The sequence below is a fragment of the Salvia miltiorrhiza genome, chromosome 6 (assembly GCF_028751815.1).
Source record: "Salvia miltiorrhiza cultivar Shanhuang (shh) chromosome 6, IMPLAD_Smil_shh, whole genome shotgun sequence".
NCBI classification, from domain to species: domain Eukaryota; kingdom Viridiplantae; phylum Streptophyta; class Magnoliopsida; order Lamiales; family Lamiaceae; genus Salvia; species Salvia miltiorrhiza.
In genome coordinates this window covers 32317391-32389479 of record NC_080392.1, presented here as the reverse complement: position 1 = coordinate 32389479, position 72089 = coordinate 32317391, and the positions used below count along the sequence as shown (strand labels likewise).

At 40.9% G+C, this 72089-nt stretch overlaps 3 long non-coding RNA genes across 3 annotated transcripts; all 3 read right to left on the bottom strand.

The window, feature by feature from the left end:
• Positions 1-10565: 10565 nt before the first annotated feature.
• On the bottom strand, positions 10566-11537 carry LOC130989135 (uncharacterized). Its single transcript, XR_009090496.1, has 2 exons — positions 11379-11537; positions 10566-10818 (listed from the first exon to the last, which is right to left on the bottom strand). It is a non-coding gene; the product is annotated as an uncharacterized LOC130989135 (long non-coding RNA).
• Positions 11538-47385: 35848 nt separating this feature from the next.
• Positions 47386-50416, bottom strand: LOC130989131 (uncharacterized). Its single transcript, XR_009090492.1, has 3 exons — positions 50167-50416; positions 48146-48209; positions 47386-47627 (listed from the first exon to the last, which is right to left on the bottom strand). It is a non-coding gene; the product is annotated as an uncharacterized LOC130989131 (long non-coding RNA).
• An 8031-nt stretch (positions 50417-58447) lies between these two features.
• On the bottom strand, positions 58448-61478 carry LOC130989130 (uncharacterized). Its single transcript, XR_009090490.1, has 3 exons — positions 61229-61478; positions 59208-59271; positions 58448-58689 (listed from the first exon to the last, which is right to left on the bottom strand). It is a non-coding gene; the product is annotated as an uncharacterized LOC130989130 (long non-coding RNA).
• Positions 61479-72089: the final 10611 nt, after the last annotated feature.

Here is a 72089-nt window from a genome sequence, read left to right as displayed (position 1 = left end):
TTGATGATGTTTTTCCCGACGATACACCTGCCGGTTTACCACCAATTCGAGGGATTGAGCATCAGATTGACTTTGTGCCCGGCGCTACACTGCCGAACCGACCAGCTTACCGAACCAATCCGGAGGAGACAAAGGAGTTGGAGAGGCAAATTGGCGAGTTATTGGCCAAAGGGCATGTGAGGGAGAGTTTGAGTCCTTGTGCGGTACCCGTTCTACTTGTACCAAAGAAGGACTCGTCTTTGAGGATGTGCTGTGATTGCCGAGCCATCAATAACATCACGGTAAAGTATCGCCATCCTATCCCTCGTTTAGATGATATGCTAGATGAGTTGCATGGTTCTTGTGTCTTTTCTAAGATCGATTTGCGTAGTGGATACCATCAGATTAGGATTAAGGAAGGTGATGAATGGAAGACTGCTTTTAAGACAAAACTTGGTTTGTATGAGTGGTTAGTTATGCCTTTTGGTTTGACTAATGCGCCTAGTACGTTCATGCGTCTTATGAATCATGTTTTGCGTGCTTTCATTGGCAGATTTGTTGTTGTCTACTTTGATGATATCCTTATTTATAGCCAGAATCATGATGAGCATGTTGAACATTTGAGGTCTGTTATGGATGTGCTTCGCAAGGAAAAGTTGTTTGCTAACCTTAAGAAGTGCATTTTCGGTACGGACAAGCTTGTGTTTCTTGGTTTTGTTGTTAGTGCACAGGGTGTACAGGTTGATGACGAGAAGATACGAGCTATACAAGAGTGGCCAACGCCGACGAACGTTGCAGCAGTTCGAAGCTTTCATGGACTTGCTAGCTTCTACAGGCGATTCGTGCCTCATTTTAGCAGTGTTGCAGCACCTTTGACGGAAGTCATCAAGAAGAATGTGGAGTTTAAGTGGGGCAAGGCGCAAGAGGATGCTTTTCAGCAGTTGAAATACAAATTGACCCACGCCCCGGTATTATCTCTTCCTAATTTCTCCAAATCTTTTGAGATTGAATGTGATGCTTCTGGTGTTGGTATTGGTGCAGTGTTAATGCAAGAGAGACGACCCATAGCGTATTTCAGCGAGAAGCTCAATGGGGCGACGTTGAGTTATCCCACGTATGATAAGGAGCTGTACGCATTGGTGAGAGCTTTGCAAACGCGGCAGCACTACTTGTGGCCCAATGAGTTCGTCATTCACACGGATCACGAGTCGTTGAAACACTTGAAGGGGCAGCACAAGTTGAACAAGCGGCATGCGAGGTGGATGGAGTTCATTGAGACGTTTCCCTACGTCATCAAATACAAGCAAGGTAAAGAGAATGTGGTGGCTGACGCACTTTCTCGGAGGTATGCCTTGATCTCTACTTTAGATGCTAAGTTGCTTGGTTTTGAGTGTATCAAGAGTTTGTATGAGCATGATGGTGATTTTGGTGAGATTTATCAAGCATGTGCGAGAGCTGCTAGTGGAGAGTATTTTAGGCATGATGACTATCTTTTTAGGAAGAATAAGTTATGTGTTCCTAAATGTTCTTTACGTGAGTTGTTACTGCTTGAATCTCATGGTGGGGGATTGATGGGACATTTTGGTATTGCTAAGACTTTAGCTGTTCTGCATGAGCATTTCTTTTGGCCTCATATGAAACGTGATGTTGAGAGAATTTGTGGTCGATGTGTTACATGTAAACAAGCTAAGTCTAGGGTGAGTTCCCATGGATTGTATACACCATTGCCTATTCCTACAGCACCTTGGATTGATATTTCTATGGATTTTGTGTTAGGTTTGCCTAGGACTAAGCGTGGTCGAGATTCCATCTTTGTGGTTGTTGATCGATTTTCAAAGATGGCACATTTTATTCCATGTCATAAATCTGATGATGCATCTCATGTAGCTGATCTATTCTTTAGAGAGATTGTTAGATTGCATGGCATGCCTAGGACTATTGTTTCTGACAGGGATTCGAAGTTCTTGAGTTACTTTTGGAAGACTTTGTGGTGTAAGTTGGGTACTAAACTTTTGTTTTCTACTACTTGTCATCCACAAACTGATGGTCAAACAGAGGTAGTGAATAGGACTTTGTCTACTTTGCTTAGAGCTATTATCAAGAAGAACATTAAGTCTTGGGAAGATTGTTTGCCTCATGTTGAGTTTGCTTATAATCGTTCTGTTCATTCTGCTACTCAATTTTCGCCATTTGAGATTGTGTATGGATTTAATCCTTTGACTCCATTGGATTTATCTCCATTACCTGAGCATGAGTATACTAACCTTGATGGCAAGAAAAAGGCTGATTTTGTGAAGCAGATTCATGAGAAGGCACGGCTGAATATTGAGAGGCGCACGAAGCAGTATGCCGAGCGAGCCAACCAAGGACGTCGCAAAGTAGTGTTTGAGCCCGGTGATTGGGTATGGCTGCACATGCGCAAGGAAAGGTTTCCATTGCAGCGGAGATCCAAGTTACTTCCTAGAGGCGACGGGCCATTTCAAGTGTTGGAGCGCATCAATGACAATGCCTACAAGTTGGACTTACCAGGTGAGTATAATGTGAGTGCTTCTTTTAATGTGACTGATTTGAGTCCTTTTGATGTAGGTGATGCTTTAGATTTGAGGACAAATCCTCTTCAAGAGGAGGGGAATGATGCAGCCCAAGGTTCGTTGGTGCAAGACCCGGTGCATGTTCCTGTTGGTCCAGTTACAAGAGCTCGAGCCAAGAAGTTCAAGGAGAGCTTAATGATCTTAGTTGAAGAAGTTTGGAAGCAAGAGTTGATCAAGAAGCCAATTGGAGATTGTGGAGTTGGCGAATTGAGCCCGTGCTTAATTAATCTCATTACATGCGAGTGGGCCGAAACTTGAAGATTTTATTTATTTTGAAGACTTCAGTTATTTATTTCAGTATTGTTATTTTTCGCAGCCCATTAGCTTAAAGGGCTTGTTATTTTCGGATTTTAGTAGTAAGGGCCTTGTTTGGCTTATTAGGGCTTGTTTTTAAGTTGTTTCCTTATTAGATTAGGTTTAGCCTTTGCCTATATAAGGCTCCCTTGTGTTGGACGAAAAGCAGCTATTCTTTTATCAATAAACTTGTGAGTTTTATTTCTCTCTTGAGAGTTTCGAATTCCTCTTGATTATTCCAAGACGAATTCAATTATCGACGTAACGGCGAGTCAACCAACCCTCGTCGGGTGTCATTCAGCGTCCCCGAGTTGCTGCGTCAACTGCACGTTGGGGTATAGGGCATTCAGTCGCCTATATCATTCCGTGGGTTAGATTCAGAGGTTTTGGGATTCCATCCTTCCGTTCCAATTCAGTCTTCCGCGTGCGTTGTGTTCGATCGATCGGCAAGGATCGTATCAGCTTCTTTGTGCTCTCAAGGGTTTTTTGTTTTCTTTCTTTCTTTTAATAAAATCTTAATTAAAAAAAAGAATTTGGGTACTTTTGTTTTATAAGGTCAATATTTGAATTAAGAGTGTTTATATGTTGTTAGGTCCGGAGGGTCTCGAACACCTATAAGCTATTTTTGACTTTAATGGAGTCAAAATGAAACTTCAAACACAAACTCACACAACTTATTTACTGAAAAGAGTTTTGACCAAAATAGGGTTGACGACTAATACTGAGTACTTTTCAGTAAAGAGTTATCAGTTAAGTCAAAGACCTTAACTGATACACGTAAGGCTTCAGTCGAGTTTGATAACCAGAGATGTTATGAATCTTACTGACTATCAGAAGATAGATCAGTTAGACTGATAACACACGTAGCGGAAAACTTTTATTTCGCAATAGCCTGTGAGTTAAGCACGTTGTCAGTCTTTAGGTTTCTCTTCGCAATTAATCAGTTTTCAGTTTACGGAGGGAAGAACACAAGTAAGAATGTAAGTACTGAAAGCTGTAAATAACACAGCGATTTTTACGTGGTTCGAAAAACACTTCCTACATCCACGGTCGGTTGATCAGACCAACAACTTCACTGGGCAAGTGCTTACAGGTGCACTGCAAACCTGAACATTTTCTTACGGGTGTACACAACCGAAACAACCAAAGATCCAATCTTCAGTATCAACACACCTTGTTGGATTTCTCACTCCTAGCACGCATTGGGCACTAGGATCTCACGGAGACAGAACACCTTTCTGAACTCCTTTACAACACAAACACTCGATTCAGTCGGTTGAAAGGAGGTTTGAAAACTTGCCAACTAAACTTCGAAGAACAAGTTCTTTGCAGTTAGTTTGACCTAGGCTTTGGATAAACAAGGTTTGCCTAAGGTCTAAGAGAATATATGTAATCAGCAGTGACTGATTTTTGGCTTTGGGATTCTCTTCTTCAATTCAAACTTTGGGGAGTCTGGCTTTAGCTGAGAAATAATTTTGGCAGCGTTTCAGCTTATGTCATTGAATCGGTAAGATTGAAGTGATCCTCGAACGCTATTTATAGGAGATGTCATGAATAGATCCGTTGGCGGAGAAGGCCTTAAAGATTTCTTCCGTTAGAGCTGAAATAGAAATTTTATTGAAAAAAAAAATTTGAAACCCTTGAGAGCGTAGGTGCAAACAAGGAGCAGAGCCTCAAGAGAGAGGCCGGGCTCAAACAAAAACAACAAAAAACAACAAAGAACAAAAAACGGGGTGGTGGCGGAAGTTAGACCTCAGAGGCTCCGGCCGAACAATCGCCCCCAAGCTAACTGGCCCCAAAGCCCGAAACAGAAAAACCAAAAACAACAAACTAGAACCCGCAAAGTAGCTAAACAAGCAGAAGCAGGAAAGCACCAAAGCAGCAGGAGCAGGGAGGCCCCATAAAGATATCCCACTCTACAGACACAGCCACTCCACACCATCGCACACCACACCAGAGCAGCTCCCACCGAGCAGGTCGGACATCCGGGTCTGAGAAGGCCGCGATATTGTCTACCGAGCAAGCCGTCATCCGGCGCACACCCTCCCACGCAAAGCTGGTTTCCAACCTACGAAAACCAACAACAATAGGAGAGAAAAACAGACCGAGCGAAAAGAAAAGACAGAAAACAAAAGAAGAGGAACTGACGCCAAACAAACTGCCAGTCAAGGGAACAACCCAACCAACAGGCCTCAACGAACCTCAAACACATCCTACGGACAAGAAGGAGCCCGAAGAGGCGCCACAACTAAACTACCTCCAACCGGACCCAGCCCCAAAAGAACCAACAGCCACAAGAGGAGACCGGAGCAAAAGCAGAGAGAAGCTACAACCAGCAAAACCCAACAAGTCGATCAGACCCAATTCCCCGCTAGCAGTGAACCTCCTAATGCAATTACTTTTATAATCAATTCTGAAACTTAACCAAAGACATGCTTTAAGGTCAACTTCACGGAATGTAGCAAATGGGTGTAATCAAAGACTTCCCGCGTGGTTTCCCATGCTCATAATGAAGGCTACATCAGAGGAGCAGAGACCAGCAACTAACATTAAGCATCGTGAAGACACTATTAAACATATCTTTTCACAAAGAAACATTTATATTAAGCATATTGCAATGAAGGCACTCCTGCTAGCATCAACCGGACAAATCACGGCAAGTAAAGTTCGCCAAGAAGAAGTGACCAAAACCATAGCACCAGACCAACTCAAGGACTTCAGTAGAAAAGAGCCCAGGTCAACAACCAGAACAAGTACAAACCAGCGACCCCCCGGGAACCAAACAAGCCAGAGGAGTGAGAGCGGCAAGAACAAAAGCCGTAAGGAAGAAGTCATCACCCCTGACCGGCAGAACAAGAACAAACAAAAACAAACAAAAGAAGTGGTCAAGAACACCCCAGGAAAGCATAGCACCTCAAGTGACGATCCGAATATAGGGCAGACTTCTCCTATCATCACGAACAATCTGATGAATCTTCGGGATCGCAAAATCCCAGTATCGTTCCTCCATCACCGACGAAGACAAGTAGTCAGCAACTCGGTTCCCTTCCTTGTAGATGTGAGTGATGATAATATGAAAACAAGCAATGGAAGAAAGAACCTTACGCCAACGGCTGAAGAACCTCCATGGAACGGTGTCGGAACGAGAACGGAAAAGATCAACCATGTAAGTGCAATCCGTTTCAATCCAAACATAACCCCAACCATGGACAACAGTCTGCTCCAGAGCAATAATGAGAGCGAGAAGCTCAGCCTCGAAAGGCCAACCCCGTCCAGCAGAGAAGTGGAAGCAACCCAAAACACAAGAAGAGTCTCTAATAACCCCACCCGCATGAATGAGAGGAGGAGTGCCATGAACGGAGCCATCGATGTTGATTTTGTGCCACGGTCCCGGAGGAGGGATCCAGAACACATAGACATAGGAAATCGGTCGACGAGGTCTGCCAGGCACCCCCAGACCATGTAGGATCAACAGCTCCTCAACCGAGTTAGCCATCTCACCTAAACAGAAATGAGAGGACTCCAAAATAAAAGCCTTGATCTGAATCGACATAGCCACCGCAGAAACCGAAGAATCGTCAAACACAACTCTGTTACGACTATTCCAAATGCTCCAAACGGTAGACATAACCCCAACCCTCCAAAGGTTATTAACTTGCTTGCTAACCGGCCTCTTCATGGCCCAAAGGATCAAACTCCCAATATTGTGGATCATCGAAGCATCAACCCCGAACCAGAGGAAAAGATAGTGCCAGGCCTGTCTAGCAATAGCACAATCCCAGAAGAGGTGATCAATATCCTCATCCACGTTCCGGCAAAGAGGGGGTGGCACCAACTCGGACTAATGAAGCCAGAACGACGCAGCGAGCTAGCAGTAGAGAGACATCCCAGAATCACACGCTAAGTCACAATGGAACGACGCATCGGGATGAACGGAGCCCAAATCAATTTGCCCCAATCAACCAAATGAAAGCTGGGGTGGACATGATCCAAAGCGAGCGAGGCAGAAACTTCACCGAAGTGAGAATGAATCCAAGCCCGATGATCCTCCCCATCACTAATAGGAACCAAAACGATATCGAAAGCGATGTCCGGGAAAGTCTGCAAGAAATCTAGGTTAAAATGCCAAGAATCATCAAAGTAGTAATCCGAGATCAGCTGCATGAGAGTATGATGAACATTATTAGGAATCCCGATTCTGTCAATCAGCCGATACCCTAACCAGTTATCCATCCAAAAAAGAATGGTGGAACCATAACCAATAGAACAGTGCATGTTGCTGACAAGATCAAGTATAGCAGCGCGGGTGCCCAGCCAGATCGTGGAGGAGAACCAAGGGGAACGAGGTCTCAAACAGGAGTCTAAATAACGCTGACGGAATAACTGAAAACCCAGAGAGTCCAAAGTAATTAGCAACCAACCTAAACGTAGCATGAAGCTCTGATTGATGTGAGTAAAGGACTTCACATTCAGCCCTCCCTGATTCCTAGCAGCGCAAACTCTATTCCAAGCCACCGAAGATCTAGGCTTAGAGGTTGTGCAGCCCGTCCAAATAAAGGACTGACAGGTTCTATCCAGATCATGGAGCATCTTAGCCGGCCACTTATAAATCAACATGCTATGGACCGCCGCACTCTGGATGACGGACATGACAAGGCAAATACGCCCAGCCATAGATAACTGCATGCCCTACCATCTAGGAAAATGCGCAATAATGCGGTCACGGATGTAGGAAAGACGGGCAGTGGAAGCACGGACTGCAAAAATGGGGACACCCAGATAAACGAAAGGTAGCGATCTGGTGGAGAAACCCAGATCCCGCTGAAGTCGACGTCTCAACTGAACAGGCACACCTCTACCGAAGAAAACCGTGGACTTGGCTTTATTGCAGAATTGTCCAGAAACAGAAGCGTAGATCTGTAGAATAGACTCAATCATCCTGCAACTGCGCCTCGTAGCTTTACAAAATAAAAGAACATCATCAGCATACAGGAGATGAGAGGGGAAAAGCAGAGATCGAGACATCCTCATCCGAGCAATAAAACCCCTGTCAGCAGCATCCAAGAGGAGGCAACTCAAGACCTCTTCGGCCAAACCAAATAAAACCGGCGACAGAGGATCACCCTGGCGAACCCCGTGAGAGCAGCAGAAGAAACCATGTTGTTCCCCATTAAAGAGGACAGAAATCCGAGCCGACTAGAAGATAACTCTAATCTATTGCCGGAAAATCTGAGGGAACCCAAAACTGTGCAGAACCACCTCCACGAAATCCCAGTTCTGAGTATCGAAAGCTTTCCTGATGTTCACTTTCAGAGCCATGTTCCTTCCTTGAATCGATCGCTCCATGCAATTAACCCCTTCAGAAGCAAGCAGAATACACTCATGTATAGAGCGCCCAGAGATAAACCCAAACTGATTAGCTGAGACAATGACAGACGCCACCGTATTCAGCCGAGACGCCAAAATCTTGGTAATGACTTTAAAGAAGAAATTCCCCAGCACAATAGGACGGAAATCAGAGACCAGCACCGCATCAGTCTTCTTGGGAAGAAGGCAAAGCAGGTTGGAGTTGAGGCCATGAGGAAGATAGCCATGCGTGAAGAACCCGCAGACAGCGGCGACAACATCCTCACCCACTACCTCCCAAGAATGTTGAAAGAAAGTACCATAAAACCCGTCGGGACTGGGGGCACTATTCCTATCCATGGAGAAAATCACCAAACGAATATCCTCTGCCGAAGGAATATCCGTGAGCATAGCAGCCTGGGCCGAGGAGACCGAAGCAGGAATGTAACCAGAAATCCATTATCTATCCACCGCCCCAGATGTTGTCTCAGAAAAGAGATCCTCGTAAAAGTGAATCACATGAGTCGCCATGGTGACTGGGTCCTCCGAGATAACCCCATCAATACTAAGCTGCTTGATATTCTGCTTGGAACGACGCCATTTAACCATAGCATGGAAGAAACAGGTGTTTCTATCCCCATCAGAAAGCCAAGAAACCCGACTTTGCTGTCGCAAATGCTCGGATTTGCACAGGAGGACAGAGCCAATGCGAGCTTGCAAATTGACCTCTTGATCAAATAGGTCATCTGTGTAGCCTTGCTCATCAATGCTCTCTTGAAGAGAGCTCAGATCCTGTTGAAGCTCGGCAAGAGCGACATTGTAATTCCCAAAAGTGTCTCTATTCCAAGTCTTGAGAATCGGCCGAAGGCGCTTCAGCTTCTTCATGACCCGGACCATCGGACAGAGACAGTCTAACGGCAAGGCCCAAGAGGCACGAACTTGATCCAGAAAACCCTCATGGGTACACCACATATTCAGAAACCGGAAACGATGTCCCGTCGGGTGTTTGGCAGTGTCCTGGCATCTCAACAAAATGGGGGAATGATCAGATCCCAGCCTGGGAAGAACCAACGAAGACGCAGAGTACCAGAGATCGGCGAAGCCTTGGGAGAAGAGGGCCCTGTCAAGAATCGACTCAATCGGGGAAGAAAATTGTCGCAGCCCGCCCTAACTAAGGATAGTTAAGCCGAGTGATCTACGACTAGGGATGGGGTTAAAGAATAAGGGGAAGAAAGGGGCGTCATTTGGAATCGTAAAACTTACTCAACTTAAGAAAACTCATCATAAATACTCATTTAAACAGTCTATGAAAGACAAAATAAAACTTAATTAATATCATTAATCAAGTTGTACATCATATGAAACCATTCTCTTAAAACTCAAAGTATGACATAACATACTATAACATCAACAACATTTTGCAGCGGAAAGTAGCTAGACATATGTATGAAGACATATTCTAGACAGGTTAACTTCATTTATTAACAACCCTGGAGACTTCGCTCATTGCAGCACCATCACCACATCAGCTCAACCTGCACATTTAGAAAACATATGCAGGGCTGAGTACAAAAGCACTCAGTGAACACATGCCAAACATCTCATTCTTATAAAGCTATAAATATTGTCATTGCCATTTCATATGCATAATACAAGGAATTTGTAGAAAGGTCGTGTATTAGCTAAACTCATTTTCATTTCCTCAAAGTTGTCTGCGCAGACTTTTCTCATCAAGTATGTATCATATCTGTTATAACATCAAGTACTGAGAGGGAGGCCTCCCTCTGCAGCACTGTGATCGGCCAACCCGCTCGATGACTCATGACCACCTAAGTGTACACAAATCCTTACTAGTATCTACACTAGCATAGGACCGAATTCTTCATCTCAAGCAGATAGATAACATACCAAAACATCAAAAATTTGGCAATGCAATAACTTCAATATAACATCCTTCATATAATAATTCCCTTCATTTCATAAAGAACCATTCATCATTTGATCATTTTCATAAAATCGAAACTTAACAATTATATCATTTCATTTCGTATAAGAGGCCTGCATGCAGGGGATCTCTATATACGTGTTTAAGAAAGCCCACCTCGTTGTGTCTCTGTATCAATGAGTAACGTCACTCTCTCCCTCAAGTCGTTACTGTCGCAGCCCGACATCTAGCCAGTGATAGCGTAGATTGGGTATCGATACGACTAATAAAATGATAGGGTAGAACAAGGGAATCTGAAAGACTCGTCAAGCTGAAGCTACTAATAATTCAAGTTAAAAAAAAATATATATATATAATATCATCAATCTTAATAGAAACATTATCGGCTTCATTCATTCAAATGTATCAAGGTTCTAGTCAACATAAACAAAGGGAGTATAGCTAAATAGTTACAATGATTCATATTGTTCAGGGTAGCACAGCATAGCGTGATCAGACTATATGTATGAAGACATATAGCTGAGAGTAACAATCCTAATTAAGTTTCAAGAACATAGTCTTCAACTATTCGCACAACCGTATAGAAGTAAAATACGGTACTCAAAAGGGTCGTCTATGAACAACAGCCCTCCAGCGATTCCCCAATCTCTCTCCTTGCTCATCCTGCACATTTAGAAATACATGCAGGGCTGAGTATAAATACTCAGTGGACATAAGCCGAAAATAAACAATCTCGCTCTTAGAGCTATACATTTAACTTGCCATTTATACATCACACAGGGGTTTTTCTTTAAAAGAACCTGTGTAAGCAATTGATAAATTATAAGCATCATAAAGTAATGAAAGATAGACTGCAGTCATAAATACTTAGCATGTAGTACCACTTCTACAACTCATCATCATCATCATGGTACTGAGAAGTAGGCCTCCTTCTCAAGCACCGTAACCGGCCGACCAGACAGTCGGCTCACAGTCATTTCTGACCGGCCAACCCGGTATACAGCTCACGGTTACCTCCGTGTACACAATCCCGCCTTTGGCAGGACCCGAAATCGTCTCATCTCATCAGTAGAGTGTAACATACAGGCTCGTCGTCATCAAAACTCGGCAAGTTAATTAGTTCAAACATCAATTTATCTCAAAACATCTTAAAAACTTATAGACATCATCATAATCATCATTTTAAAAAGCCAATAATAGGAGTATTAGAAAGTAATGCCCACCTGGAAATCTTAGCTTTGGTACTAGTACTTCGGAGAAATCCTACTTATGCCCTTGACTCGCGTCTTCAGATATCATCGTTGGCATAGACGATCATGTAATAAAATAAACGTCAATTAGACAAATCCTCACTAGGTTTACTATTCTTATCTAAGTAGTAGTCTTCCTTTGCTCCCTTGTAACTAATCACTCTTCGTAACAAAACTCTCTTATAATAAATTCTAAATATTCATCATTTTTATTTCCAATGCATCACCAAATTTTAAGTCTAATTAGTTCATTAAGGAACGACTCCTAAATACTCAAACCCATCTATCAATCACATACTAAAGTTGTGAGGTTATATAACACATTCTTTAACAAATATCTGATAATTCGCATAATGCTTAATGACTTCACCATGTGGTTAAATCTCTCAAGAGAACCGAATTTGGTTAAGTACATTTATCTCGGAAAAGTATTACATCTATATACATATATAAACATATATATATACTCCATTAGCCTTTTTATGAATTACTAAGGTGTATAGTTATCACCATTAACACATGCAATTTACTAGATCAAAGTAGGTGTAATTAGTGAAAGACCATACTTGACTTCATATACTCGGAACTCTCCTGGGTTTGGGACTCATATCATTTGAAACCTCTTAATGTCTAGTTTCATTTAAAAAAAAGTAGGTTGCAAAACTCTATGTGGTTTAGGAGATATGATCATTTTCCTACAGTCTACCATATTTGACAGTTTTGTGCAACTGAAAGTTTTGATTTTAGAAAAATAGTAGATCTTGTCAAAAAGACTTAAACTTTTATGGGTAGCTAGCGAACATGTTCATCTTGTTCATATAAAAATATAGAAACCATAAACTCATGAAAAACTACTGGAAAAGTGATTCTAGTATCTGTTTCTTTCACACTTTCGGTAGACAGTTGCAGTTGGAGACTCATAATTTAAAAGGTTATCAGACGATGTTCAAATGACCTCAAATTTTACATGAACGTTCCTAACACTTATATATGTTTACCAAAAAATTTTCAAGATTTTTGGGTATCAAAAACCCCGTCTAAAACAATCAAGTCAGTAGCTTAAAAGCTAGCCAATTAACTCATCAACTAGTCCATCCTAATCGTATAGCCAAGCATACTCTATTTTCTTGTCAACCCAATTCATCATAATCATTATTAAACATTTCTAATCATCATTTTAATCCATCAACAATCATAACTTCAATCTCATAGGCTCATTTCATACTCAAATCCTCACTCTCTTCATGAATCTTATCTTCCAATCATCACACAACCTAACACCCTTATATACCATATCTTAAAATCAAATCATGCTTTTCATTCAATGACCAACAAATAACATCTTAATAGCATGCATATACTTTTCATCTTAAAGTTAGAAGACGACAAAAATTTTAGAAGACTTCCAACCCTAGTAATCTTCGAAAATTACCAATCTTGGATTAAGAGTTGTTTTCATGCTTTGATCCTCCATTTTCATGCTCATAAAGCTTAGATATAAGTAAATTCATGTGTTTAGAAGCTTACTCTTATGATCTGTAACGAAAAGTATAATTCCACCTTCTTGATTCCTAGCTCGAACCTTCAACCCAGATTTTGTTCTATGGATATACAAGTGTTTTCAGCTAGATTTAATCGGTCGTTATGGGATATACGTAGCTTACGAAGCTTTTTACCAGCTCATCAATGGCGTTGGTAATGACAGTCGAGAGAGGAGAGAGAGAAAAGAGAGGAGAGAGAGGAAAGGGACGTCTGTTATGGGGGATGAAAGAGAAAGGTGTTATATATATAACCCCATTTACTTAGCCATCAAGTATTGGATAAATAACACATGCTTAATTATCCACTTGCATAAAATATCTTATCCGATAACTATGCTTATCCACTTGCTTTGACTTCTCTCTCTCTAAAGTTAGTTCCGCACCAGAGCAGAGAAATGGTGAATTCTCTACCAATGTAGAGGAATGGTGATTTCTCTACCAAGTAGAGGAATGGTGATTTCTCTACCAATGATTTCTCTACCAATGCAGAGGAATGGTGATTTCTCTACCAAATGATTTCTCTACCAATGCAGAGGAATGGTGATTTCTCTACCAATGATTTCTCTACCAATGGTTTCTCTACCAATGTAGAGGAATGGTGATTTCTCTACCAAATGATTTCTCTACCAATGCAGAGGAATGGTCTTACCTATGGCATTCCAGAGGAATGGCCTCACCTATGGCATTCCATAGGAATCGCCTCACCTATGGCAATTCCATAGGAATCGCCTCACCTATGGCAATTCCATAGGAATCACCTAACCTATGGCATTCCATAGGAATCGCCTCACCTATGGCAATTCCATAGGAATCGCCTCACCTATGGCAATTCCATAGGAATCGCCTCACCTATGGCATTCCAGAGCCCGCATCCCGAGCAGAGCTCGCAAGCCATAGCAAACTCCTAGGCCAAAACAGAACTCCAAGGCCAGAACTCGGCTAACATACTATCAAAAGAAAAGACATCTTTAACCTCATCCTCGTTCAACCATCATCTCTATACATCTTTATTTCCTCAAAGTATTTCATTCTTTAATCCCATCATCGAAAAATATAATAGCTCAACCATTAGAAATCTCATCTCATCAATAACTTATTTTTATATCTCAGTACTCTTAAAACAGAAGGTACTTATAATAAGGAAAAAAAAGCGGGGTGTTACATCCTACCCTCCTTAAAAAAAAATTTTGTCCCGAAATTTACGTTATTTACCTTCGGGAAAAAGCTCGGGGTACTTCTCCTTCATCTTCTGCTCAAGTTCCCAAGTTGCTTCTTCTTGGCCATGGTGTCTCCATTGAATCTTCACCAAAGCAATTGATTTGTTTCGCAACTGCTGTATCTTTCTATCCAGAATAACTTCTGGCCTCTCCTCATAGCTCAAGTCTGGTTCCAAGGATACTTCTTCTTGGTGAATGACGTGTTTTGGATCAAACACGTACTTCCTCAGTTGAGATACATGAAAAACGTCGTGGACGTTTGCGAAGTGTGGTGGCAACGCAAGTCTGTAAGCAACGGGGCCTACTTTCTCTAGTATATCATACGGTCCTATGTATCTCGGTTTGAGCTTTCCCTTCACACCGAATCGATGCACTCCTCGAGATGGGGAAACTTTCAAAAAAACTTTATTTCCCACATCGAAATGAATCTCCGTTCTTCTAGTATCTGCGTAGGACTTTTGACGATCTTGGGCCTCCTTGATTCTCTGGCGAATCTGTCGCACAGTAGAAATCATTTCTTCTACTGCTTTAGGTCCAAGTACCTTTCTTTCTCCTACTTCGTCCCAATAGAGCGGAGATCTACACTTCTTCCCATACAAGGCTTCATATGGCGCCATGTTAATAGTTGACTGGAAACTATTATTATAAGCAAACTCAATTAAGGGCAAAACTTGTTGCCATTGGGTCCCTTTGTCTAGCACAACAGTTCGGATCATATCTTCCAGAACTTGTATAAACCTTTCAGATTGTCCGTCTGTTTGAGGATGAAAAGCTATACTAAAATTCAATTTAGTACCCAACTCCTTCTGCATGCTTATCCAAAACCGTGAGGTAAATTTGGAATCTCTGTCGGATGTGATCGTCAACGGTACTCCATGCAGTCGTACTATCTCTCGAACATAGATCTGAGCTAGCTTGTCAGATCCATAAGTAATCGAGATAGGTACAAAATGGGCACTCTTTGTCAATCTATCAACAACTACCCAAATGGCTGTGTTACCTCTTTTCGACTTTGGCAACCCAGTGACAATATCCATAGCTATGTGATCCCACTTCCACTCGGGAATCTCTAATGGGTGTAGTTTGCCATAAGGTCTTTGGTGTAGTGCTTTTACTTGTTGACATGCCAAACATCTTTCTACAAAAGCTGCTATCTCTCTCTTCATTCCTTCCCACCAAAACCGAGTTTTCAGATCTTGGTACATCTTCGTGCTTCCTGGGTGTGCGGTGTAGGGAGTGTCATGAGCTTCGCTCAAAATTTCATTCTTCAACTCATCTTTATCAGGCACACACAATCTTCTTTCGTATAAGATGGCATTGTCTGCCGTTTCTTGATAACTTTCCATTTTCTCAGTTCGAATCTTCACACGCAATTTCTCCATTTTCTCATCTTCTCGCTGCGCCGCGATAATCCTTGATCGCAAATCCGGTGCAATACTCAATGTGGCCAATACAACCTCTGTCGTTTTTGGTGGTAATATAACTTCTATTTTCATCCTCTCAAATTCTTTGATCAAGTCCTTTTCCTGGGTAAGGAGAAATCCCAATTCTACTTGATTACTTCTACTCAAAGCGTCAGCTACAACATTAGCCTTCCCAGGGTGATAATTTATCCCACAATCATAGTCTTTTACTAACTCGAGCCATCTTCTCTGTCGCATATTGAGATCCTTTTGCTCGAAGAAATATTTGAGACTCTTGTGATCGGTGTATATTTCACACCGTACTCCATAAAGATGATGTCTCCATATCTTCAATGCGTGCACCACTGCTGCTAATTCTAAATCATGCGTTGGATAATTAATCTCGTGTGGTCTAAGTTGTCGTGATGCATAAGCTATCACTTTTCCATCTTGCATAAGTACACATCCTAGACCATTCTTTGACGCATCTGTGTAGACAGCGTACTCTTTATCTGCCCTTGGAACAGCTAGCACTGGAGCAGTGGTGAGTCTCTTCTTCAATTCCTGGAAACTTCGCTCACACGTGTCAGTCCACTCATACTTGACATCCTTCTTTAGCAGGTGCGTTATTGGCTTAGCTATTTTTGAAAAGCCCTCAATGAATCTTCGGTAATAACCTGCTAACCCTAGAAAACTGCGTATTTCATGCTGCGTAGTTGGTGATCTCCATTCTTGTACAGCTTGTACTTTTGTTGGATCTACCTCAATTCCCCTTGCAGAAACGATATGGCCCAGAAAATTGACTTCCTTAAGCCAAAACTCGCATTTGCTAAACTTGGCGTAAAGTTTCTCAGTTCGCAACTTTTCTAACACGATCCTTAGATGTTCTTCATGTTCCTGTTTACTTCTCGAGTAAATCAAGATATCATCGATGAAGACTACCACGAACTTATCTAAGTATTCGTGGAAAACACGGTTCATGAGGTCCATGAACACGGCAGGGGCATTCGTTAGTCCAAAAGGCATCACTATAAACTCATAGTGTCCATATCTTGTACGAAATGCCGTTTTCGGAATATCCTCTGACCGTATTTTCAATTGATGGTATCCCGATCTTAAATCAATCTTTGAAAAAGTTTTCGCTCCCTGTAGTTGGTCGAATAGGTCATCTATCCGGGGCAACGGATACTTGTTTTTTCAGCGTCACCTTATTCAACTCACGATAATCGATGCATAACCTCAAGCTGCCATCTTTTTTCTTGACAAAAAGAACTGGTGCTCCCCATGGGGAAACACTGGGTCGAATGAAACCCATGTCCAACAATTCTTGCAATTGCAGCTTCAACTCCTGTAACTCTGCCGGTGCCATTCTATAAGGTGCTTTTGATATCGGTGCGGCTCCGTGCTCAAGGTCGATCGTGAACTCGAGTTGTCGATCAGGTGGTAATCCTGGCAAGGCTTCAGGAAAAACGTCTTGGTACTCCCGCACGACTGATACGTCGTCGATGTTTGCCTTGGATTCCTTGTTTTGATTTAAGTATACAACGTAAGCAGTTGTATCATTCATTTCCAAAAGCTTTTTGGCTTGTAGCGCTGAGATGATTGGCGTCTTTTTCCATTTCCTCTCAATGCCAATAAAAGAGGTAGACTCTTGGCCGGGAGGTTGAAATGATATGCGTCTATCCTTGCATTGTATCATCGCGTGGTTTTCCTCTAACCAATCCATTCCCAATATGATGTCCAAATGCCACATAGGCATTACCCTCAGGTTTCTAGCCTTAAGCTGTATTGATCCCAACTTAAATTCTAAGTTAGGACACACACGTGAAACCGTAAAAGTTCTGCCTATGGGAGTGGTTACCCTTAGATGTTGTGGAGCAGGTTCTACGTTCAGTTCTAACGTATCCACACACGGAATGGAGATAAAAGAATGCGAAGCTCCAGTATCAAATAATATTACTATGGGTACTCTTTTTAACTCACCCATACCTGCTAAATTTCCTTGATTCCCATCCTTTGCTTTATGATCAATGGCAAACACTCTCTGGTGATGTCGCTGATTTGCCTGCGGGGCTAGAGGTCGTCTTCCCGCCTGATGTGGTCGGTAAGCTTGTTGTTGGCGCTGTGGCGGCGGTAACGGTAGATGTCCTTCCATAGCCCTAAGCTGTGGCTGGAACTGTTTTGGTCGCCCTCCGCCTCCACTTTGTTGACGATTGGGACATTGATTAGAATAATGTCCTGCCTTTCCACACGTATAGCAGTTGTTCGTTCCGATCTTGCATTCTCCCAAATGTAGCTTGTTACATTTCGGACAAGGTGGTATCCCTCGAGGTCCTTGTGGTGTTGCCGGAGGTCCAGCATAAGGTCGCTTATCTCTGTTTTGAAAATGTGGTGGTGCATTCTGGTACTGCCATGGCTTTTTAAATTCTTGACTTCGGTCATCCCATTTCCTCTTTCCTTTCTGTCCCTGTCCTGAAAAAGGTTGATTTCCCCTTTGAGGGTTCGGGTTCCACTGAGGCACAGGAATTTGATTCGTCTTTTCTGGCTGCATTGCCAGTTCCATATCCAATGCTCGATTTAAAGCTTCAGCATATGACAGCGCACTCTGACTTGCCAAGACAACTCGTATCTCTTGTTTTAGTCCAGAGCAAAATAGCTCTGACATCTTCTCGTCCGTATCTACTCGATATGGTGCATATCGAGCCAAATCACAAAACAGACGATCGTACTCAGCGACTGTTTTGTTTCCCTGCCTCAGATTTACAAATTCCGTTTCCTTCTTCTTTCGATAGCTTCGCGGCACATATTTTTCACACAGCGCTATCTTAAATTGCTCCCAAGTTAGAGCAGCCATTTGTTCTGGGGTCATGGTTTTCTGCTTCGCTTCCCACCAGAAATCCGCTGACCCTTTAAGCTGATACGACATACACATAAGACGCTCGAGATCATCACATCGCAGAAATCTAAAGATTCGCTCCATACTCCTTATCCATTCTTCAGTTTCCGCAGGATCTCCAGACCCATTAAAGGTAGGTGGCGTAGGTTCTCGTTGTTCCTCCTCTTCTTCTTCTTGATTTCTATATCTTCTTCTTGGCGGCATTCTTAAAAAGAAAACATACATCAGCTTTTAAAACTAGTTTTTTCTAAATCACCAATCTTAGGGTTCTTACTCAACATCATATTACTTCTATAACATTACATCTCTTAGTGGAAACCTCTTTTTGTATTTATCATCATAATATGAAAACATAAAACAAAACTCTTATTTATAAAAGACCCTCGGGTCATCATCATATATATATGAAAATTGCCTCTTACGAGGACTTTTACAAAATGGGATATATACAGCAAAAAGTCCCTAATACATACTATGACGCTCCATCAAAACGGTCGTCATACGTACTAGGCATCTATATATGTCAGATACTGAAGATACTGATATACTCACTATACTATGCATCTCTATCTATATACATCTATCTACATATAAGCATCTCCATCCCATCATCATATGTAGCTACTCTCACTCAAACCCATCCAGTCCCACCAAAGCCGTCTCCTGATACTCTACTTCCTGCATCATCTACTGTCATATCCCCACTGGGCTCAACCTCCTCATCCTCCATAGGCTCAGTCTCCTCACTATCACCATCATCCTCTGTCTCATCCTCAACATCTGTGTCTACCATCGGATAACAAACAGGTGGCTCCGGAATAGGCTCCCATACACCGACTCCATCAACAGTGGTCTGACGCCGTAGTGGTCGGGTCTGTCCATGCCCCACTGTCATCTCTGGCGTCTCCTCGTCTGGGTCCTCATCATTACTATCAATCGGAATCGGACGAGACGGTCCCTCCTGTGCATCTCTGGATGGTGGGTATAGAATAGGATGCATGTAAAGCTGAAACTCAAAGGTGCCAGGCTCAGGTAGAGGAGTAACCCTCGGATAAGGGTCAAAAGGCACATACTCGGTCCAAGGCATCGGAGATGGAATAGATGGTATAATCTCTGTAGGAGGTAATAACAATGGCGCTGTCGCTGGGGCCGGCTCCCAAGGGGGCAGATCAGCACTGGGAAAGGGTATCAGCGTGAAGTAATGAAATGGGTCAAAATCCATATATGGCGATCCAGTCTGCAGAATACCCGACTCCAGAACAGCAGAATCCGGGACAATAGGCTCAAATGCAATGGCCTCATCAGGCACAAATGGCTCCGGAATATATGGAACCTCATCAGATGGGGGTGCAGGTATAATCGGGAAAGGATCTGTCGGAGGAGGGGGTGCATCATATGGTGGTGATGGGGGATCATCAAACACAAAGTAACGGTGACTAATCGTCGCTACAAAACCCCTAAAATCTGCACGCTCGAATCGTCCATACTCATTCCTAACGACACACTGTGGCACCAGTGAAGCCGCCCAATCCTGCCATCCAGGTGGTAACAGTGGAATCAAAATGGTGATAGTTGTTGCTTCATCAATCCCATATGCGGTAGTCTCTAGCCATCGTCTATGGTAGTGTGCTACAAACTCACCCAACGTGTCACCCTCCTGCGGCCTAATATCTCGGAACCATCGACACATCATCTCTTCTAAATGTCGTTGCATCCTAAAATAAAATTTTTAACTTCTATCACATCAAGGATAAAGAACTTACTTGATATATCTCAAACAATGACATACTCAATCTCGCTTGGTACGGGGTGCATTGGCTATTCTAGCCTCAATATTTCTCCATTTATTCCAAAACCACTGGCTCACATCATATTCCATCACCTCAAGCAGTTCCATCCATCAAAACATTACATATCTCATTAGTTCATCACTATCAATATTAATATTCGACATAAAAGCAGTACAATAATAACTCTTACCTCGATAAGCCGGAGAAGATGGGGCGCTGAGGTGTTGTTTTAGACTTACTCTCAATCTTATTTTCACTATAGCCTAAGGATTCAAGGTAGGCTAGACTCATTCTCAAGGTAGGACTTCGTCTTATGAGTAAATGAGTTCAAAAGATTTACTCACCTCAAGGATAGTTGAAACCAAACATTTGGCTCAATCGTGGAGTTTTAACTCAAGCAAGGAGTTTGAACTTAATCAAGAATGAAACTCAGAGCAGACGACCTGCTCTGATACCACTCTGTCGCAGCCCGACATCTAGCCAGTGATAGCGTAGATTGGGTATCGATACGACTAATAAAATGATAGGGTAGAACAAGGGAATCTGAAAGACTCGTCAAGCTGAAGCTACTAATAATTCAAGTTAAAAAAATATATATATATATATAATATCATCAATCTTAATAGAAACATTATCGGCTTCATTCATTCAAATGTATCAAGGTTCTAGTCAACATAAACAAAGGGAGTATAGCTAAATAGTTACAATGATTCATATTGTTCAGGGTAGCACAGCATAGCGTGATCAGACTATATGTATGAAGACATATAGCTGAGAGTAACAATCCTAATTAAGTTTCAAGAACATAGTCTTCAACTATTCGCACAACCGTATAGAAGTAAAATACGGTACTCAAAAGGGTCGTCTATGAACAACAGCCCTCCAGCGATTCCCCAATCTCTCTCCTTGCTCATCCTGCACATTTAGAAATACATGCAGGGCTGAGTATAAATACTCAGTGGACATAAGCCGAAAATAAACAATCTCGCTCTTAGAGCTATACATTTAACTTGCCATTTATACATCACATAGGGGTTTTTCTTTAAAAGAACCTGTGTAAGCAATTGATAAATTATAAGCATCATAAAGTAATGAAAGATAGACTGCAGTCATAAATACTTAGCATGTAGTACCACTTCTACAACTCATCATCATCATCATGGTACTGAGAAGTAGGCCTCCTTCTCAAGCACCGTAACCGCCCGACCAGACAGTCGGCTCACAGTCATTTCTGACCGGCCAACCCGGTATACAGCTCACGGTTACCTCCGTGTACACAATCCCGCCTTTGGCAGGACCCGAAATCGTCTCATCTCATCAGTAGAGGGTAACATACAGGCTCGTCGTCATCAAAACTCGGCAAGTTAATTAGTTCAAACATCAATTTATCTCAAAACATCTTAAAAACTTATAGACATCATCATAATCATCATTTTAAAAAGCCAGTAATAGGAGTATTAGAAAGTAATGCCCACCTGGAAATCTTAGCTTTGGTACTAGTACTTCGGAGAAATCCTACTTATGCCCTTGACTCGCGTCTTCAGATATCATCGTTGGCATAGACGATCATGTAATAAAATAAACGTCAATTAGACAAATCCTCACTAGGTTTACTATTCTTATCTAAGTAGTAGTCTTCCTTTGCTCCCTTGTAACTAATCACTCTTCGTAACAAAACTCTCTTATAATAAATTCTAAATATTCATCATTTTTATTTCCAATGCATCACCAAATTTTAAGTCTAATTAGTTCATTAAGGAACGACTCCTAAATACTCAAACCCATCTATCAATCACATACTAAAGTTGTGAGGTTATAACACATTCTTTAACAAATATCTGATAATTCGCATAATGCTTAATGACTTCACCATGTGGTTAAATCTCTCAAGAGAACCGAATTTGGTTAAGTACATTTATCTCGGAAAAGTATTACATCTATATACATATATAAACATATATATATACTCCATTAGCCTTTTTATGAATTACTAAGGTGTATAGTTATCACCATTAACACATGCAATTTACTAGATCAAAGTAGGTGTAATTAGTGAAAGACCATACTTGACTTCATATACTCTGTCCCAACTTCAAGTAATAAAATGCTTTACCTCGGAACTCTCCTGGGTTTGGGACTCATATCATTTGAAACCTCTTAATGTCTAGTTTCATTTAAAAAAAAGTAGGTTGCAAAACTCTATGTGGTTTAGGAGATATGATCATTTTCCTACAGTCTACCATATTCGACAGTTTTGTGCAACTGAAAGTTTTGATTTTAGAAAAATAGTAGATCTTGTCAAAAAGACTTAAACTTTTATGGGTAGCTAGCTAACATGTTCATCTTGTTCATATAAAAATATAGAAACCATAAACTCATGAAAAACTACTGGAAAAGTGATTCTAGTATCTGTTTCTTTCACACTTTCGGTAGACAGTTGCAGTTGGAGACTCATAATTTAAAAGGTTATCAGACGATGTTCAAATGACCTCAAATTTTACATGAACGTTCCTAACACTTATATATGTTTACCATAAAATTTTCAAGATTTTTGGGTATCAAAAACCCCGTCGAAAACAATCAAGTCAGTAGCTTAAAAGCTAGCCAATTAACTCATCAACTAGTCCATCCTAATCGTATAGCCAAGCATACTCTATTTTCTTGTCAACCCAATTCATCATAATCATTATTAAACATTTCTAATCATCATTTTAATCCATCAACAATCATAACTTCAATCTCATAGGCTCATTTCATACTCAAATCCTCACTCTCTTCATGAATCTTATCTTCCAATCATCACACAACCTAACACCCTTATATACCATATCTTAAAATCAAATCATGCTTTTCATTCAATGACCAACAAATAACATCTTAATAGCATGCATATACTTTCCATCTTAAAGTTAGAAGACGACAAAAATTTTAGAAGACTTCCAACCCTAGTAATCTTCGAAAATTACCAATCTTGGATTAAGAGTTGTTTTCATGCTTTGATCCTCCATTTTCATGCTCATAAAGCTTAGATATAAGTAAATTCATGTGTTTAGAAGCTTACTCTTATGATCTGTAACGAAAAGTATAATTCCACCTTCTTGATTCCTAGCTCGAACCTTCAACCCAGATTTTGTTCTATGGATATACAAGTGTTTTCAGCTAGATTTAATCGGTCGTTATGGGATATACGTAGCTTACGAAGCTTTTTACCAGCTCATCAATGGCGTTGGTAATGACAGTCGAGAGAGGAGAGAGAGAAAAGAGAGGAGAGAGAGGAAAGGGACGTCTGTTATGGGGGATGAAAGAGAAAGGTGTTATATATATAACCCCATTTACTTAGCCATCAAGTATTGGATAAATAACACATGCTTAATTATCCACTTGCATAAAATATCTTATCCGATAACTATGCTTATCCACTTGCTTTGACTTCTCTCTCTCTAAAGTTAGTTCCGCACCAGAGCAGAGAAATGGTGATTTCTCTACCAATGCAGAGGAATGGTGATTTCTCTACCAAGTAGAGGAATGGTGATTTCTCTACCAATGATTTCTCTACCAATGCAGAGGAATGGTGATTTCTCTACCAAATGATTTCTCTACCAATGCAGAGGAATGGTGATTTCTCTACCAATGGTTTCTCTACCAATGTAGAGGAATGGTGATTTCTCTACCAAATGATTTCTCTACCAATGCAGAGGAATGGTCTTACCTATGGCATTCCAGAGGAATGGCCTCACCTATGGCATTCCATAGGAATCGCCTCACCTATGGCATTCCATAGGAATCGCCTCACCTATGGCAATTCCATAGGAATCGCCTCACCTATGGCAATTCCATAGGAATCGCCTAACCTATGGCATTCCATAGGAATCGCCTCACCTATGGCAATTCCATAGGAATCGCCTCACCTATGGCATTCCAGAGCCCGCATCCCGAGCAGAGCTCGCAAGCCATAGCAAACTCCTAGGCCAAAACAGAACTCCAAGGCCAGAACTCGGCTAACATACTATCAAAAGAAAAGACATCTTTAACCTCATCCTCGTTCAACCATCATCTCTATACATCTTTATTTCCTCAAAGTATTTCATTCTTTAATCCCATCATCGAAAAATATAATAGCTCAACCATTAGAAATCTCATCTCATCAATAACTTATTTTTATATCTCAGTACTCTTAAAACAGAAGGTACTTATAATAAGGAAAAAAAAGCGGGGTGTTACAGTTACTTCCCAAAAGGACCTTCATCATTATGAAGAATTGGTGAGACATTATAAAAGATAACTCGATTAATAATCTAATCCCTTTTATGAAATATTAGTATCTCTAATGTTCATCTCTCTAGGTTGTTAATCAATATAACAATTATTATCTCTCGTCACTACTCATTAATTATAACATCCTTATGTTATAATTAGCAGCGCTTCAATTAAAACAAATATTTAACACATCGAAAAGTCCACTTTCTTAGCAGATCTATTCGCTCTCATCTCGTCTAATTAACCAATTAGAAAGTTAAACTTTCCATTAGGCAGATATTTGAGTCACGGGTCAACAAGAATTGACTATGCTCAAATCCTAATTTCACTAAGAAATTATAATGATTATTTGATGATACATCAAAGTATTCACTAAAAATTTCGGCATGACCTATTCATACATAATGTCAGCCAAGAGATTTCAACGCGTGAATCTCACACTACGTGAACTCGTCTCTCGACTCAAAACTTAACATCTTGACATCTCTTCAATGCAAACAAACAATTCAAAATCATCAAAACTCTTTATTAGTAAACTATCATTTATACTCGAAACCAATTGTTCGAGTGTCAGATACCAACATTTATGTGCGTTAATCATAACTCTCACACTCACTCCATTTAGACACATAATCGATATCAAACTCAAATAATAAATTATATCTTAACAATTTATCATGCTCATAATTCTCAATTAAATCTTCAACTTAGTAATTAAATCCTAAATTCCAACTTTAATTAATTAACATACTTCTCTAATTTATTTATCTCATTGAAACACAATATATCTAATTCATGCTATCTCCTCATACTTGGTCATTTTATATGCATTTCTCATGCAACTCAAAAAGCTCAATAACTTACTAATCATGCTCATCTCATAAATACTCAAATAATTCATATAGTCTTACTAACATAGCATTAACTCATATGCAGTGCTAGTTCACTCATATGACTTCACATACTCTACATATTTCAACTTAGTAAATTATCGAATAATTAGAAAATTTGTATTTAATGGAAATAAATTCCCAAAATTTAAATACAAATATTTTTAATTATTCTAAACACATTGGCATGCTCAAATTAACTCAATTAAAATCGAGCATCGCTCGCCTCTGGCCTTATGACTTGCGGCCTTCATCAAATTTGAACCTCGGTGTTCAAATTAATCTAAGTAAATTATACGTGCAATATTTAATAAATATAAACACATATATAAACTCAAATCATTCAAATAAAAATCAAATATTCACATCCGGGCATCAAACCATTCAGTCCTCATGCTTCTCGTTTCTAACATATCTCGAAAATTCCCAAATTAATCTAGCATGCTCAATTGATATCGTAGAACACATATACGCAATAATATTCATCATGCAACGTCCCAAACTTCACGAATTTAAATAATCATACTCTAAAAACTTATAGAATTTTCGTGCTTGGAAAAATACGAATTTAATATATATCGATCCTAGCATACCCCTAAGCACAAATATCAAGTCAAAACGATCAAACAAAAATAGAAAGACAAGCTAACGGATGAAATGACAGGCTGCCCTCGTGGGTTTCATAGCTACGGTTCGTTCGTTCCGTGCTATTAAAAATTCACGACGATCTGACATCGTTTCAAAATAAAGTCGAGAAATCGACGTTTTTCGACGTCAACTAAATTCGAAAATATAACCATCAAAACGTAGGTAGAGATGTCACCTACCTAGATACGTGTTCGAAAAAATGATCGGGGCTCGTCTTGGCACTCAAATCGGAGCTCAAAAGCTCCAACCCCAATGAAATGGTGTTAACGTGAAGTGTGTGTGTGTTTCTAATATGTTTTAGTGTGTGTGCAGCACAAATTAGTGTGTGTTTGTGTTGTGTGCAGCGTGAGTTAAGAGAGATAGAGGGATAGTGGGCGGTTGGGGGGTGGTTAGGGGTAGGGTAGGTTTAGATATTTTAGGATATTAACCCGTTAGTCGTTAAATATCTCGTCTCGTCTCGTTTTAACGACCAACAACCCATACTCTTCGTTACTCTCCCTCTTAACTCCTACTCACTTTCATTACACTCGTAATTCTACATAAATATAGAAAACGTAAGCTCGTTCTCGAAATTCCGATAAACGAGCTTGGTTCGTTTATCGAGAAATCCCGATTTACTATTCACTCATCGTCCAAAAATAAAAACTTTCATTATTGGACTCGTATCGAAAAACTAAGAATATTTCTCGACGATGTGCACGTAAGATTTTGAAAGTCGACAAAAAGACGAAATAATAGTATTTTACTATTCATCATCAAAAAGTCAAATTTCAAGAACGTCTTAACGGACTCAGATCTCACTTCCGAGTTCATCGTTCTCATTCAAATAATTATCTCGAATTATTCAAATACTCAAACTCAACTACGGATTTAAAATCCCACATCATCAAAAGCACATCTCAACATCTTTTAAAAAAAATAAGAAAACTTCATATAACTCCTCATCTCTGTACAAAGTAATCAAACAAGGGATCTATACCCTAATTACTCAAACTCAAGCAACTAAACACGTCATCAAAAGCCCGGGTATTACAGAAACCTACGCCGATCAATCCAGGTGAAAAAAGGCCCCGAGGACTCCGGTTGAATCAGATCGTGATCTTCAATGAAGGTGCGGAACTCACTACAGGGAGTAGAGGCCGGAACCCTGCGCCCTCGCCGCTCATGAGCCCCTAAAATAGAGTTGAAATCCCCGATCATAAGGAAAGGACCTGATTTATGCTTAACTGTTCTAAATTTTGGGGTTTGCATGTGCATATTTTAAGTTAAATCTTCTGGAAATTGGTGCGTTTTATGATGTATTTTATGCTTTGCAGGAGATTTAGGATTTCGAGATGAAGAGTGCAAATTTTGGAGAGTTTGGGCTAAGAATTGTGTTTATGTGCATACTCTGGCACGTCAGAGAAGCGAAACCCCGTGCCAGAGCCGAGAAGGCCCGTGTCAAAGCCAGAGAAATCAAAGCCAGAGGAATCAAGCGCTCCAGATCCAGAGAAGTCATTTGCCAGAGCAGCGAAATCACAAGTCAGAGGGGAGAGAAGTCATTGTAGAGGAATCATAAGTGCAGAGGAATCATAAGTGCCATAGAAATCGAATCCTAGAGCAGCGAAGTCAACTAGTCAGAGGAATCACTAGTCAGAGGGATCACTAGTCAGAGGAATCAATAGGCAGAGAAGTCAGACAGAGCAGAGAAATGCGCCAGAGCGGAAGCCGTTTCTCTGACGGAAGTCATTTCTCTGGCGAGAGCCCCGAATTCGGCCAGAATGGAGATGACTTGCAGCGCGCGTTATAGCTGGAGAGTTGCCTTATCTTGCACGATTCTATTGCCTTTAGAATTCTACTTTGCATGGCAACTTCCATGGTGATCTAGAGAGATTTGAAGTCTATAAATAGGGCCATACTTTTCATTGTAAAAATAATCATCCCTTGCCCTAATTTTTGGACGCCGTTAAGATCATTTTGGCAGCCGAAGCTTAGGATTTACTTGCTTTCTTAGTGCTTTCATAGTTTCGAATTTTATTGTTTTTAGTTAGTTTCAATTCAGCCTTGTTTAGTTTTTATTCTTGGATTGTGATTGAGTGACACAATTACACGTTCAAGACGTTTACGGTATTTCGTATTTCAATTCAATTTATTTTGTTTAATCATGTTTACGTTTTTCATTCATGTTCATGCTTTCTTTTTAATTATGCAATTTAAATTATGCACTTTAGTTTCACGCCTAGATTAGTTAGTTTTTAATTTACAAGTCTTTAAATTATTAAGTTGCTTTACTTTAATCGTTTAAATCATGCCTAAGGTTTATAGTTTCTTTATGCTTACGTTTTCAGCCTTGTTCTTTGCATGCCTAGTTAATTTTCTAGTTTAAATTCAAGTTAAGTTTAATTCGAGTTTAAGTTTAAATTTAAGTTTAAGTTTCAGTTTTTAAAATCAAACTTTTTATTGCTTTCTTTTATTGCTTTTTCCCACGATACTACTAAAAGCCCTTAAAGACTTTCCTTGAGAGATGACACTGGGTCAACTTACCATCACTAGGATGTCCTTGTTCTATTGCAAGTCAACTTAGAGGTGTTTCTAGTTGAGTCAAATTTTGGCGCCGTTGCCGGGGAAAGTTTTAGGCGTTTTAGTTGTGTCGTTTTTACTTGCTTTATTTAATTTCCAGTTTTATCGTTTTTGTTTTTCCTTTTCTTTTCCTTCCACCCGGTGCGTTTTATCCGTGTGTTAAGTGTTCTGTATGCAGGGACGCCGTAGTCTGAAAAGAAAACTAACGTCCCCGCTGGATAGATAACACTCGGACACATACCAGAGCAGACGCGTTATACTCTGACTCTGATTCCGAGGCGCACTCTGACTCCAGCTCTGACCGATCAGAGTAGAACACGAAGGAGGAAGAGGCCAGCCCCGCCAATTTTCGCACTGAGCAGAATTTACACGAGGAAAAGAAGGAGATGGCTCAAAACATGGAGTACATGGGAAACTTCACCAGGCCGGTGATCGGAGATACCTACACGTCGGCAATCGTGCTCCCCACTGCTGTGAGAAACTACAATCTCAAACCCAATGACTCGAGTTTACTGCCGGTGTTTCATGGGATGCCAAGCGAGGATGCGCTGCAATTCATCCGAGATTTTTGCACACAAGTGCAAACGATTCCTCTGCTTAGCCTCACGGAGGACCAACTGAAGCTCAAGTGCTTCCCCTATGCACTTAAAGACCAGGCAAGGACGTGGATGCTCTCTCTGCCGCCCAACTCTATCACTACGTGGGGAGATGCTTGTGAAAAATCCATGCTGAAATACTACCCAAGTCACAAGACACAGGAGCCGCGAACGAAAATAATGGAGTTCACCCAAGGAGTGGACGAGCCTTTGCATGAAGCTTGGGAGAGATATGAAGAACACATCCGTCAATGCCCTCAACATCAATTCACTAATGTTATGTTGATGCAGTTCTTCTATGATGGGTGAGTGCAAACTGCCCAATTTATGGTGGATAGCACGGCAGGAGGTAACATAGCTCGGAAGACCGCTGCATATCTGAAAGAGATTTTCAAGACCTTGGCCGAAAGCTCCCAACAGAAGTTCGATCGAAGAAGAGTTGAAGCCAGCGCGGTGACAAATCAATTCGAGATGCAGCAGCAGTTGGCCTCGATCATGCGAGAAGTACAACAGTTGAAGATGGACAAGATGGAAAATTCTCCAGTTCAGAGCTCAGCGCCGCCGATGACAACTCAGCCAAATCCAGCTCTGCCGATGTCAGCCCCGCCGAACCCAGCCCTATAGTACGTTGAGCCCTGTGGTATTTGTGGAGATTTCAGCCATGGAGCTAATGAGTGCCATAGAATGGGAGAGTTTACTCCGGAAGGACAAGCTGAGGTCTTTGCGGCACAAGGATTTCAAGGCTACAATCAAGGACCAAGCAGACCTTATGGGCAGAACATGAATCAAGGCCAACAAAATGTTATTGGAGGATGGAGAAATCAGCCGAATGCTGGATGGGGAAATCAAAACTTTGCGGGGAATCAATACCGTCGACCACCCCAAGTGGGCTACCAACAACAACCACCATACTTCCCACCGCAGCAAGGCTCCTCTCAACCATATAGACCGCCATACCAACACCAACAATCAGCTCCGCAGCAGAGTGCACAGCCCATGCCACCTCAGAAAACATCTCTCGAGGATACCTTGCAAGCCTTCATGGAGATTAGTAAGCAAAATATGGAAATGACTAAGCAGAATATAGAGTCTCAAGCATCTACCATAAAAAGGCTTGAAACAACTGTCGGGCAACTTTTCGGTACTTTGAATCAAATCCAACAACAACAGCAGCCCGGGAAGTTTCATGGCCAACCTGCTCAGCCGCATCAAGCTCTAGCTGTAACTGTTCTCCGCAGTGGTAAGATGGTGGATAACAAAGTGGATGTTCCTGCACAGACTAGAGCAGAGCAGCCGAGCTCTGCCTTCACCAGAGCAGAGCAGCCGAGCTCTGCCTTTACCAGAGCAGAGCTGCCGAGCTCTGTCCAGCCCAGACCAGAGCTGCCGAGCTCAGCTCTGACCAGCCCGACTGATGGAGAGACGACAGACCAGCAAAAGGAAGAAGAGAAGGAGAAGGAGGTCAAGCTCCACAAAGTTACTACACCCTATCGACCACCGGTTCCTTTTCCGAACAGATTGAGAAATAAGAAGCAGGACCGTCAGTTTGAGGAATTCTAAAACATGTTGGCCAAGGTAAATGTGAATTTGCCTCTTCTTGATGTGATCCGAAATGTGCCTGCATATGTGAAATTCTTCAAGGAATTGGCATTCAACAAAAGAAGGTTCGGTGACAATGAGAAGGTGTTGGTCTCCGAAGTTGCAAACGCAATCATGCAGCAATCTTTACCACCCAAGCAACGCGATCCAGGTAGTTTTGTGATTAATATTGCTTTGGGAAATGGTAAGGAAGCCACGGGTATGTTAGATTTGGGGGCTGGGATTAACTTGATGCCTTACTCTATTTTTCAACAATTAGAGTTAGGTAATTTAAAATCTACTCGCATGTGCCTCCAACTTGTTGATAGGCCCGTCAGGTATCCCCGTGGTATAGTAGAGGATATCCTAGTTAGAGTCGGGGGTTTGATAGTGCCCGTTGATTTTGTCGTACTTGAGATTGGGGATGTGCACGAGAATGGTAGAGATCACACTCTGCTATTAGGAAGACCCTTTATGGCGACCACTAACACGTTGATTGATGTCAAAAATAGAACGATTAAAATGACCGTGTTAGGAGAATCGGTGTCTTTCTCGGTGCATGAAAATCGGGCTATGCCTTCTGCTAACTTTATGAATGAATGCTCCTATATAGATGCTATTAATGGCTTGGTTGAGAAGGTATTTTTACAGGAGCAGGAATGCGTGGAAGTCTGTGCTGGATCGGCCGACATGGAGGAATTAGCTAGGGAAGCTGAAGAGTTCAGCGATGCCCAGCCAGCTCTGCTGATGCCAGCGCTGCCACAGCCAGCTCTGCCCTTCAGCTCTGGCCAGCCAGCCCTGCCGAGTTCAGTGCTGTCCAGCCATACCAAGCTGCCCTTAGATGAACAGATAGGATCCAAGAGGTCAGCGCTGGAATTGAAGGAACTCCCTGCCAATCTCAAGTATGTTTTTCTAGAAGAAGGCGAGGAGAAGCCAGTTATCATCTCGGCTACTCTGACTCTTAAGCAAGAAGCAGCATTGATCGAAGTTTTGAGGATAAACAAAGCAGCACTAGGATGGAGCCTAGGAGATATACGTGGCATTAGTCCAGCCACATGCATGCACAGGATAAACCTAGAGGAGGGAGCTACACCCAAGCGAGATGCCCAGCGACGCTTGAACCCTATGTTGATGGAGGTTGTGCGCAAGGAGATCCTTAAGCTACTTGCCGAAGGGATTATCTACTCGGTTGCCGATAGTGAGTGGGTGAGCCCCGTGCATGTCGTGCCAAAGAAAGGAGGAATGACGGTTGTGCATAATGACAAGATGGAGTTGGTGCCGATGCGTCCTACCACGTGATGGCGGATGTGCGTTGACTATAGGAAACTCAATGCCGTCACCAAAAAGGATCACTTTCCTCTTCCTTTTGTTGATCAAATGTTAGATCGCTTAGTAGGGTATGATTTTTATTGTTTTCTTGATGTCTTGTCAGGTTACTACCAAATCGCAATCGCGCCGGAAGATCAAGTCAAAACTGCCTTCACCACACCTTTTGGGACATTTGCATGGAAGAGGATGCCGTTCGGATTGTGCAATGCACCCGGGACGTTTCAACGATGCATGATGTCCATATTCTCTGATATGATTGGTAAAATCGTGGAGGTTTTTATGGATGATTTTTCGGTTTTTGGGCAGTCCTTTCATGATTGTTTGACTAAGATTGATGTAGTGTTGCAAAGGTGTATTGAAAGTAGCCTAACCTTGAGTTGGGAAAAGAGTCATTTCATGGTTACTCGCGGTATTGTCTTGGGTCATGTGGTGTCTAAGCATGGACTAGAGGTCGACAGAGCTAAGGTGGAGGTAATCCAAAAGTTGCCGCCCCCTATTGATGTCAAGGGAATTAGGAGTTTCTTAGGTCACGCCAGTTTTTACCGGCGTTTCATTAAAGATTTCTCTAAAATTAGCCAACCTTTATGCAAACATCTAGCTTAGGACGTTCCTTTTAATTTTGATGACTCTTGCATGCATGCCTTTGAAACATTAAAACTTAAGTTGAGCTCTGCCCCGGTTGTGATTGCGCCTGATTGATCATTGCCCTTTGAGATCATGTGTGATGCGTCTAACTCTGCTGTAGGAGCGGTGCTAGGTCAGCGTGTGGATAGGATTTTACGTGTGATTTACTATGCTAGTTTAACTCTGAATAGTGCACAAGTAAATTACACCACTACTGAAAAAGAGATGCTTGTTGTGGTCTTTGCCTTAGATAAATTTCGAGCATACATCATTGGGTCTAAGGTCATTGTCCATAGTGACCATGCTGCGCTTCGATATTTGATGACTAAACCTCAAGCTAAAGCTCGTCTAATCCGTTGGGTCCTACTATTGCAAGAGTTTCATGTAGAGATCAGGGATAGGAAAGGGAGCGAGAATCATGTAGATGACCACCTTTCCCGCTTGGATAAAAATCCGATAGAGTCGAGTCTTAATTGCATCCCTGAATCTTTTCCTTTTGAGCATACATATGCATTAACCTTTGATAAGTGCAGCTCTGCCGAGATCACCTCTGCCAGCCTTGCCGAACTCAGCGCTGCTCAGTGCAGCCCTGCGAGCGCCGAGCCCTGGTATGCAGATATCGTCAATTACTTAGTTTGTGGTATTCTACGACCTGAGCTAACCTCGCAGGAGAGAAATAGATTTTTAGCTCAGTGCAGGCACTACTATTGGGAGATTCCTCACCTCTTCAAGCTTGGAAAGGATGATGTCATTCGACGGTGTGTGCCGGCAGAGGAGCAACAACAAGTGTTGAAAATGTGCCATGAAGATCATTGTGGTGGACACTTTGGGGGGCAGAAAACAGCACATAAAATTCTGCAATCAGGTTTGTTTTGGCCTTCCATTTTCAAAGATGCACACACTTTCACTCTTGCTTGCGATCGGTGCCAGAGAGTAGGGAATATCGGCCGCATGAATGAGATGCCCCTCCAAAGCATATTATTTGTCGAAATTTTTGATGTGTGGGGCATTGATTTCATGGGGCCATTTCCTACTTCGCATGGGTTTCAATATATTTTACTTGCTGTAGATTACGTGTCCAAATGGGTTGAGGCTATCCCCACGCGGACTTGTCATGCTAATGTGGTGCTTAAGTTTGTGCAAGAGAACATTCTTTCTAGATTCGGATTTCCTAGAGCTATCATTAGCGATGGAGGCAAGCACTTCTGCAACAAGTTGTTTGCAAAGCTCATGAAGAAGAATGGGATCACGCATAAAGTTGCAACACCATACCACCCACAGACCTCTGGACAAGCTGAGACGAGCAACCAGCAAATCAAGGGAATTTTGGAGAAAACGGTGCAGCCCTCGTGCAAGGACTGGTCCGCAAAGTTGAATGATGCTCTCTGGGCGTACCGAACTGCCTTCAAGGGCGTGCTTGGGATGAGTCTGTACCGTCTCGTCTATGGAAAAGCCTGCCATCTGCCGGTGGAGATTGAGCACAAGGCTTATTGGGCGATCAAGGCTGCCAACTATGACTTGGATTCTGCTGTGAAGCAGCGCACGCTGCAAATGGAGGAATTAGATGAGCTACGCAATGAGGCGTATGAGAATGCGAGAATTTACAAGGACAAAGTGAAGCGACTCCATGACCGCCGTATCTGCCATAAGAAGCTTTGCCCTGGGATGAAGGTACTGTTGTTCAATTCTCGACTGAAGTTATTCCCGGGTAAGCTGAAATCTAGGTGGAGAGGTCCATTTTTACTCAAGGAGGTGTTCGAGCATGGTGCGGTAGAGCTATTGAACGTGTTGGGTCCGGGGGGTCTCGAATAGGTGTATGGGGGGGGGGGAATACACCTATAGGCTATTTTTATGACTATCTACAAACCTCAATCAGAGGGATCTCAGTCAGAGATAGAAACGAAACTTTACACGCAAACAAGACACCTGTTTAACCGAAATAAGTGTTGACCAACAGGGTTGACGACTGATACTGAAAGCTCTTCAGTAAAGAGTTATCAGTTAAGTCACTGGAACTTAACTGATCCACGTAAGGGCTTCAGTCGTGTTTGCAGAGATGAAGATGATATCTCTCTTCCTTACTATCAGAGGATAATGAGTCAGATTGATATCATACGCAGCGGAAATTAAACTTAGTTTCGAATAGCCTCGGTGGAGTAGATAGTTGGATTAAGGTTTCTCTTTTCAGTTAGTCAGCATTCAGTTTTATCAATTGAAATAACACAGTTATGAATGTAAAACTGAAAGCTGTAAATAACACAGAGACTTTTACGTGGTTCGGAAAAACTCTTTCCTACATCCACGGCTGGTTGATCAGACCAACAATCCACTCCGCAAGTGCTTCCCGGGTGCACTGCAAACCGTGAACTGAAGATAGCTCTCTCTTCAGCACCTACACACCTCGCGTATGGTTTCCCTACCTACACACCTCGCGCAGGATTTCAGCACCTACACAGCTCGCGCAGGATTTCCTTGCTAAGCACACCTCGTGCTCAGACTTCCCTATCAGAGTTCAGAACACCTTCTGAAACTCCGAGTCACTCAAACACTCTTATGGGGGAGAGGTTTAAACGAGTGCCAACTATACTTACAAAGAACAAGTTCTTTGAAGCAAGTTTGACCTTTGGCTTCTGGGTACACAAAATATATGCCTAGGGTCTAAGAGAATGTATGTAATCAGCAGTGACTGATTTTGGCTTTGGAATTCTCTTCTTCGATTCAAGCTTTGGGCGGTTTAAGCTTTAGGCTGAGTAGCTATTTCGGCAGAGCTTCAGCTTATGTCGTTGAATCGGTGAAGATTGAAGTGATCCTCGAGCGCTATTTGTAGGAGAACTCTTGAATAGATCCGTTGGCGTAAATCGTCCTCAAGATTTCTTCCGTTGGAGAGCAATTCGAATTTGGGCTGAGGCTTCAATCTTCGAGGTTCCTTGTCTGTGTGGAAACGGCTCTCTTTGATGGACAGGAGATGTGACATCTCTGAAAAGTAACCACCAGATAGGAATGACCTCTGCAGAGATAAGATATTGAGATATCTCTGCATTTAATGCGGCTGTACTTGAGCGTACGTGGCTTCCTCTGAACGTTGGAAGATCAGTCCTAGGAGGAATGTTCAACTGATACTTGACTTTAGTATCAGTCCATGGCGCGCATTAAATAATCAGTCTTCAACTGATTCTTCAACTGATACTTCAGTTGGTAACTGCAGTCTTCAGTCTTCAGTCTTCAGTCTTCGTTCTTCAGTCTTCAGTCTTCAGTCTTTGACACCGCAACTAAACTAGAAACGAACTCTAACACTTGAGTTCAAAAACGATTCTAGTCTATTACATTTAAGTCCTATGAATTTTGGTATCATCAAAACTAGGGTTAGGATATTCCACAAGGTTCCCAACAATTTCCCCCTTTTTGATGATGCCAAAACCACACAGCAGTTCTAGACAGCAAAAAGACTGAGCTCACAGTACAAGTTCTAGACAAGGGGTGAAAGTTGTTCCCCCTTAACAACAGAACCTAAATAACTTGTACTCAGAGCAAGAACGAAAACACAGAACAGCAAGAAGACAGAAAAACCATAAATCAGAGCCTGGACAAAGAGTCATTGTCTTCAGGGTGAGATCAATAAGAAGTTGTTCTTTTTATAAACGAGAGACTGATAAAGTATCAGTCTAAGATTACATCTTGGGAATCATAAAAAGAACATTACAGAGTATTGCCATCTTACTTAAGGTACTTGATTGTAGAGTTTGCAAACAACTTCCCATACCTTTTTGGCTTCTTTGGAGTCTGGATGAAAGTTCCAGATTCTACAGACGGCTCTGCATTCTTTCTTGATCTTCTCTCTGTCAACCCCATTTCTGAACCTTGGTGGAGCTGCTGCTTTCTTCTGAGGGTCAGGTATGCTTTGTCCATAAGCCTTATGAGCTTCCAACATTTGATGAACAGGTTCTTGTTCTTGTAAATGCATCAGGAAGTACTTCCAGGCTTCATTCCTGCGCTCCTTTTCGCCTTGAATATCCGCAAACACCATCCATTTGGTGTAGCGTTCCTTGAGTTGTTCCCACCAGTCATTCAGCTTTGATGGTATCCATTTATCTGGTCTCTCAAACTTCTCCAGATAGGATACAATCAGTCCACTCTTGAGATAATGCTCAAGCTTTTGACTTTCCTTCAGAGTTGAGCTGAATTCGACCGTTTTCTTCCTCTTCAGTTCTGATTCACTAGAAGAGTTTTCTCTGTCTCTCTTCCTGCTAGCTTCAACTGAGGCGAAGGTGGGAGCTACTCTTGCCGTGATTTCCTCAGCCCTGTTTTCCATCTTTTTGAGAACATCGGGGAGCATGTCCGCTTCTTTTTGCATTCGTCTCAATATATCCTCTTCCCCCTTTTTGGCATCAGCTGAAGGAAGTTGGCTTTGTAACTCTTGAAGATCAGTGAGCATTTTCTGAACAAGAGCGGTGTCAGTCGATTCTTTGGTTTGTTGGAGTTCCCTTTCCACCTTTGCTAGTCGTTCCATTATAGGCTGTACCGTGGTTGCAACAAGTACCTGAACCTCTGTTCTTGGCATGAACCTCTTTAGGAACTCAAGTTCCATTTCCTCGAGCTTTGTAGTTAGACTGAGGAAGTGTGTCTTCCTTTCAATCTCTGATTCGAGAAAGAGAGTGTAGAGTTCTTCGTGCTCTTTCTGTACTTTGGGAAAGCCAATCTTTGTATCAACCATTTCAAGCTTGTAATTGATCAGAGAATCTTTCTGTTTCTTCATCTTCAGCTGGATCTCCTTGATCAACTTGTCATGATGAATCATATCTTCGGTTGCCTGTTCTCCGACTTCTTTGAGCTTTTTCACGAATTTTTCACCATAGATTGGCTGCCCTTCAAGTTCGTGTCTGAGAGAGTCGATCTCAAGCCTTTGATCAGCAAGCTGATTCAGCAGTACATCCATTGGGTTTTCTTCAGTATCAGCTATCCTTAAGAGATGTCTGCGTGGCCGATTGTGCTTCCAGATAGTAAGACGCGTATCAGTTTCTTCATCTGAATCAAATAGAACAGGTCCTTCCTGGCGTTCGACGTGTTCTATTGGAATGTCTGATTCGTCAGAGGAGTTCTCCTCTTGTTGACGTTCTTCTTCAGTCTTGGATGTGGAAGCCTCAGCTTGATTGGATGAGGCAGGGTAATCAGTTCTTCCTTCAATAGGTTGCAGAATCTCTGGTTTTTGACTGATGTTTTGGCCTTCCGGTGGAATTGCCTCATCAGTGTTTAAGAACGTTGATGAAGTTGGTGGAGATTCGAAGATGTTATCAACTCGTTCTGGAATAGCTTTGTCTGCTGATCTCTCTTATTCTACAGAAGGAGGAGTATCAATCGCCGTGATGCTCGTCGGATTCATTTCAGCAGTGACAGTCGGATGGGTGGATGGTGGCTCCGGTTGACTGATTGAGTCAGTCATTGGTTGATCATAGATGGCATGATCAACAACAGCTTCCTCCGATTGTTGAATGACTTCCTCTGTGATGAGAGGCTCTTTCAGCACTTTTGAAGTTTCTGCTTCTCTGTTGTATGTCAAGAAGCGTCTGTAGTATTTGGAGGAGAACAAGTAGCTCATGGCGAAGTTGTCGAAGTCATGAATTACTTCCCAAACATTTTCAATTTGGAAGAGGCTGAGTAGGGAAGCCTCCTCCATTTCAAATGAGTCTTCAGCTCCAGAGCCGAGAAGACTGTTGATTCTAGGGCATGGCGCCGTTTTCAGCAGAGTATACGTTAGGAGTCTGTGAAGATCCCGGTAGACTCCTTGAGACATATCCACATTTCCAATAATGCTTCGGAGGTGATTGGTGGCACATTGTTGAGCTTCAGTCAGAAATTCGACTGCTTCCTGAGTTCCTTTCAAAGCAAAAGTGGGAGCTGATTCTGGTACACTCTCTACAACTGTTTTGCCTTTGGATCTAGGAGAGAATTTCCAAGGCATCTCCGTTGGTATTGACGGTTTCTTGGGAAGGGTGGTACGAGTACGTCGAGGTACTCTTGTGCGAGGATTTGATTGAGATGAAGCAGGGGCTTCAGAATCTGATGATGGAGGAGAAGAGATGTCGATTACCTTTTCCTTCGAGGAAGGTTTGGTATCTCTTCTGGCAATTTTGAAGAGGCGCAGGCTGTCTGTGAATTTGATCATCTGAGGCCAATGCACATACTTGTGCTTCTTTGTTCCTTCGATGATGATCTGAGATACTCTGTTCCCTTGTCGAACCATCGTCGCCGGTCGTGTGTTGTGGGCTTCATTGTACAGAAGCTTCAAGTAAGCTTCTTCCCAGTTGAAGCACTCCTTCTTCATCAGAGCAGCCATGACATGCTTCTGCGGTTGAGAAGCTTTGTCTGGAGTTCCTGTAGCGCCTATCCAGCATTTCTGGATAATCTTCCCCAATGTGGCAAATTCTGGATGAAGATGAGACAGAGTGATCTGACTCTTTGTTGATTCCGATTTATCCTTTAGCGCAGTCTTGAGGGTTTCATTTGCTTCATCATCAGTTAGTGAAGAGAGTAGAAATCCGTTGTTTGGGAGATTGAACAATTCCCCAACAATTTCAGAGACGTTGAGAGTCTCTTCAATACATTTTGCTCCATCAATGATGCTGACCTTCGAGGTAAGTACTCCCGACTTGTTGAATTTGAGATTTTTGTAGAACTCTCTGACAGCTTCATCGAGTAAGTAATTTGGTTCACTTGTGACAAACTTCGTCCAACCATTCTGGCGAAGTATTTCAGAGACCTTCAAAAATTCTGGCTTCTTTTCAAATGATTCTTCATGTATTGTCTGTTCATATCTGACTTCTTTCTTCATTGAGGCTTCCTTCTCTTTGTCAGTCTTCTTCATGTCAGTATTGGCCATTTCGAACAGAATATCAGTGAAGAGAATTTCTGCAAAAGGGGATCTCACAGTAGATTGCTGTGGATTTGGAATATTAGAGAGAATGTGCAGATGCGATGGAGGAGGTGGAATGGCAGTAGTAATGAAGAAAGTGTGATCGTGGGAGATGAACAGTTTCTTAGGGCAAACGAAGAGACGTGGGCGCGGTTTGAAATGTGCGCGCCAAATCAATTATAATAAATTTTGACGTCCGTAGTAAGTGCCCTACATAAAAATGCCTAGAAAAATGAGATATGCACTGATATAGAATATTTGTCATAATCATTTGCCGTAAATATGCGGCGTGCAGTGTTTGCAGAGATTTGAAAAGATATGCAAAAAGGAGTTTTTGGAAATTGAAAGTCTAAAGATGGACGCAATCTCTTCAGTCAGTCAAAATCACACCTAGGCCCTTTTAAAGATAGGACAAATAAATGATACGAATAGGTTCCCAACAGGTAGTAAATACAGTCAATCAGGTCCTGAAGAAGAAAAACATGAACTTAAGCAGTGTTCCCCCTGAATAATGTAACCCATAAACATCGTGTGAAACGAGGCAAAAACTGAATAAGCATGAATCATCTATGAACACAGTCTAAATCAAAAGGAATCAAAAATACGGAAGATCATAACAAGGAAGAGCTAGCTAAGACAAACCAAGAACATCATACACAAAATAATGAGTTTCTGTTTAGATGACATTCCTTGTTCTTTCTTAGTCCTTAGTTGATGTGGAGTTGCTTGTTTGGCTTCCTTGGAGGACTTCCTTTTGATTCTTCAGTCAGCTTCCCTTTTCCTTTCCTGTTCTCTTCACGTGTCTCCTTGTTACCAGATTCGGGGATATTGATGACTTTGTCCTGGACGTCCAGTTGTTGTTGAAGGTGAGTGACTGTTGATTCCAGAATCGCGATTTTTACTCTTAGCTCATACGAGACTTCTTCATGAATGAGCATCCTTTCTTCCAGCATCTGGACCCTTTCATCAGTGGTATTTTCAGTAGGCTCTTCTTCTTCAGATTGCTTCTCTTCTTCCGTTGCTCTTGTTGAAGCCGACTGATGAGGTGGAATTTCAAAGTCCTCATCATTGTCTTCTTTGAGAAGACCTCTGGAGGTGAGGTACAGTCTAAAGTTGGGTGCCCAGTCGTGGATGGCATCCCAAACATTTGTGACTCTGAATTTCTCAAATATGCTGTTTTCCAAAGTTTCTATCTCACCATCATTGAGAACTTCATCAATCTCTTTGTATTGAGATTTGGGTAGAGTCTTGATGAAGATATAGAAGAAATAGCTGACAAGAGCTTGAAACTCTTCAGGATTCAGGGAGGCTAAGACTGTGGGAAAAAGGGTTGTGACACAGTGTTCAGACAGTTGTGTCACGAAGCTTTTGAGTAGGGCTTTTTGATTGACAAAGGTTGAGGATGAGGGAGCAGCATTGTCGTTAGAAACTTCATCAAACTTTTCCTTCTTGTTGAACCCTTCAAGACAGTAATGGAAGAAACCTCTGAGAGGAAGTTCTTCAGATTCTGTTTTCTTGTCAAAGGTTGCTCGAGTTTTCTCTGTCGGTTGATTTTCTTCATCTGCAGCAGTGACAGATGGAGTCTGTTGTTGAGGAGTTTCTGTGCTCGGCATTGGAACTTCTTCAGATGATTTTGGAGCATCTTCTTCATGTTCCTCATTGTGGGATTTCAGTGGGGTGTCCAGCGAGATCTTGACTGGAGACGACATGCTATCGAGCTTTCTTTTGGTTGAGCCTCGAGTCTTGTATCGTGGCTCGGATGTAAGGAGAGAAATTTCAGTCGAGATGATGGAATTTCCTCTGAGTGAGCTATTCTGTTTTTCAAACAGATGAATGGTGGAAGACACTTGAGTAGTGTTTTTCCAGAAGCAAGGAGTCCCCTTAGCATTATGGAGGATGAGTGCTGAGACTTTTGTTCCTTGACGCAGATGTCTGGTGGAGTGAGACTCTTTCTTCTCTTCAGCGAGGATCTGAATATAGGCCTTCTCCCAGTTGAATGGGCCTTTCTGCATCAGGGCAATTCGCACAAGTTTGTGTGGTCGTGAGAGATGACCAGGAGATCCAAGAGTGCCGAACCAGCATTTCTTGATTATCTTTGCAATGGGTCTGAGATGAGTGTGAATTCTTGAAATGCTCAGAACATTGGTGATGACGCAATCGGCAGGTGCATTGCTTGTCAGTGCTTCCCTCATATGCTCAGTGGCTTCTTCGTCAGTGAAGAATGGAGCTGATCCATCATTTGGAAGGTTGAACATCTCTCTCACAGCTTCAGATACATTGATGGACATCTTGGTTGATTATGAGAAGTCTTCATTGGTGAAAACAGAAATCTCTGTTTTAAGTTCACCAGTCGATTTATCCGTCTTGATGTTGTCGTAGAATTCTCGGATGATTGACTCGTTGAGAAGAAAACTTGGTGAACATTGGACGAACTTCATCCATCCATGTTGTCCTAAGATCTCATCAATCTTTTTGAAGTTAGCAAGCTGTTGGAGCGACTCCAGTGTTACCACAGATTCGTAACACACAACTTGTAGCGAAGCTGATTTTCCCATTTGGATTCTTTTAGAGGTTTTCTGCAAAAGTCTGAAGATTGATTCTCACAGAGATGGAACTGTGGATTCTTGTTGTTAGTATTGTAGAGAAAGACACACACAAGAATTTTGGCACACTAAGATTTCTCAGAGATTGAGAAAATCTTTAGTCGAAGATGAAACATTTTTGAAGATAGTGTGAGAGATCGTGCAAAAGGCGGTTTCAATAAACGTTTGAAATCCGTGCAAATGGAGTCGTGCCACGTGGATCACTCCGCTTGTTAGTAAAAAAAGGCGGGATCGTGTGATCGTGTGACAACTGTTTTCGAATAAATGTACACGTGTCTATAAAATAAGGAATTTAAGCATTTAGACACATCAGATTTAAGTATAGTACAGCCAAAAACAAGTTATTAAAGAAAAGCAGTCATAGATACCAGTGATATTGTTGAGAAAGGCTTACACAGAGAGATTTACAAGATATGACTTTGTTTGAAGTGTAAGTTCCCCCTGAGACTTATGACTGATTCTCCTTTGGTTTTGAATCCGTTGGCTGTTGTTACATGCTTCTTTCTCGTTCTATCTTTCTTCTGTGCAGTAGTGATTCCTCACGAATCACTCTTTCAAGGACTTCTGACGTCGCTTTGAATTCTGTCTCTGTTTCCTTGAGACGTTGAAGAAGTTCTTATTTCTGAGACTGAAGTAGTTTCAGTCTGTTGTTCAGTCTGTGTGCCTGAACATTTCTTTTGTCTGCTTCGTCTTCATCTGTTATGAAGTGATGCATGACAATCCATCGAGCATCTTGCACTTGATCAGTCTCTCTTATGATCTGTTTGTGCTCCCTAAGAAGATTTTCAAATCTTGTTCTTAGGTTTTGATACTCTAGTCGTGTTTGATCATATCTGCTTGTTGCTTCTGAATGTGAGTGGGTTGGACTCTGATTTTCTTCTGGAAAGATGAACCTTTCTTCTTCATCAGACTCCAATGATCCCATCTCAAGTCCGCTGATCCCTCGAAAATATGTATGAACATAATCGCTGGAGGGATCCATCTTGTTCCTGTACATGGTTAGAGAATGAAGGTAGAAGCACACAGGAGACAGGATAAGGACACAAACCAAGCAGACACAAGGGTAATCTCGAGAAGAGATTTTTTGATCAAAGAAAACATTTCCCCCAAATAGGATCTAGTTCAAGTAGAACTAGTCAGAGACAGATAGTTCTTGCGAACAACCTGCTCTGATACCAATTGTCCGGGGGGTCTCGAATAGGTGTATGGGGGGGGGGAATACACCTATAGGCTATTTTTATGACTATCTACAAACCTCAATCAGAGGGATCTCAGTCAGAGATAGAAACAAAACTTTACACGCAAACAAGACACCTGTTTAACCGAAATAAGTGTTGACCAACAGGGTTGACGACTGATACTGAAAGCTCTTCAGTAAAGAGTTATCAGTTAAGTCACTGGAACTTAACTGATCCACGTAAGGGCTTCAATCGTGTTTGCAGAGATGAAGATGATATCTCTCTTCCTTACTATCAGAGGATAGTGAGTCAGATTGATATCATACACAGCAGAAATTAAACTTAGTTTCGAATAGCCTCGGTGGAGCAGATAGTTGGATTAAGGTTTCTCTTTTCAGTTAGTCAGCATTCAGTTTTATCAATTGAAATAACACAGTTATGAATGTAAAACTGAAAGCTGTAAATAACACAGAGACTTTTACGTGGTTCGGAAAAACTCTTTCCTACATCCACGGCTGGTTGATCAGACCAACAATCCACTCCGTAAGTGCTTCCCGGGTGCACTGCAAACCGTGAACTGAAGATAGCTCTCTCTTCAGCACCTACACACCTCGCGTAGGGTTTCCCTACCTACACACCTCGCGCAGGATTTCAGCACCTACACAGCTCGCGCAGGATTTCCTTGCTAAGCACACCTCGTGCTCAGACTTCCCTATCAGAGTTCAGAACACCTTCTGAAACTCCGAGTCACTCAAACACTCTTATGGGGGAGAGGTTTAAACGAGTGCCAACTATACTTACAAAGAACAAGTTCTTTGAAGCAAGTTTGACCTTTGGCTTCTGGGTACACAGAATATATGCCTAGGGTCTAAGAGAATGTATGTAATCAGCAGTGACTGATTTTGGCTTTGGAATTCTCTTCTTCGATTCAAGCTTTGGGCGGTTTAAGCTTTAGGCTGAGTAGCTATTTCGGCAGAGCTTCAGCTTATGTCGTTGAATCGGTGAAGATTGAAGTGATCCTCGAGCGCTATTTGTAGGAGAACTCTTGAATAGATCCGTTGGCGTAAATCGTCCTCAAGATTTCTTCTGTTGGAGAGCAATTCGAATTTGGGCTGAGGCTTCAATCTTCGAGGTTCCTTGTCTGTGTGGAAACGGCTCTCTTTGATGGACAGGAGATGTGACATCTCTGAAAAGTAACCACCAGATAGGAATGACCTCTGCAGAGATAAGATATTGAGATATCTCTGCATTTAATGCGGCTGTACTTGAGCGTACGTGGCTTCCTCTGAACGTTGGAAGATCAGTCCTAGGAGGAATGTTCAACTGATACTTGACTTTAGTATCAGTCCATGGCGCGCATTAAATAATCAGTCTTCAACTGATTCTTCAACTGATACTTCAGTTGGTAACTGCAGTCTTCAGTCTTCAGTCTTCAGTCTTCGTTCTTCAGTCTTCAGTCTTCAGTCTTTGACACCGCAACTAAACTAGAAACGAACTCTAACACTTGAGTTCAAAAACGATTCTAGTCTATTACATTTAAGTCCTATGAATTTTGGTATCATCAAAACAAGGGTTAGGATATTCCACAAGGTGGGGTCATCGAGTGATTGGCCATCGAGTGAAGCCGTACTACGAGCACCAGAGCTCGCCTATGGAGGTGGGGTCTCAAGCTCTACACAACCCTAGCTGAAATTTAGCTCTGAAGTCGGGCTGGCGACTCTAAATCTAGCGCTTGGTGGGAGGCAACCCACCGTTGGTTTGTTTATGTTTTTCTTGTTTTGTTTTTCTTGTTCTTTCCTTGTTTTTCGTTGTGTGTTTCGTGTTTTTCCTAAGTTTCGGTTGCTTTGCGGATACTATGATGCTTGGTGTGCATGTCTTGTTTTCAGTGCTGCAATTCTCAATATGCCGCCAGCGCTGCTGCCACCACCGTTACTGCACGCCAGCGCTGCCCCGTTAAGCCCTATAGAACGCCAGCGCTAAACTTCTCCACGCTGCACTTTTCCGCGCTGCTCTGCCAGCGCTGACCCGATTCAGCGTGGCCACTTTCTACTCTGCATCGACCACAAACTCCACTCTTCACTGCCTCTCACGATGCTTCAGTTTCCCCATGCCAATAATCAGGGATGTTTTCTTCTCTATTCTTATTTCTTTTGTGCCCTGAGAACATGGCATGTTTTAAGTGTGGGGGGGTGTGTTTTATTGTGCTTATATTTTCAATTGGACGAGATTAGTCTTTCTATGCTTAGTTTTTGGTCTCGAATCTTGCTAATTTTTATGAATTTGTGGAAGAGTAGATGGTTTTCGATGCGAATTTCGGGTTTGTGAATGAATGGTGGTTATTCTTGTTTTACTCTTGATATATGTTTCTTGTTTATGCAAAGAATTTGAGTTTTGTTGCAACACTTTTGTAAGTAAGTAAAACGTGATTTGTCCGGTAGATGCTAGAAGGAGTGTTGTCATTGTGATTGCCTACGATCGTATCGTATCTGTGAAATGTGAAAAATGTTGGACGAATTGCCAACCCTGAAAATGCCAGCTCTGAAACATCTGGCATGTTCTGAAACGTGACAGCTCTGAGTCACTGCTCCTCTAGTGTAACTATGAGCATGGGAAACCACGTGAAAAGACTTTGGAGTACATCCAAATGGTTTTTATTTCACGAATTATGGCTCAACTGTCGAAATCTCAAGCACACAAAGTGTGAAAAATGGTGATATTGATTATAAAGGCGATCACATTAGGGAATTCACTTCTAGCGGAGAATTGGGTCTGATCGAATTACTTGCATTACCCTTTTGTTGCTTCTTAAACTTTGAGTTACTTGCATGATCGAGAGATGTGTATTGATTGTAAAATTTTGAATTGACTTTGAGAATGTTTGGATGGAAATAGCATTGTCGAAATCAATCTCTTCTTAGGATTCATATGGATTTTGCTTGAGGACAAGCAAAAGGCTAAGTGTGGGGGGGTTGATTTATGCTTAATTGTTCTAAATTTTGGGGTTTGCATGTGCATATTTTAAGTTAAATCTTATGGAAATTGGTGCGTTTTATGGTGTATTTTATGCTTTGCAGGAGATTTAGAATTTTGAGATGAAGAGTGCAAAATTTGGAGAGTTTGGGCTAAGAATTGTGTTTATGTGCATACTCTGGCACGTCAGAGAAGCGAAACCCCGTGCCAGAGCTGAGAAGGCCCGTGTCAAAGCCAGAGAAATCAAAGCCAGAGGAATCAAGCGCTCCAGATCCAGAGAAGTCATTTGCCAAAGCAGCGAAATCACAAGTCAGAGGGGAGAGAAGTCATTGCAGAGGAATCATAAGTGCAGAGGAATCATAAGTGCCAGAGAAATCGAATCCCAGAGCAGCGAAGTCAACTAATCAGAGGAATCACTAGTCAGAGGGATCACTAGTCAGAGGAATCAATAGGCAGAGAAGTCAGACAGAGCAGAGAAATGCGCCAGAGCGGAAGCCGTTTCTCTGACGGAAGCCATTTCTCTGGCGAGAGCCCCGAATTCGGCCAAAATGGAGATGACTTGCAGCGCGCGTTACAGCTGGAGAGTTGCCTTATCTTGCACGATTCTATTGCCTTTAGAATTCTACTTTGCATGGCAACTTCCATGGCATAGGAATAGGTGACTTACTTCGCTTCAGCTCGGATAGGAATAGGTGTAACACCCCGTACTTTTATGAGTAGTAGTAGTGTCGAGACATTACAGAGAGTACTACGGTACTGAAATATGAGATTATAATTAAGATGAGATGGAGTGTCGCAGCCCGTTTCCCGACACTAGTGATAGTGGGGTACGAGTATCGATACGACTATTTTTAAAAGAATAAATGATAAGAAGAATAGGTCGAACATTAAGCGGAAGCTCGCATCAAAGCACACTAAGGAAAATCATCATAAATGACCCCAAGGGTAAAATCGTCAACGTCGTTATAACTTTTTAATTATCAGGAATTTCAAGATCAAAAACAAAACGGGTATCGCTCATTTTTCGTAAGGAATCATAATATGCAGAGTATCGCAGCAAAAGGCGAATCGATTATATGTATGAAGACATATAACCGTGAGTACATTGCTTAACTTCAAAAGAAAAGTTAAAGTATATCAATTATCAAGACTTTATCGTCAAAATGGAAATACGATAAAGTAAATACATCCTTTAACAATTCCCCGCCAGCACCAGACCAATCTCGCTCCTCGCTTATCCTGCACATTTAGAAATACATGCAGGGCGTGAGTATATAATACTCAGTGGGCAACGCCGAAAAACAAGGAAAGTGCTCTTAGAGCTATAAGTTTGAAGCTTGCCACATCTCAGCAATACACAGAAATAAGTTAGTATTAAATGAATCTGTGCATGCAGTTTTCATAATCATGACATCATAAGTAAACGAATGAATGACAGCTGTCAAAGATCTCAACATGCATGTACCACATCTACAACTCATCATCATCAAAGGTACTGAGAAGTAGGCCTCCCTCTCAAGTACCGTGACCGGCCGACCCGAAGACGGCTCACAGTCACCTCTGTGCACAAAATCCCGCTTGTGGCAGGACCGAATTCGTCTCATCAGTAGAGGGTAACACACAAGCTCAACATCAAAAATTGGCAAGTCAAACAGTTCTCAAACATCATTTATCTCAAAACATTTGATAAGTTCTTAACATCATTACATCATTTTAGAAAGCTCATATGATAAACATATACTCAAAATATTGCCCACCTGAAGACCTTACTCAAAAACTCCCGTCAAAGCGGAGTTACTTACTTCCTTGCTCTGCTTGTGTCTTCAGGGATCATCGTCATCATCGAAGGTTCATGTCAGAAAATGAATCTCGATTAGAACTTAACGACGAAAACTCATGCCTCAACTCATGCTCTATATTATATTCTATCTCCTTAACCAACTCTACATAAACTCTTCACTCATTTCAAAACCTTAAGTCCAAGGATAGGTTTCAAGAAAATCATGGTTCTAGGTCTCGATTCATCTCTCATATAAGACTCGTCTAATCTCATTCAAACACTTAGGCAACACCATCACATAAGGCACATAAGAGAATACAATCAAACATCAACAAAACATGCTCTGTTTTCCCACTGACTCAACTTCAAAATTTAACACGTTCTGACTCCGACATCCCCTGGACTCCAGACCCATACCAAAAGAAAGGTATTTGAGTCTAGTTTCATTTAAAAAAAAGTAGAGTCAGAAACTCCAAGTGGTTTGGGAGATATGGCGTTTTTACCACGGTCTACCATATTCGGCAGTTTTGAGCAATCGGAAACATTGATTTTTTTAAAATAGTAAACGTTGTCAAACTGAGCTCAAATTTGGTGGATATCTAGCCCATACAGTAAGGTTGATACCATAAAAATTTGAAAAGCTAGATCACACAGGAAGTCACTGAAATGAATGACTTTGTCCCCTGTTCTCTGAAATTCCCGGCAGAAATGTGCAGATTTGGTTTTGCATTTTATAAAAATAGTAAATCAAGTCCAAATGACTTGAAATTTTACAGAGGTGCTCAAGACTCATGTAGGGACATTCTGTAAAATTTTCAAAGCTTTTTGACATCGACAAACCGTCGATCACAGTAGGTCAGTAGCCTACGAAAAATCATCAAAAACTCATCTCAAACTCTTAAATGCTCAATTCAACATTCCTTCAAGGAAAACCAATCAAAGCTCAATTTAAACACATATAACACTCAAAAACATTCAAACACATTAAAATACTCATTATACTCAAATTAACTCTCCTCTTTTACATCTTAACTCAAATCTCAAGGGAAACGTTTCAACAACGTATCAATCAATTCTCTTTTCAATCTCATGCTCAAAAACACTCAATCATTCATTATTGACTCCATACATCATGTAACTCATTTTACACATATAAATCCCTTTTTATCATGTAAACTAACTCTAGTGAAAAACTCATATATTCACATAAACTCTCAACAAAAACATGACAACTTCACAAAATGATCATAAATCAATTTGACCTCATTTTATCATTCGTTAACCCCACATCATATGAGAACCCAAAAAAAAACTCCTTCAAACTAAACTAAGTCCAAATTTTACTTAGCTTACATTAGACTTAATCAAACATATTAAAACACTAATATCATGCTTAAAAACATATATTTTAAGCTAAATCACTTAATAGACACATAGACAAGAATATCCTAATTTTTATTGAACTAAACTCTAAGAAATTTTATAAACTCACATGGATCTTTAATCTCATCATATATCTATCAATTTTAGTCATTTAAACTCACATATACTCCATCAATTCACAAATAAGGGCATATATACACATATCCCTAATTCTAGTAAACTAACTCACATCAAAAACATCATTCAACATCATATACTCAATTTAATCCATCATTCATCATCATATACATCTCATAGACTCATATACATCATCAATCCATCACCTTGATCATCAACTCAAAAATTCCCAAATTGGGGTAAACTAAACTCATCGAAATTTTTACATCACAAAGCATAGCTTTTCAAAACACATGCTAATCATCACCAAATATCACATAGATCACTTTTCTCACCTCAATTCAAGGAAAGAAGAAGAAAAATTTTTGAAGGGTAAGATACCCATTTTTTCGAAAATTTGAAGGAAAAAGGGAGGGGGTGATTTCTTGCTCCAATCCTTCAAATAAACTCATATACAAACTCATACAAATTATATCTATGAATATGGAGATCACTTACCCAAGTTTACACCAAATATCAAATTTTCTCTCACTATTCTTGAAACCAATCTTCAAGGATTCTCTTGGATTTAAGTTAATAGGATGTGTTTATGGAGGATTTAAGTAGTGATTTATGTGTTTGGCATACTTGGGTAGAGCTTCGGAGGTCTCATCTATGGCTAACAATGGAGGAAAGTAGAGAGATGAAGGGAGGGAGAGAGAGCTCGAAAATTAGGGAAGAAGGAGAGAGAGGAATTCTTGCAAGATATGAAATGATCTTGTGATCTTTAAAGGGGATTTGCAAATCTTAGAGGATATTTGCTAATTAATGGATGATCTCTCTCTCACTCTAATCTCTCTCTAATCTCTACACTCTCCATCTCATACTCTCAATTCTCTACTCTCTCAATTTTATACTTAGCAAAATTTAGGCATATAACATATGGCATGGGTAATTAAATAAAGTGTGTGAAAGGTGATCAAATAAAATCACAAAACTATGGTAAAGTCACTCATTAATAAAATACCACATCATAAATATTCATGTGACCAAAATAATAATTATAGCACTCATATTAGTGCACTCACATATATATAATATTCCTCTTCGTAGGAAGAAAAATAATTTTAAAAAAAATATTATGCTCGGAAAAATTTTCATAAACCGGCATCATTCGATTTCTCGATAAAAATAAACCATACTTGCTTTGGAAACTTAAACGAAATTCCAAATGCTAAGGTCTCGAATAAAAATCATAATAACTCGGTCACAGTGACACACATCACGAAAATCACATAATCATTCAGTCATGTAAATTCACATAACATCACATCAAAATAGTCGGCAGGCTCAAATAAGCTAGACGTCTCTCTGACCGACTCTATATATCTAGGTTTCTCACTCTTTCTTCCTCGACTCTATTTCCAACTCAGTATTCCTATTTTTCTTAATAGGACAGTCAATCTTTAACAATTCAGTATCCGGTAACTCTATTCCCGGTAGTTGGAAATAAAATAAAATCTCAGCTCAATTCAATCAGCATCTCTATCTCAACTCATTTATCACATCTCTTCACTTTAGCTCCATCATTGATTTATTCACTCGTATCTCTATTTAAAAGACAATCTGTCTTATCTACTCATAAAAAGTAGTCTCGTAATTTGACATCTCAGTACTCTCAATAGTGTTAAGACACTATCTCACAACATGAGGAAAAGTACGGGGTGCTACATCCTACCCCCCTTAAAAAAAATTTCGTCCCGAAATTTGAGTTATTCTTCTTCGGGAAAAAGCTCTGGGTACTTCTCTTTCATCTTCTCTTCAACTTCCCATGTTGATTCTTCTTGACTATAATATCTCCATTGGATTTTCATCAAAGGAATCGATTCGTCCCTCAATTATTGGATTTTCCAGTCCAGTATAGCATCAGGTCTATCTCTTCGTAGCTCAAAACTGGTTCCAGGGACACCTCTTCTTGATAGATGACGTGTTTTGGATCAAACACGTACTTTCTCAATTGAGAAACATGGAAAACGTCTTGGACGTTCGCGAAGCCCGGAGGCAACGCTAGTTTATAGGCTACATGGCCTACTTACTCTAATACATCATAAGGTCCTATATATCTCGGTTTGAGTTCTTGTTAACTCGAAAAAAACATGCTCCCCGAGATAGGGAAAAACTCACATAATCATCGTTTCTATCATCAACAGAATCTATTCACAATTACTCAATTGTTGAGTTTTCTTTTCTCGATTTTGCTAATCGATGCCATAATTCATGGCTAAGTGGTCTCACTTCTATTGTGGAAGTCTCTAATAGGTATAATTGTATAAGGTTGCCAAAATGGCGCCTTCACGTGTTAACACGTTAAACATCCTTCTACGAAAGATGCCCTCTCTCGCTTCTTATTCTCCTATCAAAGCGTCGTTTCAGTCTTGGCATATCTTTATACTGTCCACATGTGTGGTGTAAGAGGTGTCATGAGCTTCGCTCATAATCTCATTCCTCAACTCTTCTTTATCGGGTACACACAGTCGCTCTCTTAAAACTAAAATGGCATTATCTGTCGCCTCTTGATAATTCTCTATTTTCTCGATTCGAGTCTTCATTCGCAATCTTTCCATCTTCTCATCCTCTCTCTGAGCTGTGGCTATTCTCGATCGTAAGTCAGGTGTCATGCTCAGTGCAGAAATTATTATTTCTGTCGTTGGTGGTGGTATCTCTACCTCCTAATTCATCTTCTCGAATTCCTTGATTGGGTTCACTTCTCGTGTAAGGAGAAATCCTAACTCTCCCTGATTCTTTCTGCTCAATGCATCGGTTACAACGTTAGCCTTCCCGGGGTGATAATTTATTCCACAATCGTAGTCCTTCATCAACTCTAGCCATCTTCTTCGTCGTATGTTCAGATCTTTTTGCTCAAAGAAATATTTGAGACTCTTATGATCGGTGTATATCTCACACCGTACTCCGTAGAGATGGTGTCTCCAGATCTTCAAAGCATGCACTACGGCTGCTAATTCTAAATCATGCGTTGGATAAATCACTTCATGCGGTCTCAGTTGTCGTGAAGCATACGCTATAACTTTTCACTCTTGTATCAGTGCACATCTTGGACCATTTTTCGATGCATCAGTATAAACTGCATACTCTTGATCCGCTTTTGGAATAGCTAACACTGGTGCAATAATAAGCCTTTTCTTCAGCTTTTGAAAACTCCGCTCGCCTTCGTCCGTCCAAACGAACTTGACTTCTTTCTTTAGCAGGTGCGTCAATGGCTTAGCGATTTTCGAAAAGCCGCTAATAAAACGTCGATAGTATCCTGCTAATCCCAGAAAACTGCGAATCTCGTGCGGTGTGGTTGGCGATCTCCGCTCCTGTACCGCTTGGACTTTCGCTGGGTCCATTTCGATTCCTCTTGCAGAAACAATATGGGCGAGAAAATTGATTTCATCCAGCCCAAAACTCGCATTTGCTAACTTCGCATAAAGCTTTTCAGCTTGTAATCTCTCCAACATGATCCTCAAACGTTCTTCGTGTTCTCATTTACTCTTCGAGTAAATCACGATATCGTTTATAAAGACTAACACGAACTTGTCTAAGTATTCGCGGAAACGCGATTTATGAGATCCATGAATATTGCCGGAGCATTCGTCAAATCGAAAGGAATTACTATAAACTCATAGTGTCCGTATCTTGTACGAAATGCCGTCCTCGGAATATCTTCCGATCGTATCTTTAGCGGATGGTATCCCGTTCTCAAGTCAATTTTTGAAAAAGTGCTCGCTCCTTGTAGTCGATCGAACAGATCATCGATCCAGGGTAACGGATACTTATTCTTTAACGTCACTTTGTTCAACTCTCAACAGTCGATACACAACCTCAAGTTTCCATTCTTCTTTTAACAAAAAGAACTGGTGCTCCCCACGGGGAAACACTAGGTCGAATGAAACCCATATCTAGAAGTTCTTGTAGTTACAGCTTCAACTCTGGCAACTCATCGGGGGCCATTCTGTACGGCGCTTTCGACGTAGGTACGGTGCTAGGCTCTAACTCGATTGTAAACTCAAGCTGTCGATCTGGGGTAATCCCGGTAAAGTTTCAGGAAAAACGTCTGTATACTCTCGCACATCTGGTACGTCGTCAACGTTTGCCTTGAATTCATCTCTCTGGTTCAAATATATAACGTACGCGGTTGTATCTTTTCTTTGCAAGAGATTTCTTGCTTACAGTGCCGAGATGGTCGGCGTCTTCTTCTATTTTCTCTCAATCTCAGAGAAGGAAGTAGGTTCTTGGCCAAATGGCTGGAAAGACATCCGTCTCTCCTTACATTGTATCCTTGCATGGTTTTTCTATTACTAATCCGTTCCCACAAATTATATCCAAGTGCCACATAGGCATCAATCTTAGGCTTCTAGCCTCGAGCTTAATCGATTTTAACTCGAATTCTAAATTAGGGCATACGGATAAAACCGTAGTAATTCTGTCTATGGGTATGGCTACTCTTTAGAGGTTGTGGAGCAAGCTCTATGTTCAGTGTCGAACAAACATACTATGGGCACATCTTTCAACTCGCCTATATCTAACGAATTTCCTCTATTCTTGTCCGGTGCTTCCTACTCAAGCGCGAACAGTTTCTGGCGATGCGGTTGATACGCCCACGACGATACAGTCGATTCGCCTGCGGGGCTGGTAGTTGCCTTCCTGACTGACGCGGTCGATAGGCTGGCTGTTGTCGCTGTGGTGGAAATAGCGGTAGATTCCCTCCATTGCTTTGAGTTGCGGTCGAAACTGAATTGGTCGTCTTTCGCTTCCACTTTGCTGACGATTCGGACACTGGTTCGAGTAGTGCCCGATCCTTTCGCAGGTATAATTGCTTATTCTTTCTTATCTTGCGTTATCTCCGACGTAATTTATTGCTCTTCGACAAAGCGATAACCCTCGCGGTCCTTGAAAAACTGCTGCTGGGGCAGCTGGGCCAATTATAAGGCTGTTCATCTCAGTTCTGATGTCGCGGTGGCGTATTTTGACTCCGCCACGGCTCCTTGGGAATCTTGACTTCGGTCGTCCTATTTTCTCTTTTCTTCTTGCTTGCATCCAGAAAAGGATGGATTGCACGTCTGAGTGCTCTAACTCGTTTGGGTGCTGAAGCTCAAATCACGTTCTCTGGCTGCATTGCCAGTTCTATATCAAATGCTCTATTTAATGCTTCAGTACACATAACCGCATTCTGACTCGTTAAATCATCTCGTACCTCTTATTTCAAATTTGATCGAAACAATTCTGACATCTTCTCGTTCATCTCTTCTCGATATGTGGCATACCGATCCAAGTCGCGAAACTGACGTTCGTATTCAGCTACGGTTTTATTACCTTATCTCATATCATCAACTCTATTTCTTTCTTCGATCGGTTTCTCTTTCTCGGTAAAAGTCTAAGGGAACATATATCAACCTTAGAACAAATTCTCATAACTCACGAATCATAAGACTCTTACTCAACATCATACTATTTTCTCAATTCTCATAACTCATTGTCAAAGACATATTTCATGTCTATCAATGCAACATCAGCTCAAAACTCTACTCAAGCATAGAGACTCTCTGGTCATCGTCATATAGACATATAAGAAAATTTTCTCTTTCGAGAACTCTTACTAATTGCGGGGCGTAACGAAAATAAAACATCCCCTATTATTACGACGATGCTACATCTATACTAGTCGTCATCCCAGTTTACTATCGTGGAAAACATTATCTGCTCTAACCCATCATCTCGATCTTCTTGAACCTGCTATTGCCTATTCTGGCTTAGCATCACTTCTTCTCGTCCTCGAATTTGTTAGCTTGTTGCATACTTGGCTAATATAAGAAAATCCATAATCGAAAAGTTGTGCTCGTCCCGTAATAATTATATTCTATGGCTGCTCCCATATATCGTGTTTCTTCCAAACACTCTTCTTGTTATACCATCCTAATTACCTAGACGATCCTAACTCTTGTCGGATGTGATAGGGAATAGGATGTGATGAATAAAAATGTCTGATCTTGAACAAGACGAGCTCAAGTAATGGAATGATTCCATAATAGCCAGTGCTATTTCAAGGATATTGAAGAAGTTACAATCAAGGCAAGATCGAAAGCTAGAACAAAATCTAGAACAAAAACTGAGATATAATATGATAGAAATAAATCAATACTGGAGGTAGAAACAATCCACTAAGTGGAAAATGAATAAATTGTCCACTGTTAAGCAAGGGGCAAGGATTTCCAACACAAACGGCTCAGGCTCAAACACAGTGGATCTGGAAAAATTTTCTCAATAGGAAATAGTTCATCTCCTGTTGGAGTTCAAATGGATGCAGAAAAATTTAAATACGACCAAGCGGGATAGGGACTCAATAAGTCTACTCTCATGACTATTCTAGCGATGAAACGCGCGGTCCCGGTGAAAGTACCTCTATTTCAAAGTACTATTGGTCAATAGTATCTATGCATCCCATGAAGTCTCCATAACACGTTCGTCCTATTAGGGTCGTGTCCCTAAATCGCGATGAAAACTCTAACTCTCGTCGTATTATCTCAACGGTTGGTTTCTCTGCTCCTCTTCTTCATCTTCTTCTCGGTTTATGTTCCTTCGGTTCCCTCTTCTTCTCGGAGGTATACTATAAAGGAAAAAGAGTTATATAACTATCGACTTCTAAACTATCCGTTCGTCATTACAAAATACAAATCCTCGTTTTTCTTACTTCACTTCTATATCTCATTCGTGATCTCAAAGTTCTCAAAATTCTCGTCTACTCTATTTCTCGTCTATCATCGTTCGTAATTCTCATCAATCTCTATTTCTCATTTATCATCAAGCCTCAACATCATCATCATTCTCAAAGCTCTGATAAAGATAGTGAAACTCACTACTCATCTACATCTCTGTATATATATATATGGAAAATTGCCTCTCTCTCGAGGTCTTTTACAAAAGTAGGATCCTATGTACAAAGGTCCTAACACTAAAATGATGCTTTAACTATACAAGCATCATAGGTACTAAGCATCTATAGATCTATGCTATGTACACATACACACTATATTATGCCTCTCTACCTATATATATACATATACGTATATATCAACTATGCATCTATACATATGTACGCGTCTACTAGATACACGTGATCGCTAGTCGTCGTCTCCTGAAATCCTGCTCGTCGCATCGTCAACCTCCATATCCTCACTCGGCTCCGTCTCCTCACTCGGCTCCGACTCCTGACTCTCGTACTCGTCGATCAGTCGGTAGACGCTATCGTCGCTCGGCTCATCCTCGACGTCGGTGTCCATCATCGGACCATAAACCGGCACCTCGGGAACAGGTACCCATGTCTCGATTCCGTTGGCAGCGATATGACGCTGTAATGGCTGGGTCCGTCCGTGGCCGACCGTCATCTCTGGAGTTTCCTCATCCGGGTCCTCCTCATCACTGTTCAGGTGTACTGGCCGAGACCTTCCCTCCTGGGCGTCTCGGGACGGTGAAAATAAAATCGAGTGTATATACGTCTGAAAAGCCAAGGTGCCCGGCTCAGGCAACGGGGCAACCCTCGGATAAGGATAAAAGGGCACATACTGCGTCTCAGACTCAGTAGAATCAATCGTCTGTGTCGACTCAACCGGTGGCAATGGCAACGGTGTCGTCGCCGGTGTCAAATCCCAAGACGGGAAATCAGCACTGGGAGAAGGAATAAGTGATACAAACGCAAACGGATCACGCTCAATCCCAGGTGAGTACGGCTCGAAAACCATCGGCTCTGGATCATCAGACTCGAGAGAAACTGAAATCGGATCAGCTGGGGGTAGAGGTGCCATCAGAATCGGCTCCTCGAGAGGTGGAGGCATAACAACTAGCTCCCTTCCCTGGGCTGGTCCCTCAGACTCTCCATACGGCGGTGAAGGTGGCTCGCCATAAGCAAGGTAGCGGTGGCTCAACGTCGCGATGAAACCACGAAAATCGGTGCTCACCAACCGCCCTAACTCAGTCCTCCTGATATACTGCGGCACCAGCGAAGCCGCCCAGTCTCGCCACTCGGGTGGCAGCTGTGGAATCAGGTGAGTGATGGCCTCAGCCTCATCAATCCCGTGGATACTAGCCTCCCACCAACGACGGTGGTAATGCGCTAGAAACTTTCCAAGAGTATCGCCCTCGCTATATCGTCGCTGTATCGCTGCCTCCTCTCGACTTCATCCTCGTTTGGTACGGTAGGGCATCGGCTATACTAGCCTCAACATCTCTCCTCGTATTCCACATCAACTGCCTCGTACCAGAATTCATCATCTCAAACAATTTCGTCATTAAAACAATACATGACTCATTAGTGTATCAAACTCAGCTCTCAACAGGAAAGCAACAAGAAACAACATCAACCTCTTACCTCGTTAAGCCGGAGGAGATGGGGTGCTGGGGTTTCGTTTCAAACTGACTCTCTCAAACTAGCCTAAGAATTCAAATTAGACTAGTACTCAAGTTAAAAAGATACCAGTAATCAAAGGTTCAACTCAGTCAAGCAATAGACTCAGAGCAGATGACCTGCTCTGATACCACCCTGTCGCAGCCCGTTTCCCGACACTAGTGATAGTGGGGTACGAGTATCGATACGACTATTTTTAAAAGAATAAATGATAAGAAGAATAGGTCGAACATTAAGCGGAAGCTCGCATCAAAGCACACTAAGGAAAATCATCATAAATGACCCCAAGGGTAAAATCGTCAACGTCGTTATAACTTTTTAATTATCAGGAATTTCAAGATCAAAAACAAAACGGGTATCGCTCATTTTTCGTAAGGAATCATAATATGCAGAGTATCGCAGCAAAAGGCGAATCGATTATATGTATGAAGACATATAACCGTGAGTACATTGCTTAACTTCAAAAGAAAAGTTAAAGTATATCAATTATCAAGACTTTATCGTCAAAATGGAAATACGATAAAGTAAATACATCCTTTAACAATTCCCCGCCAGCACCAGACCAATCTCGCTCCTCGCTTATCCTGCACATTTAGAAATACATGCAGGGCGTGAGTATATAATACTCAGTGGGCAACGCCGAAAAACAAGGAAAGTGCTCTTAGAGCTATAAGTTTGAAGCTTGCCACATCTCAGCAATACACAGAAATAAGTTAGTATTAAATGAATCTGTGCATGCAGTTTTCATAATCATGACATCATAAGTAAACGAATGAATGACAGCTGTCAAAGATCTCAACATGCATGTACCACATCTACAACTCATCATCATCAAAGGTACTGAGAAGTAGGCCTCCCTCTCAAGTACCGTGACCGGCCGACCCGAAGACGGCTCACAGTCACCTCTGTGCACAAAATCCCGCTTGTGGCAGGACCGAATTCGTCTCATCAGTAGAGGGTAACACACAAGCTCAACATCAAAAATTGGCAAGTCAAACAGTTCTCAAACATCATTTATCTCAAAACATTTGATAAGTTCTTAACATCATTACATCATTTTAGAAAGCTCATATGATAAACATATACTCAAAATATTGCCCACCTGAAGACCTTACTCAAAAACTCCCGTCAAAGCGGAGTTACTTACTTCCTTGCTCTGCTTGTGTCTTCAGGGATCATCGTCATCATCGAAGGTTCATGTCAGAAAATGAATCTCGATTAGAACTTAACGACGAAAACTCATGCCTCAACTCATGCTCTATATTATATTCTATCTCCTTAACCAACTCTACATAAACTCTTCACTCATTTCAAAACCTTAAGTCCAAGGATAGGTTTCAAGAAAATCATGGTTCTAGGTCTCGATTCATCTCTCATATAAGACTCGTCTAATCTCATTCAAACACTTAGGCAACACCATCACATAAGGCACATAAGAGAATACAATCAAACATCAACAAAACATGCTCTGTTTTCCCACTGACTCAACTTCAAAATTTAACACGTTCTGACTCCGACATCCCCTGGACTCCAGACCCATACCAAAAGAAAGGTATTTGAGTCTAGTTTCATTTAAAAAAAAGTAGAGTCAGAAACTCCAAGTGGTTTGGGAGATATGGCGTTTTTACCACGGTCTACCATATTCGGCAGTTTTGAGCAATCGGAAACATTGATTTTTTTAAAATAGTAAACGTTGTCAAACTGAGCTCAAATTTGGTGGATATCTAGCCCATACAGTAAGGTTGATACCATAAAAATTTGAAAAGCTAGATCACACAGGAAGTCACTGAAATGAATGACTTTGTCCCCTGTTCTCTGAAATTCCCGGCAGAAATGTGCAGATTTGGTTTTGCATTTTATAAAAATAGTAAATCAAGTCCAAATGACTTGAAATTTTACAGAGGTGCTCAAGACTCATGTAGGGACATTCTGTAAAATTTTCAAAGCTTTTTGACATCGACAAACCGTCGATCACAGTAGGTCAGTAGCCTACGAAAAATCATCAAAAACTCATCTCAAACTCTTAAATGCTCAATTCAACATTCCTTCAAGGAAAACCAATCAAAGCTCAATTTAAACACATATAACACTCAAAAACATTCAAACACATTAAAATACTCATTATACTCAAATTAACTCTCCTCTTTTACATCTTAACTCAAATCTCAAGGGAAACGTTTCAACAACGTATCAATCAATTCTCTTTTCAATCTCATGCTCAAAAACACTCAATCATTCATTATTGACTCCATACATCATGTAACTCATTTTACACATATAAATCCCTTTTTATCATGTAAACTAACTCTAGTGAAAAACTCATATATTCACATAAACTCTCAACAAAAACATGACAACTTCACAAAATGATCATAAATCAATTTGACCTCATTTTATCATTCGTTAACCCCACATCATATGAGAACCCAAAAAAAAACTCCTTCAAACTAAACTAAGTCCAAATTTTACTTAGCTTACATTAGACTTAATCAAACATATTAAAACACTAATATCATGCTTAAAAACATATATTTTAAGCTAAATCACTTAATAGACACATAGACAAGAATATCCTAATTTTTATTGAACTAAACTCTAAGAAATTTTATAAACTCACATGGATCTTTAATCTCATCATATATCTATCAATTTTAGTCATTTAAACTCACATATACTCCATCAATTCACAAATAAGGGCATATATACACATATCCCTAATTCTAGTAAACTAACTCACATCAAAAACATCATTCAACATCATATACTCAATTTAATCCATCATTCATCATCATATACATCTCATAGACTCATATACATCATCAATCCATCACCTTGATCATCAACTCAAAAATTCCCAAATTGGGGTAAACTAAACTCATCGAAATTTTTACATCACAAAGCATAGCTTTTCAAAACACATGCTAATCATCACCAAATATCACATAGATCACTTTTCTCACCTCAATTCAAGGAAAGAAGAAGAAAAATTTTTGAAGGGTAAGATACCCATTTTTTCGAAAATTTGAAGGAAAAAGGGAGGGGGTGATTTCTTGCTCCAATCCTTCAAATAAACTCATATACAAACTCATACAAATTATATCTATGAATATGGAGATCACTTACCCAAGTTTACACCAAATATCAAATTTTCTCTCACTATTCTTGAAACCAATCTTCAAGGATTCTCTTGGATTTAAGTTAATAGGATGTGTTTATGGAGGATTTAAGTAGTGATTTATGTGTTTGGCATACTTGGGTAGAGCTTCGGAGGTCTCATCTATGGCTAACAATGGAGGAAAGTAGAGAGATGAAGGGAGGGAGAGAGAGCTCGAAAATTAGGGAAGAAGGAGAGAGAGGAATTCTTGCAAGATATGAAATGATCTTGTGATCTTTAAAGGGGATTTGCAAATCTTAGAGGATATTTGCTAATTAATGGATGATCTCTCTCTCACTCTAATCTCTCTCTAATCTCTACACTCTCCATCTCATACTCTCAATTCTCTACTCTCTCAATTTTATACTTAGCAAAATTTAGGCATATAACATATGGCATGGGTAATTAAATAAAGTGTGTGAAAGGTGATCAAATAAAATCACAAAACTATGGTAAAGTCACTCATTAATAAAATACCACATCATAAATATTCATGTGACCAAAATAATAATTATAGCACTCATATTAGTGCACTCACATATATATAATATTCCTCTTCGTAGGAAGAAAAATAATTTTAAAAAAAATATTATGCTCGGAAAAATTTTCATAAACCGGCATCATTCGATTTCTCGATAAAAATAAACCATACTTGCTTTGGAAACTTAAACGAAATTCCAAATGCTAAGGTCTCGAATAAAAATCATAATAACTCGGTCACAGTGACACACATCACGAAAATCACATAATCATTCAGTCATGTAAATTCACATAACATCACATCAAAATAGTCGGCAGGCTCAAATAAGCTAGACGTCTCTCTGACCGACTCTATATATCTAGGTTTCTCACTCTTTCTTCCTCGACTCTATTTCCAACTCAGTATTCCTATTTTTCTTAATAGGACAGTCAATCTTTAACAATTCAGTATCCGGTAACTCTATTCCCGGTAGTTGGAAATAAAATAAAATCTCAGCTCAATTCAATCAGCATCTCTATCTCAACTCATTTATCACATCTCTTCACTTTAGCTCCATCATTGATTTATTCACTCGTATCTCTATTTAAAAGACAATCTGTCTTATCTACTCATAAAAAGTAGTCTCGTAATTTGACATCTCAGTACTCTCAATAGTGTTAAGACACTATCTCACAACATGAGGAAAAGTACGGGGTGCTACATGGAGTTATGATGATGAATAGAGATATTGAGCATTAGAGTTACACTTTTTGGTGAGACGAGTTATTATGTTAGATGGAAGTATGAGTCTGATAGTATTTTGATGTTTGAGAGTGTTTGATGAACTTTGGGAATGAAAAAGTTGATGAATTTTCGAGTTTGCTCTTGTATGCCCTCATTTCTCTGCTATGCCAGAGAATTCAGCATCCCGCTGGCGAGCATTCCTCTGGCGAGCATTCCGCTGGCGAGCATTCCTCTGGCGAGTATTCCTCTGCCTTTCGGTTCCTCTGGCCACTGATTTCTCTGCTCTGGCAACGGAGAGTTGATTTCTCTGCTCTGGCAGCGGAGAGTTGATTTCTCTGCGCGGGCAGCGGAGAGTTGATTCCTCTGCTCTGGCAGCGGAGAGTTCATTCCTCTGCTCTGACAGCGGAGAATTCATTCCTCTGACAGAGAAGTCTAGCATTCCTCTGCCTTGTCAGAGAATTCTTTTCTTCTCTGCTCTGCTCCGCTCTAGAGGCAGAGCTGAGATCGAGTATCTGTGAGTTTAGTTGTCCTATTGTTAATAGGAACATCTGATTAAGAATAGAGTTGAGATAAGTGAGTGAGAAACCCTATAGAAGGGAGAGTCGATTTGAGAGATGATCTAATTGAGAGATGATTGCTGATTGCTTTGATGTGATTTGTATCCGTGTTTTATCTGAGATGGTTTAAGTGATTGTCTACGTGACTATTTTGTTACGTGTGTTTGTATGGTGATGTGAGTATGATTTGTTTCGTGTTATGTTAACACGGATTATTTTCGAGATTTTGGAGAACGAGATTATTTTTAAAATCGGAAAATAGCAAACAGCTATTATTATTTTGCATATCAGTATTTTATGAGAAATATTTTACTGAGACATGAGATGTGATATTTTCGAGTACACTATTTTTGTTGTTACTATTATTTATTTGATTTTATCACATGAGTAAATAAAGTGTAGTTTTATTTTATCAAGAGACAGATACATAATTACAGTAATTCCACTACTACTACTACACTTGAGATATTTTGCTTTTACCACATGCTCATTATCTTTAATAGCAAGTGGATTAGGAGGTTGGAGTTAAGGGGGACATGCATTAATTAGCATTTATTATAAAGTGAAAATGTTGGGATAACACTTTGATTCAAGTGGGATTAAATTCTTGAGCAAGTCATTATCCTAATTCTACAAAAAACTCACGCACACCCTCCTTCTCCTCCCCATTCTCGGCCTCCCCTCTCTCTCTCTATACTCTCTTTTCCTCCATTGATGTCCATTGAAGAAAGCTTAGAGAAGCTTCAACAAACACTACTATGAGATAATCCACCATCCAATCCAATCAAACACTATCATATCTCATCAAATTCAAGAAGTTAGAGCTAAGATCAAAGTTGGAGCAAAGTCTTGATCACCTTTTAAATCCTTGAGTAAGTGATCTTAGATTATTTATTTGATCATATTAATGATATGTGAATGAGTATATGATCATGATTGAGCTAGAAAATCACCAAACTTATTTTTATGAAATTTTCGAAAATTAGGAGCTTGAAACCCTACGAATTTTGTTGTTTATTTTCTTGAATTGGCTTGAGTTATATGATGATGGATTTGAGTTTATGAGATGATCTAGATGATTAATGATGGATGAGATTGAAACTTGAGGTTGAGAAGTGAAAAATGAAAGTGTTAGTTGAGGAAGAAGATGACATATATGTGTATCTATATGGGATCTTGTTTTATGATGTTGATTTATGCTAATTGGTAACCTAGGATGTTAGATCTATGATTTGATCAATAGGTTATACATGATTAGTGGTATTTCAAAAGTTTTAGTTTAATAAAAACTAGGGTGATTAATAAATCTATGTGATTAATTGTGTGAAATCATTTAAGTATATAATCTTGAGCATGAAATAAGTATATGTTGAGGATATTGGCTATGGTTTGCCATGGGAATTTAATTGAGTTAAAGTGAGATTTGCTTTTGCTTTGAGTTGATGTTTGAGAATGATATGAGATGAGAAGAGTCGAGGTTGAGTATATTTTTTTTTTTGAATCGCTCGATCGTTTTGATGTGGTTGAGCATATAAAGAGTTTGAGATGAGATTTTGGAGAAATTTCGTAGGCCTTACTGACCTACTGTGATCGACGGTTTGTCGATGTCAAATATCTTTGAAAGTTTTATAACAACTGCCTACATGAGTCTTGAGTACCCGGGTAAAATTTCAAGTCATTTCAACTTCGTTTGATATTTCTTTAAAATGCAAAACCTAAACTGTGCATTATTACTGAGAATTTCAGAAAACAGGGGAAAAAGTCATTCATTTCAGTAGCTTCCTATGTGATCTAGCTTTCCAAATTTTGATGGTATCAACCTTATTGTGTTAGCTAGATATACACCAAAGTTGAGCCCAGTTTGACAACGTTTACTATTTTTCAAAAATTGTAACTTTCGGTTACACAAAACTGCCAGAAATGGTAGATCATGGTAACAACGTCATATCTCTCAAACCACTTGGAGTTTTTGACTCTACTTTTTTTTTAAATGAAACTAGACTCAAAGATCTTTCTTTAGGTATGAGTCTCGAGTCCAGAAGATGTCGGAGTCAGAACAGTTTAAATTTTGAAGTTGAGTCAGTGTAAAAACAGAGCATGTTTTGATGATGTTTGTTTGTGATTTCTTATGTGCCTTATGTGATTGTGTTGCCTATGTGTTTGAATGAGATTAGACGAACCTTATATGAGAGATAAATCGAGACTTAGAGCCATGATTTTCTTGAAACCTATCCTTGAACTTGAGGATGTGAGATGAGTGGAGAGTTTATATAGAGTTGAGTAAAGAGATAGAATATGAGATAGAGTATGAGTTAAGGCTTGGGAGTTAGTCAATGAGTTTCTAATCGAGATTCATTTTATGACATGAACTTTCGATGATGATGATGATCCCTGAAGACACGAGAAGAGCAAGGAAGTAAGTAACTCCACTTTGACGAGAGATTTTGAGTAAGGTCTTCAGGTGGGCATTATTTTGAGTATACAGTTTAAGAGCTTTTCTAAACTGTTTTAAATGATGATGAAATTATGAGATGTTTTGATGTTTTGAGATTATGATGATGTTTGAGAATTATTGACTTGCCAATATTTTTATGATAATGTTGAGCTTGTATGTTTACACTCTACTGATGAGTTGAGATGAGATGATCGGGTCCTAGGCAGTTAGTTGATAGCTATCTTGCTAGGGCTAGTGTACACTGAGGTGACTGTGAGCCGTCTTCGGGTCGGCCAGTCACGGTGCTTGAGAAGGAGGCCTACTTCTCAGTACCTTGATGATGATGAAGAGTTGTAGATGTGGTATATACATGTCGAGTACTTGTCTGCAGACACTTAATTATGATGCTTATGGTTAAAACTGCTTGCACAGGTTCTTTTAAGATATAATTCCTGTATATTGCTGAAATGTGGCAAGTTCAATTTATAGCTCTATGAGCAGCTTTGTTTTTCGGAGATATGTCCACTGAGTATTTATGTACTCACGCCCTGCATGTATTTCTAAACGTGCAGGATAAGCGGAGGGGGAGTATGGTGCGGTGCTAGTGGGGAATGTTTCGGGTTGACGTTTTCTTTCTCTATCGTGTGTCTGTTTTGTCGATAGAGTTTCGATATGAAGTTATGTTGTATTAAATCAAGCATTTTACTCACGATTATGTGTCTTCATACATATAGTCGGTTCACCTTTTGTTGTCACACTCTGAATATTATGATTCTACATAAAAATTGAGTTACACTTGTTTTGCTTTTCATATTGAGATTCCCGATATTTATCGAGTTATGACGATGTTGACGGATATACCCTTTTGATGAATTATGATAATCTTTCCTTAGCATGTTTCTTCGTGAGCTTCCGCTGTTGATCTATGTATTCTTTCTATCTTTCCCCTTTCTTTTATTAGTCGTATCGATACTCGGTCCCCGCTATTACTAGTGTCGGAACCGGGCTGCGACAATAGGTGACTTACTTCTTCGTCTCGCTCGGGTCTTCATAATTCATCAACATCATCACGAAAGTTCATGTGATAAAACAAACCTTAGTTAGAACTTATTACTAAAATTCAATCTCGTCTCAACAATAACTTCTCACTCAACGTCTATTTACTCAATAAAACTAAATCCCTAGGTATACTCAACTTCTAAGGATTCTCACGTCCTACTCTCGATTTAACTCTCAACTCGGACCATACTCATAGCAAACAAGCACATAGGCATGTACAAACACATAAGCATACAACTCACACATATATAAATCACAAACAAACAAACATAAGTTTGACTCGGTGACCAGAGCAGAGAAATGCTCGGTGGTCAGAGTGGAAAAACTCAGCAGAGCAGAGCAGACTAGCTCGGCAGAGCAGAGAAGAAATACTCACCAGAGCAAAGGAATGCTCGCCAGACCAGAGGAATGATTCTCGGTCAGAGCAGAGAAATGAAGAACTCTCTGTCATACCAGAGGAATGACGAACTCTCTGTCATACCAGAGGAATGACGAACTCTCTGTCATACCAGAGGAATGACTTCTCGGGTCAGGGCAGAGAAATGGGAAGCCAGAGAAATCACTCGTCAGAGGAATCAATAGTTAGAGGAATGACTTCGCTGCCAGAGCAGCGAAATGAACGCTCTGTCAGCAGCGAAATGAACTCTCTGCCAGCAGCGAAATGAGCTCTCGGCTGAGTAGTGCAAGACTCAAGACAGAACAGTGCGGACAGGAGCAAACTCGTAAATTCATCAACTTTTTCATTCTAAAATTCATCAAACACTCCCTATCATCAAAAATACTATCACTCAACATCATAGCCAGCTCAAAAACTCATTTAAACACTACATTCATCTAACATCACGTTAATCCTTTCATATATTCATGCTCATCATCAAATCATCATTCAAGACACAACCTTAAGGATTTTCCAAATTTTTCATATCAAGTTGAATTTTGTAAAAATTTATGTCTCAAGACTAAGCTTTGCAAAACACACCTTAATCACCTCAAATCATCACATATAACACATTTCTCACCCCAATTTTAGAAAAGAACCAGAAAGATTTTTAAAGGGCATGAACCCTAATTTTCGTAAATGAAGAAAAATGGGGAGGGGGAGTTTCTCATGCTTCAATCATCCTTCTATACACATATATCACATAATAAAGTCTAGATCCAAAAGATAAAAAAACTTACTCAAGTAGTTTCAAGAAAAGAAAATCTTCTCTCCATTCTTCAAGCATTAAACTCCTCTAATCTTCTTGAACCAAGAGTAGAAAGTGTTTAAGGACTAGATTTAGTGGAGGATTTCATCATAGATACGTCTTGAGAAGTTTGAGCTTTGTCTCCAATGGAGGAGAGAAAGAATGGCGTGAGGGAGAGAAAGGAGAAGGTGAAGGGCCGAAAATGAAAGTGACGTCAAGAGAGAGAGAAAGTCTCTTGTTTTAAACACAAACTTACTCTCTAAGCTAAAAAGCATTAAATGCGCAAATAGTACTTTGTCTCCCCACTTGGCCACATGTCTAATCACACATGTGAGAAAGATTAAAATAATGGGAGTGAGTGTAGCTGCTGAAATAGAAATTTTATTGAAGAAAACAAAAACCCTTGAGAGCACAGGCGCAAACAAGGAGAATCCGGAAAAACCAAAAAAAGAAGAAGACAAAAAACCAAGCGTAAGGAGAAGGAAAACAACAAGAACGAACAAAAGACGGGACAGCAGACGCCAGAGGAGACGAGGCGCCAGAGGAGTCAAGTCGCCAGAGGAGACGAGGCACCAGAGGAGACAAGGCACCAGAGGAGACGGGGCGCCAGAGGAGACAAGTCGCCAGAGGAGTCAAGGTGCCAGAGGGGTCGAGGCGCCAGAAACGCCAGAGGAGTCAAGGCGCCAGAGGAGTCGAGGCCCCAGAGTCACCAGAGGAGTTGAGGCGCCAGGGGAGTCGAGGTGCCAAAGGAGACAAGACGCCAGAGGAGTGAAGGCACCAGAGGAGTCGAGGCGCCAGAGGAGTCAAGGCGCCAGAGGAGTCCAGGTGCCAGAGGAGTCCAGGCGCCAGAGGAGTCGAGGCGCCAGAGAAGCCAAGGCTCCAGAGGAGTCGAGGCGCCAGAGGAGACGAGGCGCCAGAGGAGTCAACGCGCCAAAGGAATCAAGGCGCCAGAGGAGTCAAAGCGCCAGACGCGTGCCCGAGCCAACCTGCCAAACAAGAAACAAACAGCAGCAGACCAACAAACCAAAACACAAAAGAGCAATGAAGAAAAGAAGAACGACAAAACGAAAAGCCAACCCTTCCCCCTGGGGACAAATGTCAAGGGTGGATCAGCATCTCAAACGTTCCATCAAACCACTAAACCGGCCCCAGAAAGCAAAGGCTTCACGAGGCTCCCCCACCAAAGCAAGCCCGAAACAGACCTGCCTCAAGCACTGCAGACCGAGGATGAGAACGAAGTAAAGTCTGGGGAGGCAACATCAAGAAAAGCGACCAATCCGGTCAGACCCGATTCCCCGCAAGCAGTGAGTCTCCTAAAGCGAAGCCGTTAAGAAACTCAACCAATATTACAAACAACATTGAGGGCCATCTTCACGGGATGAAGTAGATGGGGTAACCAAAGAAAACCCGCGAGGTTTCCCATGCTCATAACAATACCACCATCATAGGAGCAGAGGCCTAGGGGAGGCCAACTTCACGGGATGAAGTAATTGGGATCACCAAAGACTTCCCGCGAGGTTTCCCATGCTCATAATGGTTCGATTGTCATTGGAGCAGAGACCAAGAAAGCAAACAACACAACTTGAGAAACCAGCTTGCCATGAAGACACTCCTGCAAACATCAACCGGACAAATCCCTTCAAAGAAGCTCAACCATCCGTTGCCTCCCAAAACCATAAACTCCGGATCACACCCAAGGAAAGCACCGAGCTTAAGGCCAAGATCAGCCACCAAAACCCAACACAAACCAGAGAGCCTCGGAAGCCAGGGCAAAACCAAAGCAGTGAAGTAGCTCAGCGGCACGCAAAGAAGAAAATACCACCCAAGACCAGCGGACCCAGGGAGCCCAAGAGCAAAGCCCGAAAACGACAGCCCAAAGAACCGAAAACCGAAAGACAGCAAAAAACAGGAAAAAGACAGAAACTTCCCTGTACCACCCAGCGGAGTCTAGGCGCCAGAGGAGTCGAGGCGCCAGAGGAGTCGAGGTGCCAGAGGAATCGAGGCGCCAGAGGAGTCAAGGCGCCAGAGGAGTCAAGACGCCAGATGAGTCAAGACGCCAGAGGGGCGCCAAAGGAGGCCAGGTAGTCAGCAACCCTGAAGTCTCAAGGGACAATCCGAATATAAGGCAACTGTCTTCTGTCATCGCGAACCAGATGGAGAATCTCCGGGATCGCAAAGTTCCAGTAACCTTCATCCACCACCGAAGAAGCCAAGCAGTCCGCAACCTGGTTTCCCTCCCTGTAGATGTGAGTAATAATAATATGGAAATTCACAATAGAAGCAAGAACCTTACGCCAACGACTGAGGAATCTCCAAGGAACAGTGTCAGAGCGGGACCGGAAGAGGTCCACCAAATAGGTGCAATCAGTCTCAATCCAAACATGACTCCAACCATGAAGGACCGTCTGCTCCAAAGCAATGACGAGGGCAAACAGCTCCGCCTCGAACGCCCAACCACGCCCAGCAGAGAAGTGAAAACAGCCCAATTATAAGTGCAGGTAAATAAAAAATCATGTATAATGGGAGTGAGTGTAGGAATGTGTGATGGTAAATAAAAAATCATGTATGCTATTACAATTACTCAATTATAAGTGCACACATATCAGGTAAATCACATAACGTCAATCAAATAGCTCACAAAATTATCACATTAAAACGGATCATCACTTGTCATTAATCGAATCGTCACTCTAGCTTAATCCTCTTTATAGTGACTCTCAATCACTACCTCGACCCTATCTCTCGCCTTTCATCTCAACTCAAAAATCAAATAACATCTCTATCTCAACTCTAACATCATTCTCAATTCTATCAACATCTCTATTTTACTCATATTACCATCCATCGATAACTTCCTCTCGATCTTTGTAAGCTAGTCTTTAACTCTCAAGGTTCTCAATAGTATTTCGATGCTATTTTAAGGTAACCAAAATACGGGGTGTTATATCATCAAGGGTTCTCTCCTTCTCTTCCTCGACTCTATGTCAAACTCATTATTCCTATTTTCTTAATAGGACAGTCAATCTCTAATAACTCGGTATCCAGAAATTCTATTCCCGGTAGTCGGAAGTAAAATAAAATCTCAACTCAATTCAATCAGCATCTCTAACTCGACTCGTTTCTCAAATCTCATCACTCTAACTCCATCATTGGTTTGTCCACTCATAACTCTATTTAAAAGAAAATCTGTCTTATCTGATCATAAAAGAAAATAATCTCGTATCTCGACATCTTACTATTCTCAATAGTGTTAAAACACTATCTCCCAACATAAGGAAAAGTACGGGGTGTTACATCCTACCCCCCTTAAAAGAAATTTCGTCCCGAAATTTGAGTTATTCACCTTCGGGAAAAAGCTCTGGGTACTCCTCTTTCATCTTCTCTTCAAGCTCTGGGGGAATACACTCCCGCTAATTTCAAGTAGCCCATCAAATGTGACTATCAATTTCTTCTACGCTTCCCAAACTTCGCTTTTTAGCCATCTAGAATTTTGTGCCTTGCAGCTATTAGAGTTTATGGGAGATTGGCTATTTTGCAACTGCTGCTTTAAACATCTGCTTACAACCATCTTCTCCTCAAGTTCCCATGTTGACTCTCTTTTTGACCGTGATGTGTCCATTGGATTTTCACCAAAGGAATCGACTTGTTCCTCAATTGTTGGATTTCCCGGTCCAGTATAGCATCAGGTCTCTCTCTTCGTAGCTCAAAACTGGTACCAGCTAGGGACACTTCTTCTTGATGGATGACGTGTTTTTGGATCAAACACATACTTTCTCAGTTGAGAAACATGGAAAACGTCTTGGACGTTCGCGAAGCTCGGAGGCAACGCTTGTTTATAGGCTACTTGGCCTACTTCTTCTAATTCATCATAAGGTCTATCAATGATTATTCAACTGTCGGATTTCCTTCTCTCGATTTTGCTAATCGATGTCATAATTCATAGTGTAACACCCCAAATATTTAGATTTATTATAGAGAGTCAATTTCTAGTATTTTCTTTTATAGCTTATTTTTTTCTTAATAATTACATGATACATATAGATATGCACCATTAATTTTATTATTATTATTATTATTATTATTATTATTATTATTATTATTATTATTATTATTATTATTATTATTATTATTATTAATGATTCCTAATAGGACTAGAACTCTTTAAAGACTAGTATAAATATGAGATCTATTTTTCAAACCCTAAAAAAAATCACACACACACGCACGCAAGAATTTTCGGCAGAAGCAATTTTTTTCTTTGAAGTTCTTTTCCACTAATCTGTCGCTAGATTCAGGTAATAGTTTTGCTGCTTTTCATTTTATTTTACTTAGGTAGAAAGTTTTATTTTGATGAATTACGTAATGACAAATTAGATTTAATTATTTAGT